At 39.1% G+C, this 50,846-nt stretch overlaps 2 protein-coding genes and 1 long non-coding RNA gene across 6 annotated transcripts in view; 2 read left to right on the top strand and 1 right to left on the bottom strand.

The window, feature by feature from the left end:
• LOC119903292 (small integral membrane protein 11A-like) overlaps nt 1-866 on the top strand; it is a 3,663-nt gene extending 2,797 nt beyond the window's left edge. Inside the window, exon 3 of the mRNA XM_038719476.1 lies at nt 324-866. The gene's annotated coding sequence lies outside the window, so the exon portion shown is untranslated. The remainder of the gene's footprint in view (nt 1-323) is intronic.
• A 9,021-nt stretch (nt 867-9,887) lies between these two features.
• Nucleotides 9,888-17,870, top strand: LOC119903285. The gene is made up of 4 exons (XR_005444480.1): nt 9,888-10,810; nt 11,840-12,002; nt 12,289-14,097; nt 14,324-17,870. It is a non-coding gene; the product is annotated as an uncharacterized LOC119903285 (long non-coding RNA).
• Nucleotides 17,871-23,062: 5,192 nt separating this feature from the next.
• Nucleotides 23,063-48,361, bottom strand: LOC119903240 (voltage-dependent L-type calcium channel subunit beta-4-like). Of its 4 annotated transcripts, XM_038719467.1 has the most exons (14): nt 48,167-48,361; nt 46,206-46,289; nt 38,827-38,997; nt 38,521-38,643; nt 38,303-38,430; nt 36,818-36,894; nt 36,319-36,338; nt 32,977-33,057; nt 31,837-31,895; nt 31,182-31,291; nt 30,568-30,719; nt 29,576-29,671; nt 29,071-29,256; nt 23,063-28,825 (listed from the first exon to the last, which is right to left on the bottom strand). In XM_038719467.1, exons 1-14 carry the CDS (start codon nt 48,227-48,229, stop codon nt 28,562-28,564), a joined length of 1,614 nt encoding a protein of 537 aa, XP_038575395.1. In that variant the 5' UTR covers nt 48,230-48,361; the 3' UTR covers nt 23,063-28,561. The 4 variants fall into 4 exon arrangements, with proteins under 4 accessions (XP_038575395.1, XP_038575379.1, XP_038575392.1 ...); XM_038719451.1 differs by lacking the exon at nt 48,167-48,361 and having other exon boundaries at nt 46,206-47,052; XM_038719464.1 differs by lacking the exons at nt 46,206-46,289; nt 48,167-48,361 and adding an exon at nt 42,546-43,011.
• Between the last annotated feature and the right edge of the window lie 2,485 nt (nt 48,362-50,846).

Raw genomic sequence — 50,846 nt, 5'->3', positions numbered from 1 at the left:
TGAATGGATAGGTAATAAAATTCAGGTTAGTCTGAGTGGAGACGTGTCAACAGCACTAACCCTCCAAATATGCCTTTTCAGTAGTGTCACTTGAATGAGGCATTTACTTTACATGGGGTCAGGATTAACCAATTAACCCTTCACCACCACTGTAGCATGAATATGAACATGAAATATACGATATGTGTGGAAAGCTTAGACTAATCATTTCGGTCACTGTCGTCATTTTCAAAGAGAACACCCCGTCATAGAAGTATGTGATAAATCAGTCTTATTGACAGGTTATTGATCCATCGCACTAACGTTCCTTCTCTCTTCTCCAGGGAAACATGTTGCTGTCCTGAGCAACACACCACTTTCTCCACATGAGCCAGGGGCTAAATTACAGAAACTTCCTGTCTTAAGTTAGGAGGAGTCCAAGAGAGGATCTGCAAGTTAGCAAGTTTCTGTAACACACTCTCAGACTGTCAGCAATAGGGGGACTTTGCTGTGCTGTAGGGAATGATTTGTGTTTCCACAAACTGTTCACCATGTCAGTGTTTATATAAGATGAAATTACGTCATAAAACATGCAGACTCCTAAAGTGATCCTGAGATGAGGGACTTTATGTTGCGATGACCTCAGTGGAAGAACCACAGGAGGCTCTGCATCTACTTGTTATTCGCCAAACACCCGCTCATTTCTGGGCTCATCTTCCCCCAAACATCAGTTTGTACACTGTAATAGCAGGAAGGTCAAAGCTTTTCAAGTGTGCTTATTTATAAGAAAACAGCATGGTATTTATTCTGCTATATTCCTTATACATTGTGAACCAGCTTTGTGCCTAATTTTTGTAATTATATTAAATTGTTTGTTCCACATGCTGCAATATTTTCTTCCTTCATTTCCCAGAACTACTGGGGGGGACTTTCGTCACCTTGAGTCGAGTCGGATTATATCTGTCTTAAAGATACAGTTTGTTGAATTCATGCTCCAAACAAATAGGGGGCAGCTTATTACTAGAGTATCTGCTAACTGCTGCTAACAGGAGGAGGTTTTCAGGCCAGAGGCAAAGAGAACACAGCGGGGAATGCTGGCGGGACACAGGAATAGGCACAAGAATCGGGCCGAACACCTCCGACGAGACCGACAAGGGCCAATTTGACTACCGGGAATACAGTGCCGAGGTGATCTACAGCAGCTCCGACTATCCAGGGATAATACAAGGTGCATCTCAAGTTTCTTATTTTTCGTTTGCTCACTCTTCGAGCCTCGCTTGAACCGGAAGTTGTTCTGGCGAAGTCCCACGCTTCGCCGTGAAACAGGAAGTCATTGTAACTTTACATGCTCAAATCTGCAAAAAAAATGTATGTGCTTGATAACTGTCCCGCCCCTAACACATCTACAAGCCAATAATCATTTATAGTGGTACCGACACCTACTGGCAACAGGAAGTCAACGCTGTGTGACACTCATCACGCAATTTAAATAAAATTTTAACGTGTTCCACACTCAACGTACTGAGACATAACGTATAAGGTGCGTTCGAGATAAGTGTGGCTGACTTTCGCCGACTTGATAGTCTTAAAGTGAGCTGCATGTGACTGCAGGGGCGGAAATAAAAACTGCGCAGTCAAGTCGGACACAATCTACCTGCTTGAGCTTACTGTGAGCTGAGATCAATGACTTGCTTTTGACGTATGGCAGGGGCCGTCGCTGCTTGCAGCTTTAATTTCAAATCTAACTGATTAATTTATAGTCTCAAGACATCACTTCGGGCTGTGATTACTTTTGATGGCGATTTCTCATTATATTTGACCTTTTATTGACCAAATTGTTAACTGAAAAGAGAATTCAATAACGAGCATTGGCATTACCTGAAGCCCTGCCACGAGTTTTAATTTACACCTAGCACCAGAGCAGGATTAAATATTCACATCAGTTACATTAAGATTTTATTCTTTTCATTTCACATCCAGTCATGCATCAAGTGCGTTCTCTGAAAAGAGATTTGTGAAGAGAGCACTGCAAGCGCCTGTCCATGAAGCAGATTATTACAGTTTAAGGTAAGTGAACCAAAACAGGAAGTACAACAGTAGCATGAGCTTTTTCACCTTAATGTCTTACGAAACTTTTTACTTTACCTTTCCCCTTTACACGCTACAAAGGCACATTTATTAGCTAACATTCTGAGAGCAACTTTAAAGATCATTGAATCTAAACCAGGTTTATCTGTATGAGGGATCTTCAGTGAAGCCCAGGTTTTTAATAAGCCTGTAGGAGGTCACGTTCTCCTCTATAAAGCCATACACTGGGTAGCCATGGGCGTGGAGTTTCTTGGCCATGTTGCAGACCAGGGGCGAGTTCAGCGCAGACAAAACGTAGCAAAACGTTTTTTTCAACAGAAACGGTGGTCCCCTGAACACCCTGTTGTGTACGCAAGCGCACTGCATTTTCCTGTCACTTTTTCCTCCCTGTCCTGTCAAGTTTATTACTGCAGGTTTTTTCTCTTTTGTCCCAGGATATTTGCTGTGACATTACTTCACCAATGGAAACGTTTAAATGACTGACAGCAGCCTTTCTAATCATCAAAGTAAATAATGGTATATAATAATATAATAATAGTAATAGTGCCCATGTAGTCTGCACGTTATTCCAACAGTAGAGTCCTGTGATGGCAGCTGTAAATGGGACTACATAAATGTTACTGTGTCATTTTGTAAAGGGACTGATTATGAAACACTCATCTCATCAAGCTGAGGGCTGTAATGATCTACTGTTTACAGACAAAAGGCGCACCGCAAAAAAGTGGTAGGTCTAGTCTACTGTGTAGCCTAGTGAATGATTAGGCTGCTGTAATCCGACTGTTTTCAACAGATGCTATAATGTTTATTGGAACCTCGAGATATTTCTACATGTTATAATGTTGACAGACATGTTTCTGGATTGTGAAGAAATTATATGTAGCCTTTAGTGCCACAAGCTGGTCTGCTGCTCTGAGAGAGATCACAACAACAGTGGACAGATGATGCAGCTGTGCAACAGGTCAGATTTAATTGACGTCGCTTTAAAATGACTGCTCCGAGGAAAGGACATCTCATTTCGTCAAATGCCCGTTTCCTCGACTCCTCTCTCCTCGCGTCTCCTCCTCAGCTGCATTGAGCTTGAGGAGTTGAGGAGGAGCTTTTGGCACTAAAGGCTACAGATCATTTCTTCACAATCCAGAAAAATGTCTGGTTTTTGAATTACGGTGTTTCCATGCGATCATGCACAGTAGACGCTGGTGCCAACAGGCAGTTGCCACTACTATAGTAGTATTTTATTGGTCCAAAACTGGCTTCACTGCTCTCCATTCAAATCTGCGGGGTGGCTTCGTCCAGTAATATACTGTCTATGGGATCGAGGAGAAATGAGAAAAGCTCGACCCCCCCCCCCCCCCCCCCCTCTCATTTTCAGATAATAATTAACACTGATAATAGTAACTAGGGGGGGTCTGGGGGTCCTCCCCTTTTTTTGCACCAATTTATCGAGGAAATGTTTCTCCCGTAGATCAACTTTTCTCATTTAATTTAATCCCAGCTGAGTCTACATACATGCAGGCATGCCTGAAGTAGCCTAAAGTCTTTGTGCATGTGGCACCTTTTCACTTTAATGATAAATTAGCTTAATCAATTTGAATTTAGTTTAAAAGGAAATACTGATGAAATGTTCAATCCCACAACACAAGAAACAGCTCGAGCAGAGGGGTGGGGGGGTAGTAAGAGATGTGATTGGGCCAGCCCAATGTCAGTATAGGCCTATGCAGCATTTTTTAAAATCAGTTAGGCCTATATAAATAGCCTAAATAATTTACATAACACCGTTATGCCGAGTTTTGCCTGCCAGCCAAGAATTGCATGCACCTCCAAATACTGCCTTTTAAACGCTGTAATATTGTTTGTGGGCTTCATCAATGGTGGTATAAGTATATTTTATGAACGTTTAGAGTCTTTAATATTTTAATACACTTAGTAGAATTACCATTCCTTGACATTCAGTAAATATGTGGTGATAACCGCATTTGAGCAATGAGCACAGCAAAGTGTCTGAAAAGGACCTAAAGAGGTGGATGCATAATTCGTCAGAACAAATTTTATAGGCTACCTGCCGAGATTTGCATCCACTTCTTTTCTCAGCATAAATGACCGTTGTCACTCGCGAGGTGCATGCAATTCTCGGCAGAGTTCGGCACAACACCGGCCCTAAAAGTTCGTTGGCCGGTAGCCTATGCCAGTTTACCAGTCCACCCCTGAGGCTACCCTTTTAGACATGTTTCTTGCAGACAGACTCTCCGACTCTCTCTGACTTTAATTGTCTCCATAATAAAAGTTGATGGGAGAAATTTAAAAAACAAAAGATATTTCCAATAAATAGCCTAAATAAAGTTGTGGGGGGCTTTTGTTGTTCAGACGTACAATGAACACAGATTTTAACAAGACAGTGAATCATAAAACAACTCAAATATAAGACTTTGCAGTGATACACCTTTAGTTTAGTTTAATATTATCTGTCCTGATGTATCAGATCAGTCCGATCAGCTGCAGCGGCCTGCAAGATGGCGGAGCGGAACAACTTCCGGTTCAAGCGAGGAGCGAGGAAACGACATATAAGAGACTTGAGAAGCACCCAGAGCTTCCATTTTACTCGGGTGGAGCTAGAAATATGAATGCGTGCCAACACGGACCATGATAGGCTCTAAAATGCAGGAGTGGAAGGATCAATGCGTTATCATTATTAGGCTACTATACAGCGTTGCTCATTCATCATTTACCAGAGGGGAGGAGTCAGAGAGAAACTGACGGTATTCCAATTCATCCTGTAAACCTATCTTCCACGGGAGGAGGTTAGGTTCACAGGATAAGTTGCCGGAGTTACTGATGTAGGGATTATCTGATCTCGCTCTCTGAAACAGAAAACCCAGAGTTTCCCAACATACTCAGAATTTTCACTAATCCGCTTTCTGAAACGGGCCCAGGTCTGTTGCATCTCACTGAGGGAATGGTGGAGGCGATTACCAGACTAGGGATGCACCCAAAGACACAGCAGGAGAGGAACAAGAGGGAACATCAGTCAATGCCCACCTGCAGAGGCTGAGCAGCCAGGTGCCAAGAAAACCACCTCGGTGTTGTTGAACTGAGGGCGACATTGACACTATCGCATCTTGAGGTAAGCAGCGGTACGAGACAGCACTTCAGTAGATATCTCTGAAACATAATACATAGATGTCTTTGACATAACGTGACTGTGATTTAGCATGTTGTGTTGATCATTTGAGTTCAATTGTGAATGTTTTAACTGTTTTTTTTTTTATATATAGCTCCTTTAAATTCAGCCATATGTGAGTTATCTTTCATTTCACTGAAACGGCCTTTAAGTCGTCGCTGTTATGTTAATTTATGTTAGAGCATTCTCCCATTTAAATAACTGAACAGTGGTGCAACACCACACTTTTCCCTCTTTTGTTTCCACTTTTACTGCCACTCCAACAGTAATTCACTACCCAACCCATCATCGTCTGCCACACAGGTTTCTACAGAAGTTTGAATTCTTGGCAAGACTCTACCAGTCTATTTTATGTATTTATATTTTCAGTGGTGAAAAAAATCATTTTCGTGCTCTATGCTCTTCTCTTCTGCTTTGACAAGCCGTCTGCACTGAAGAAGAAGCAGCAGTGCCTTCTGCTGTTTGTAAAGAAGAGAAAAATTACAGTAATTTATTTATTTACATTCCTCAGCTGTAATAGTCTTTATCATTCATGTTCATGTGGGGAAATTGTATCACTGTAATCCTGCCCAGAATTTATCAAACATACGCCTCTCTCATCTCTGTGTGTAAATGTTAACCGGTGTTCATGACTTCATGTGAACTCTCCTCTCGCTTACGGCCATACCACCCTGAACACGCCCGATCTCGTCCGATCTTGCAAGCTAAGCAGGGTCGGGTACAATATGATGTCTGTCACGTAATGTAACAAACATAATGCTTCAATTAAAACAATAAAAAACAAGTAATGTAACAAATGTGTTTGCTCATATCTGTTTGAAGTATGAATGGATGCACTTTACAAATAAATTTGAGACTTTTAGTTACAATATTTGCAAGATCACTGAAAAAATCTAAAAACTATATTAGGCTACTTGAACAAAGTGTAATTTGCTCATATCTGAGATATTATTCACTCTATAGGCCCTATTCGCCCTGTAGGGAGCATGTAAAATGTACACATAAAAGTGCCTTAATGGAATTTTAGAAAAAGGCTTTACCTTTACCTTACTGGTAAGTTATTCAGCCTCTGTTATACTCAATACAGTTTCATGTGACAGTCTTTAGCTGTATCTAGTGGACAAATGGGGAAACCGCAGTGAGAGGAATCATATATTTGGAAACATTCTTTTTTTTTTTTTTTTTTTTTATCTGTTCAACAATATATATCTACATATCAGAAATAAATAAACAACAACAATAATAACAACACAGGTAACAAGTTAAACAATAGAATTAACATTAATTATTAAGTAATTTAGCAGAAAATATCGCAAATTAGTTATTAATAAATTATTATTTACAGGATTTTTATAAATATTTACAAGATTTATACATGTACACATTGAGCAATACACAATATACGTACAATATATACAAGGGAATGAGGTAATGCAGTGCAATAGTATGCAATGTTAAGCAGATATTTACATTCACTAACTCACTTTTTTTCCACTGTCTGATTTGATGCCAGATAAGAGGCAGATATTGTAGCCAATATGACTTATTATATTTTAGTCTTATTATAAGAATATAAATAACATGGCAAATTAAATTACATTGTAACCCACAAAGTGCAAATAATGTTGAGGACATGTAAATCTCTGTGCACAGGTAATTCTGACTAACCCACACCATGTCTAATCCAGGACCAAATTAGGTAAATACAACTGGGATTAAACCAGGTCTAAATCAATTCCAAACCAAGGCAAAATCTAAACTAGGTCTAATCCAGGTCTGAACCAGGTCCAAACCATAGCCCAGAAATCTTACGCTGCCCACCACACTGGGGTACTTGGCAGGCTCCACAAGGCTTTGTGGATTTATGAGGCTTGATTGGTCTGGATCTCAGCGCAGGAGGCGGTGCAAAAGGTATGAAGCCTTTACTGCTGGATGCCCCACAGAGCATCATGGATGGTCCCTGTGGCTGTGCAGGAACCACTACCAGGACAGGTGTTGCTGACGCTCTGGGTGGGATGTACGTGGCCACAGGGGGTTTATCTTGAATGGGCCGGTTCACAAGCTCCGGCTCTTCCACATCTACCCTGCAAAAATAAATCATACACGTGATGATGACTATAATTCATGAGAATCAATGTGTATGACTATCAATTCACATGGTTTGTTGTGTTTAAGTTCAAACCATCCAGCTGATAAATTCAGATATGTTCACATATTGTAATAAAGTCACATACTTGTGAAATGAAGAACTGGACAACTTACCTCCGCTTCTGACCATACCTTTTCCCAGCTGCATGACGTAGGCTCTGGTACTGAACCTGAGGTCGATCTGGAGCTGGTAGGGATTCTGGCAGAGTAGGAGCTGCTGGCATTGGTTCTTCTGACAGCACTCTTTGGTGGGGTTTCACCTTTGGCCCTGTAGTTAGCCTTCTTCTCTTCCCGTGCCATGAATGTAGAGATGGCCTTGGCATTCAGATTGGGCAGAGGAATTGAGAAACCGTTGAGGATGGGATCGTCTCTGTGACTCACTCTACAATCCTTTTATTCTGGCCCTTGATTGCATTGGTGATTTTAGTGGGGGAGGTGAGACGACTGGCTGGTGGCCGGTTTTCAGCATCTTAATAATGAGGTACAACAGACGACTATCCTCAGTCACCTGGGCTGCCTGAGGGTACTTCATCCAGGAAAACTTTGTCTTCTCTGCTGCTCTGGTCTCAGGTGTGTCAACTCCCAAGCATCTGCCAAACATGGTGTAACCCCACCTAGACTCATACCTTTTTACAGAGTTGGCTGCAGACCTGTCATGCTCATGCAGAGCACCAACTGCAGTGCCAATCTTCAGCCTTAGGTCAGCTGGCACTAGGTGACTGTTGTCTGCCAGTTCTAAAAGGAGCAGGGCCAAGGCTTCTCCAGCCCAGGAAGATGCAGATGGCTCTGGGTCATCAGCACATCCTGCAGAGCAGGACTGTCCTTCTCCTCCACCTGTTCTGATTGAGTGAGGATGACATGTTTGTCACTGACAGTGTCCATAGGATCCTGCTCTGACTCTGCACCCACGACCACACCCTCATCTGCCAGCTCGTCCTCACTTTGTTCAGCCGTCTCCTCTTCTTCACGGGACTGCTCTTCCTCAACTGCAAATATGTAATGTACTAATCACCAGTGTGTCTAGGCAGTTACAACAACTAACAGTAGACTAATTAACACAACATGGCAATGCTGCAGTTCATTTGTTTCATAATGTGTAAAATAAAAATGAACTGTATCATACATACTTGTCATGGATAGAATATGCATGATATTTATAGGTATTTGACCACTTAGTATGTATGTATATTGTTATAATGCAAGATTTTGTACCTTACTGGGCATAGTAATCCCTTGGAGTTAAGCTGGTTGACTGGCACGTGGCATACTCTACTCCAAGGAGCTCCTCCTCATCTGGGTCCTTGTATACAGCAGGGTAGGGCATTGGAGCGGCAATGATTAACGATTAATGCTTTTAAAATCCAACAAAGGTTAAAGTCAAGGGCAACTGGACTTGGTTGAAGATACTGGAAGACCTTTCGTCCCTCATCCAAAGGACTTCTTCAGTTCTGACTGACTGGCAGGGAAACTCAGCTATTTAACCTCAGTGGGGTCGTTTGCCAGGATCGTTGATACCACTGGTTCGTTAGTGTTCCTGGCTGTTGTAACGACAGTCATTACAGTCGTTAGTACTACCGAGGCCGAGACTGAACGACCATCGTTGGTATCTTCACCTACCTCAGTTGGGAAGTGTTTTAGGGTATCATATATTTTTTGTGCTTTAGGACTTTTCAGCGTTTTTGAGGATTTTATATATAATTTAAATTAATTTAAAAAAACAACAAATTTGGGAGTAGACTTCACAATTCTACATTTGTGAATGAAAAAATTAGCTATTACTACTGAGCTCATCACCCTTGCTTTGCAATATCAATCCAAATGTTTATGTTTAAACTCATTTATGTATATCACACCAAAATGTCTGTATCACATTACATGAGAAAAACACATGGTCTGTAGTTTCGATATCACTTTCACAAAATGTACATGTGTTATCATCGTTATCATCTATACCAAAGCGAAGTCTAAGTAATTCTTTAGAGGGGTAAATGGTGTTCATTACGTTTCTTTCATTTTGGGGGTATAAGGAGTGAGATGTTGTTCTTAATTTAGTAATTGAATCTTTATCAAATTTTGTAGGATGTTGTTTTTATTTTGTCTTTCAGGGTAAAGGTATTCAGTAAAACAATTTCTAATAAAGTGGTTAGTGCATTTTCTATCCAGAACAAAGATTCCTTGAATTGATAGTGGGCCCAATTGTGGTTGTATTGGATGATATGCCAAAGTGTTAGAAAGTCAAATTCTTGGGGTAGTGTTCTATGTAATTTAGTAAAGTCTGATTTTAAGGGTTTGAAATTATGCTTGATGCAAAATTGTTCATAATTTAAAAATTGTCCGTTGGTATCCATTAAGTCAGCTATGGACCATATATTTCTCCCATACCAATCTTCAAAGAACAGAGATCTGTTGCGGTGCAAAACACATGGTGTGGGGTGAGAAGTTATGTACATATAAATTTTCCAATACAAGAGTATTTGTCTATGAAACTCTGACAATGATATAGGTAATTTGTCAACATTAAAGTTCGCTCTAAGAAGAAATTCTAAACCTCCAATTTTCTTGAATAAGGCATTTGGAATACAATGCCAAAAGAAGTTGCTGTGTTTGATCCAAGATTTTACCCAATTTATTTTTAAGGTTCCATTAAGGCAGTCAAAATCAATAACTTTGAGTCCTCCATCCTTTGTGTCTTTAACCATACTGCTCTTCTTCATATAATGTGGTCTATTTCTCCAAATGAAATTTAAATTGATTTGGTTGATAGATTTAATCAATTTGTTTGGAATGGCATTGGAATAGGCTGGGTAAATACATCTCGATAAACATTCCATCTTAGTTAGGTAAATTCGACCTAGTATTGATAAGTCCCTCTGTAGCCATATATTTAGTCTTGACTTGCATTCTTTAATTTTATTTTCTACATTCAGAAGTTTTAATTTCTGATTTAATAGGGATATTACAGATGTCTTTCAGTAGAGTGTCGTGTACAGCCAGCAATTCACACTTTTTTAAGTTTAATGTTAGGCCTAATGCTTTGGAGAATGTTTCGATTTTGGCAATAGTTGTTTAAATTTGGTATCTTTTAAGAATATTGTTGTGTCATCTGCTAGTTGGCTGAGTATAATGTCTGTTCCAAGTACATTAAGTTTTTTAATATCATTACAGTTTTTAATATAGATTGCTAGCAATCTGTGGCTAAGATGAACAGGTATGGTGAGATTTGGCAACGTTGAGGAATACCCACATTAACCTTGAATCTCAGTCCACTGATGATGGTAGTGTTATTTACGCAACCCAACCCACAACCCTCAACCCACCAGCCATTGCTTTGACTCACCGCGTCAAGTGCATCATGGGAATGATAAGCGTAAACAACACTACTATCATCAGTGGGCTGAGATCGGTGACAGCAAACAAGAGGTAAGTCCAGTATATTCTCTGTGATTTTATACGTTTTTAGTCTTTACCGAATGATCGTTGACAGTGTTTAAGCGGGGTTAGCTGTAACGGCTCGCATTAGATACCGCGATTAGCACGGAACAGCGGATTTTAGTGTATTAAATAGACTAGGACTGTTTAACATCACGTCTTCGCGTAGCGTTTGGCCAAAAACGGCTTTACGAATAGATACGCTTTCTAACAGTTTTTTCTGCATGGATTTACATGCAGCAATTACAAAGTTATTAACTGTTAAAGTTTTAAAAGCATTAATAGAGAAAATATAATCGCCCATCTAACTAACTAAAATGAATCGTAAAATGCAGTAATTCTTGATAGTCTTTGTAATGTTTTACTAAAAAGTAAATACTTTGGAAATACCCAAACACAATCAGGGCTGGACATTAGAACTAACCTACTATCCAAATACAGGTAGATTTTACTTATGGCTAGTAACACTACTGTCACTTGCCAGTTTGTCCTGTTGGAATTGACTGACTACATACTGTACATTTAAATAGTTTAGGCCTGTTTTGTCGGCTATCTCCACTAATTTAAACTATTTTGTCTCATAGTAACTGATAAGCCATTAACAGTCAATAACATGTTAAAACACTGAAAACACAAGGCAAGCAAAAATATAGTCTAAAATTATAAAACCATTACCTTTTGAACTTTCAGCTAATCATATGAAATATCACATTAAAAGGTAAATCAGATAACATCCATGAAGATTCCTCAGTACTTGTGTAGTATTTTTTTTTAATTATTATTATTTTACAAAATACCTTTTTACTTCTACTTTAAGTAATATTAATAGCAGTACTGTTACTTGTGTACATGTTTTGCATCTCCTGGTCTTCCAGTGTTTAGTCCACTGTACAGTTTGAAAAGAAGAAACTAATTTGAATCTGTTTCTGTTTTATTACATCAGATAAAAAGCATAGATTTGGAGGGACAGAAGTGCAGTGTATGTGGCAGGATAATAAATAAGTAACTTATGTTTTACAGGACCCCCTGGCATACAGCTGTATGTTTCAGTGAAGGTGGTGGTGCTGAATGGTGTCTGCCTAAACAAGTACAGGTGTCGGCGAGGCAGTAACTCCTTGGAGGGCTTGCACTCACACCTGTACAATGCCATTCCCCACAGAGATGTGGAGTTATGCCATTCCAAGTAAGTATAAACCGCTTTAATATTAAAAAAAATATTGATTACACATCATTGTTCATAGGCATACTTTACCTGTATCCTCCCTGCTTTTGTGCTACCCTCTCCTCTTGTGCTTGTGTGAGCTCTATGCTGTTCACATAGCATCAACTGGGTGTATGAGATGCACACACACAAAATAGCCTATTGCGGACAAAAGACAAATTGTATGTCATGCTGCTGGGCGATGCCCACTTTGTAATCAAAATTAGTTTCTGATGTACAATAATGCATGAATGGTCATGTATTTCAGGTGTATCTGATTGCATTTGCTGTGCAGTGGAACAGCCGCATGGAATCACTCCGGGTTGCTGGTGGTCATGGCAGTCAGACGTGGTGTATGGACCCGCGGCAGATTCAGCAGGCTGAGGTGCTCTTCGGTAAAGAGCATGTCCTCAAGCCCAACTTTGCCGCTCCAATGCCCTACCCTGCTGTATACAAGGACCCAGATGAGGAGGAGCTCCTTGGAGTAGAGTATGCCACGTGCCAGTCAACCAGCTTAACTCCAAGGGATTACTATGCCCAGTAAGGTACAAAATCTTGCATTATAACAATATACATACATACTAAGTGGTCAAATACCTATAAATATCATGCATATCAAAGTTATTGATTTTGACTGCCTTAATGGAACCTTAAAAATAAATTGGGTAAAATCTTGGATCAAACACAGCAACTTCTTTTGGCATTGTATTCCAAATGCCTTATTCAAGAAAATTGGAGGTTTAGAATTTCTTCTTAGAGCGAACTTTAATGTTGACAAATTACCTATATCATTGTCAGAGTTTCATAGACAAATACTCTTGTATTGGAAAATTTTATATGTACATAACTTCTCACCCCACACCATGTGTTTTGCACCGCAACAGATCTCTGTTCTTTGAAGATTGGTATGGGAGAAATATATGGTCCATAGCTGACTTAATGGATACCAACGGACAATTTTTAAATTATGAACAATTTTGCATCAAGCATAATTTCAAACCCTTAAAATCAGACTTTACTAAATTACATAGAACACTACCCCAAGAATTTGACTTTCTAACACTTTGGCATATCATCCAATACAACCACAATTGGGCCCACTATCAATTCAAGGAATCTTTGTTCTGGATAGAAAATGCACTAACCACTTTATTAGAAATTGTTTTACTGAATACCTTTACCCTGAAAGACAAAATAAAAACAACATCCTACAAAATTTGATAAAGATTCAATTACTAAATTAAGAACAACATCTAACACTCCTTATACCCCCCAAAATGAAAGAAACGTAATGAACACCATTTACCCCTCTAAAGAATTACTTAGACTTCGCTTTGGTATAGATGATAACGATGATAACACATGTACATTTTGTGAAAGTGATATCGAAACTACAGACCATGTGTTTTTCTCATGTAATGTGATACAGACATTTTGGTGTGATATACATAAATGAGTTTAAACATAAACATTTGGATTGATATTGCAAAGCAAGGGTGATGAGCTCAGTAGTAATAGCTAATTTTTTCATTCACAAATGTAGAATTGTGAAGTCTACTCCCAAATTTGTTGTTTTTTTAAATTAATTTAAATTATATATAAAATCCTCAAAAACGCTGAAAAGTCCTAAAGCAAAAAAATATATGATACCCTAAAACACTTCCCAACTGAGGTAGGTGAAGATACCAACGATGGTCGTTCAGTCTCGGCCTCGGTAGTACTAACGACTGTAATGACTGTCGTTACAACAGCCAGGAACACTAACGAACCAGCGGTATCAACGATCCTGGCAAACGACCCCACTGAGGTTAAATAGCTGAGTTTCCCTGCCAGTCAGTCAGAACTGAAGAAGTCCTTTGGATGAGGGACGAAAGGTCTTCCAGTATCTTCAACCAAGTCCAGTTGCCCTTGACTTTAACCTTTGTTGGATTTTAAAAGCATTAATCGTTAATCATTGCCGCTCCAATGCCCTACCCTGCTGTATACAAGGACCCAGATGAGGAGGAGCTCCTTGGAGTAGAGTATGCCACGTGCCAGTCAACCAGCTTAACTCCAAGGGATTACTATGCCCAGTAAGGTACAAAATCTTGCATTATAACAATATACATACATACTAAGTGGTCAAATACCTATAAATATCATGCATATTCTATCCATGACAAGTATGTATGATACAGTTCATTTTTATTTTACACATTATGAAACAAATGAACTGCAGCATTGCCATGTTGTGTTAATTAGTCTACTGTTAGTTGTTGTAACTGCCTAGACACACTGGTGATTAGTACATTACATATTTGCAGTTGAGGAAGAGCAGTCCCGTGAAGAAGAGGAGACGGCTGAACAAAGTGAGGACGAGCTGGCAGATGAGGGTGTGGTCGTGGGTGCAGAGTCAGAGCAGGATCCTATGGACACTGTCAGTGACAAACATGTCATCCTCACTCAATCAGAACAGGTGGAGGAGAAGGACAGTCCTGCTCTGCAGGATGTGCTGATGACCCAGAGCCATCTGCATCTTCCTGGGCTGGAGAAGCCTTGGCCCTGCTCCTTTTAGAACTGGCAGACAACAGTCACCTAGTGCCAGCTGACCTAAGGCTGAAGATTGGCGATTCAAGGCCATCTCTACATTCATGGCACGGGAAGAGAAGAAGGCTAACTACAGGGCCAAAGGTGAAACCCCACCAAAGAGTGCTGTCAGAAGAACCAATGCCAGCAGCTCCTACTCTGCCAGAATCCCTACCAGCTCCAGATCGACCTCAGGTTCAGTACCAGAGCCTACGTCATGCAGCTGGGAAAAGGTATGGTCAGAAGCGGAGGTAAGTTGTCCAGTTCTTCATTTCACAAGTATGTGACTTTATTACAATATGTGAACATATCTGAATTTATCAGCTGGATGGTTTGAACTTAAACACAACAAACCATGTGAATTGATAGTCATACACATTGATTCTCATGAATTATAGTCATCATCACGTGTATGATTTATATTTGCAGTGTAGATGTGGAAGAGCCGGAGCTTGTGAACCGGCCCATTCAAGATAAACCCCCTGTGGCCACGTACATCCCACCCAGAGCGTCAGCAACACCTGTCCTGGTAGTGGTTCCTGCACAGCCACAGGGACCATCCATGATGCTCTGTGGGGCATCCAGCAGTAAAGGCTTCATACCTTTCGCACCGCCTCCTGCGCTGAGATCCAGACCAATCAAGCCTCATAAATCCACAAAGCCTTGTGGAGCCTGCCAAGTATCCCAGTGTGGTGGGCAGCGTAAGAGGTACACGCCCTCCAAAGACAAGGCTGCTGAAAGTAGCCAAAAAATATTTACCTATTGCCTAGCAACTAGGAAGTCAACCACTTCAGGTTTTGAAGGTGTTGTGTTCAACAGTTTTGAACACTTCAAAAATGTAGTAGATGAGGAACTCAAAAAGAAAAGAAAAAAAACAACTAGAGAGCCAACTACATCTGCAACTACATCCCCCAAATCACAATAGCAGATTTCTGGGCTATGGTTTGGACCTGGTTCAGGCCTGGATTAGACCTAGTTAAGATTTTGCCCTAGTTTGGAATTGATTTAGACCTGGTTTAATCCCAGTTGTATTTACCTAATTTGGTCCTGGATTAGACATGGTGTGGGTTAGTCAGAATTACCTGTGCACAGAGATTTACATGTCCTCAACATTATTTGCACTTTGTGGGTTACAATGTAATTTAATTTGCCATGTTATTTATATTCTTATAATAAGACTAAAATATAATAAGTCATATTGGCTACAATATCTGCCTCTTATCTGGTATCAAATCAGACAGTGGAAAAAAAGTGAGTTAGTGAATGTAAATATCTGCTTAACATTGCATACTATTGCACTGCATTACCTCATTGCCTTGTATATATTGTACGTATATTGTGTATTGCTCAATGTGTACATGTATAAATCTTGTAAATATTGATAAAAATCCTGTAAAGTAAATTAGTAACTAATTTGCTATATTTTCTGCTAAATTACTTAATAATTAATGTTAATTCTATTGTTTAGCTTGTTACCTATGTTATTATTATTATAGTTGTTGTTTATTTTTTTCTGATATGTAGATATACAGTATATATATATTGTTGAACAGATAAAAAAAAAAAGAATGTTTCCAAATATATGATTCCTCTCACTGCGGTTTCCCCATTTGTCCACTAGATACAGCTAAAGTCACATGAAACTGTATTGAGTATAACAGAGGCTGAATAACTTACCAGTAAGGTAAAGGTAAAGTCTTTTTCTAAAATTCCATTAAGGCACTTTTATGTGTACATTTTACATGCTCCCTACAGGGCGAATAGGGCCTATAGAGTGAATAATATCTCAGATATGAGCAAATTACACTTTGTTCAAGTAGCCTAATATAGTTTCTTAGATTTTTTCAGTGATCTTGCAAACATTGTAACTAAAAGTCTCAAGTTTATTTGTAAAGTGCATCCATTCATACTTCAAACAGATATGAGCAAACACATTTGTTACATTACTTGTTTTTTATTGTTATAATTGAAGCAATATGTTTGTTACATTACGTGACAGACATCATAGTATACTTAATATTTGGAGAGTACTCACATATGACTGAGTTTAAAGGAGCTATAAAAAAAAAACATAGTTAAAACTCAAAATTGAACTCATATGATCAACACAACGTGCTTAATCACAGTCACGTTATGTCAAAGACATCTATGTATTATGTTTCAGAGATATCTACTGAAGGTTGCATACTAGCCTCAGGCTGTCCTGTCTAGTACCGTTGCTTACCTCAAGATGCGATAGTGTCAATGTTGAGTCTGTCAATGTCGCCCTCAGTTCCACAACATCGAGGTGGTTTTCTTGGCACCTGGATGCTCAGCCTCTGCAAATGGGCACTGACTGATGTTCCCTCTCGTTCCTCTCCTGCTGTGTCTTTGGGTGCATCCCTAGTCTGGTAATCGCCTCCACCATTCCCTCAATGAGATGCAACAGACCTGGGCCCCGTTTCAGAAAGTGGGATTAGTGAAAAGCCAGGAAGATAGGTCCCGGAAAAAAAGACAATGTCAATAAAGCTGAACTCTTTTGAAGGCGGCCACAAACCAGCTGGTTGTCACATAAAAGATCCATCCATCCATCCATCCATCGTCAACCGCTTATCCTGCGTACAGGGTCGCGGGGGGGCTGGAGCCAATCCCAGCTGACATCAGGCGAAAGGCGGGGTACACCCTGGACAGGTCGTCAGTCCATAGCAGGGCCACAGATAGACAAAGAACCACTCACGCTCACACTCACACCTAAGGATAATTTAGGGTCACCAATCCACTTAGGCCGCATGTCTTTGGACGGTGGGAGGAAGCCGGAGCACCCAGAGAGAACCCACGCAGACACGGGGAGAACATCACATAAAAGATGCTAAACCTAAATTATGAAAAGAAATTATCACCATGAGGTTCACAATTCAGTGAGCTGAGGAAAACTGAGTGGACTTAGTAGATAGTTTTACAATCAGTTTAAAGCAAATTTTATATCTGTGGACTTTATATATCTCGCTTATATTCTGTCAGCTCTCAAACATGGCCAACGTGCATGTAACTGGACTTTCCGTTCCTCCCTCTCAGTTAAAACTGTCCTCCTGGTGTTGCAGTTAAACCGGCTTGTTATTGTCGGGGCAGTGGTGCAGCCTGTTTGGAAAAATGTGTTAGTTTTGTATCAGACATATACTGTGTACTAAAAGCTTTTACTACTAGTAAATCAAGTTTAATTTATTAAAATTTACATCATCTCCAGGTGGTTCTCGTTTTGGCTCCTGGTCTGATTTTATTCTGTTACTTGGTCCACCTCGTCGTCATGGGAAGAAAGGTAGATAATGTAATATTTTTGTCGCATTAATTTGTCTCATTTTATAATCTAAAAAACACAATAAAGCATATTGTGAAACTTGATAAAGTTAATTCTCAAATGAAAGTTGCCTGTTTCCTCTGTAAACCTCTGACTAATGTTCATTGTCAAAACAAACCATTTTCTTGCAACATCATGTTTGCTGGATCTGCCTTTTTCTTCTTATGTGACTTTGCTATAATTGTAAAGATGTTCCTCTCTTTAAAGGGCCCAGGGACTTGGGTAGAAGGTCACGTACTAGGTGTATATTTGGGCTGCTTGTCAGTTGTCTTTCTGCTAGAGGTGAGTCTAAGTGCAAACAAATCTACACAATGTTTGTTCCTCATGTTAAGTGTGTGTACCACTGGTCGCTGCCACTAGGGTTGCTAAAGATACTGGTCTGCCACACAGACCACTGGTCGCTGCCTTGCTGCCCCACGAACCACTGGTTGCTACCACAGTCTCTAAGGGAAGGCTCCTTTCTGTTCCTTGTCACACAAACTGTGGCTGTATTAAAAAAAGGTCGGTTTCAAGTTTCAGTTTTTATACAGTCTATGGTTCCAAAGTAGACCTAAAGTGACCTTAGATCATTTAAATTATCTCAACTGGCAGATGATACAATTTTTTTTTGTCTAATAGAGAGGAATGGATCAAAGCAATTAGATGTGTTGAGGAATTTTAAGAATGAACTTGAACAAATCTGTTTATTAGGCTACCACTTAAGGAATGTGAACTATCAGAAGTTAATGGTATCCCTGTGAAGAACCCAGTTACATACCTGGGTGTGACTCTGCAATAACCTAAACTTCAGCCCTATGATTAAACAAATAATGAGAAAAGGTTCAACATGTGGTGGATGAGGCATCTTTCACTGAATGGTAGAGTTCTACTATCTAATACTGAGGGAATATCCATATCTATGCATCCTTAACACTGGAAATGCCTACTGAAATATACAAAGAATTAGATAAGATCTTATTTAATTTCATTTGAAGGAACAAATGTCATTATTTAGGGAAAGATACCCTGTGCAACATAAAAAATTGAGGTCTGGAGGTTTTAAGTTTTGAAACCTTTAACAATACTTTCCAAAGTTAAATGGCTAACTAAGTTGATAAAATGGCCTGGAAATGAATAGATAGTATTTTATGCGCATGGTTGCCGTTATTCAATTCAAAAACACCAAAGTATGAAGAAGACATCGCGAACCAGACTTAATCTGTTAATTTGGCGAGAGAGGGCATGAGACGAGGCTCCACAGTCTTGGGTTGCTGCCACACTGGTTGTTGTGGTCGCTGCCACTAGGGGCGCTAAAGACGGTGGTCGCTGTCACACTGACCACTGGTTGCAGTTGGTTATATCTACTATGTAATACATCTTTATCATCATTCTTTGTTAAATATACTATGTTATCGATTATGCCTACTCTTATTGTTGCACTATATATTGCGGTTTGTGTGGTTATAGCCTATCTACAGTAACAAATATATCTAGATCATAATACTTTGTTAAATATAGCCTACTCATTTTTGATTAACTATATTCTTATTGTTAAAATCAGTCTAGCTTGGATTCAACCAACAAGTAGTCACAACACTTTCCTTCACAGGTGACAACACTGGCCTTCTTCTTGTAGGCAAGAACCAAAGATAGAGATTTATTACTGCAGGTTAACCACACAAACTGCAATATACAGTGCACCAATAAGAATATAGGCATAATCGATAATATTGTAGGCTATATTTAATAAGTAGTTATATTTATAAGTATTGTGATCTAGATAGATGTATTAGCCTACTGTAGTTTGGCTACAACCACACAAACTACAATATACTGTATGCCTACAGTGCATCAATAAGATATAATAGAGTACATTTTACGAAGTATTGTGATATAGTAAGATGTACACACAAACACACAGTTTCATTCACAGGTGATAACACAGGCCTTGTTATAAGGCAAGGACTAAAGATAGATAGATGTAGGCTATTACTGTAGGTATAACCACACAAACTGCAATATATAGTGCAACAATAAGAATAGGCATAATCCATAATATTTTAACAAAGAATTACGATAAAGATGTATTACAGTAGATATAACCAATTGCAACCAGTGGTCAGTGTGGCAGCGACCACTGTCTTCAGCGCGCCTAGTGGCAGTGACCACACCGACCAGTGTGGCAGCAGTGTGGAGCCTCATCTCATGCCCACACGCACAAACACACACACAGCAGTCCACTACTTGCCCGTGATGTCTGCGATATTGCAACAAAGTTTCAATAGCGTGAAAAATGCCACCAAAGACTATTGCTCAAGGAGAGACTCAATTTCGCCCTTTATGATAGGTATAATATTTAAGTGTTATTATTTTACGCACTGATGGCCGCCGGCACATAATAGCAAGCATATTATCATATGTAGCGCTGTACTAATTGGAGGATGCATCAAAAATCCAATAATGCTAAACAAATAAGCAGCAGTCAATACAGAGTCTAATTCTAGTTTCATGTTCACTGGTCGCGGCCTTAACCTGTTTGTTCAAAACTGTGAGCACGATAGTGGCTGATGGTGGAGAAGTGCAGCCATCCTGTCAGTCATGCGGTGCGCAGCGTAAGGTAGTTTATTAGGAAAGTATGCTCATTTAAGTCTGTTTATCTTTTTAATGTAAATAATAAACAGATTTGTTCAAGTTCATTCTTAAGCCTGATACAGTAGAAAATTGCTTTGATCCATTCCTCTCTATTAGACAAAAAAAAATTGTATCATCTGCCAGTTGAGATAATTTAAATGATCTAAGGTCACTTTAGGTCTACTTTGGAACCACAGACTGTATAAAAACTTGAAACTGACCTTTTTTAATACAGCCACAGTTTGTGTGACAAGGAACAGAAAGGAGCCTTCCCTTAGAGACTGTGGTAGCGACCAGTGGTCTGTGTGGCAGCGACCAGTATCACTAGCGCCCCTAGTGGTAGCGACCAGTGGTCTTTGTGGCAGCGACCAGACCACAGAATTGGCTAAAACCCCATCTCAGAAATTGATTAAAATACCTTTAACTTGGCTTGTTGTAGTCTGTATATAATAAATGTGTTGCTGGCATTCTGCTTTTCTGTGCCTCCAGGTGGGGTTTGCAGTGGGACAGGCTTTGATTTTGGTTTCTCCCACTTTAACCCTGTCGTCGTGCATACCATGCCATGTACTGTGGCCAAATGTTATGCCTCCAACTCAACAGAGAAGACTGTGCTCGTGGTTATCATGTTCTCTGTGGTGTGCCTGTCAGGTTTGCTGACTCTAGTGGAGATGGTGAGTTCACTGTCCTCAAAACATGCCATTAAACTGCGGAGTGGCCTACTGCCTAGCCTAAACACTGACCATTACAGGACGTCAGCTCGCTTGCATGCTTACAATGACAATGCTGATATTCAGCATGTTCCCTATAGGTTAGTGTGCTAACATGCTAAATGGGCTAATACGTACAAACAACAAAGTACAGCTGAGGCTGATGGGACATCATTCAGGTATCTGGTCATAAGCCAAAGTAAAATTAAAACTCTGAACTGATGGTGTCTAGTTTGTACATGTGCTTCTTTCTCATTATAGCACCGTGATTGTTCACAACCTCACCGCTAGATGTCCGTGTTTGACTTCAGATGCTTCAGTGTTAAACACATGGCTGCACACTGAAACTGAAGGTTCAGACCTCTTCACGCAGCACACACAAAACATATCAACAAATATTTAAAATTAGAATAAAAAAACATTATCTATACAGTTGCTTATACACACATGTTAAAAAAAACCCTGTGGTATGTGTATGATAACTGCACTTAAAAATGTTCTAAACTAGTCTTTCCTTCTCACCAGGGCATTGTGTTAAAGAGTGAGAGGCTATGGGAAAAGTGCCAGACCAACACGATCTCAGAGACCTCAGGCTGTCAGATGATGTCAAAGGTCAAGGAGGAAGCAGATACTATAGAGGACAATGAAACCTGCATTAACTCAACATCTAAAGTGGAAACAAGTAAAGCTCATCAGCATGGACTCAAGGTGACCTCCTCACTTCTGAGCCATGATGCAAAGCTGCATTTCCATTAGAGCCATTAAAGAGAGGAAGCGCCCTGATAGACTTTTTTTACTCTCTGTATTTTTTCAACTTTATACTGAACATATGTGCTTTAAAATGTCAAGTACTTCCTCAATTGTTATTGATCCAGAAACAGTGTAAAATTATATTCAAAATTAAAATTTTATTCATGAAATGTCTGGCAAAGTGTGTGTGGTTCTTGTGTCAACATAAGTTGACAGTGGGCAGGAGCTTATTTTTCTTTTACTTGTTTTACCATCACTTGTTCTCTGACGCACCTCTCTAAATAAAGATTTGTGTCATAATGCAAGACAAAAAAGTAGTGGTAGAAATTTGTGACAATCAATTAAACTAAAGAAATGCTCACAAAAAGTGGATAGTAAATAACAATAACTTATAATATACAACAATAATAACAACTTAATAAGTTAGTGATTGTAGTCTGGGCTGCTGATTTAGCCCGCAATGTAAATATACACAGAAATGATACACATATTTATTGATTCAGTGTGATTGGTTCACTTACCTTCTCTGATAATATTATTACATTTGATGTCCATCGCGAATAAAACTCCATACATCTGCTTGGAAGTCAGAAAAAAAAGACAATCCTTATAACTACAGAACTTGCCTGAGAATCTTCACGTTTTTTAAGTTTTCATCACTATACAAGTAATCCGGAAATAGCTGTGTGTACATTCATGGGTACATTGCAAATAGGAACTGCTGATAAATAATTCAGCATTCTTTTAACCGTGCCAATGCGGCAAAATATAAAGGCATAGGGCAAAAAACAGGCTCAAGTTGTAGCCAACAGCTAACTGATTCTAGTGCTAGTGCCTCCAAGTTCCCAAATTTGTTTTAAATTCCTTGTTAATGATTTGCAACTCAAGAGATCACAAATTGAAAAGCACCAAAAAATAAAATAAAATACTCTACAATGAAATGAGAGTAAATCTTAAGTCTCGACTTAAACATTCATTACACTTATAAAACTTTAGAGCGACTTTTATTTTGAAAAAGAAATGTTTTAAGTCACTTGTAGCTTTGCCTTATACACAATCGCCTCCAATTTTATGTATTTTTCTTTAATTCCTTTTTATAAATTAGAATGGTACATTATGCATGCAATACCGCATTAGGTTTTCATCTTCCACAGAAAAAAAAAATATCAACACAAACATCCCTTAAAAGTCCAGATGAAGCTGCTTGGAAAAGGGTGGTTGGAGAAGCCACAGCATGAAGCGATGTACACAGTTTGCGGTTGCATAGTACAGTACATGAAGTTCCTCATTTTAAAACAGCATGCCGTTTTGTATTGCACATTACTGAAACTTTGTATACTGGACCTTGCTGTTGTTCCAAGTGGTTCATCATTGTCTCATTTCAGCACATGTATACAGCAAATAGCATTTCTCAAAGACATTATGTACATTTATTTGTTATAAAAATAATGGCCAGCAAATATTCATCTATAACTTTTCTACTGGAATAAATATTTGTTCTTTTGCTTATTTTCTTTTGTTTTACATCTTACCAAAGAAAATCTTCCTTATAAGTTCTGTATTTGTGGTTACTTTGAGATTGAATCTGTGAAAAATAAAATTAGCAGTGAGTTTCATTTTGAGACAAAAGTTTGGCAGGAGGTAAAGGTGAAACGAAAGTTAAGGAAAGCCAGGACGGGCTGTTTTTTAGAAGTCTGAGTGAGCTTTGTGTAATTTTGTTCTGATCTACTTCCACAAGTCAAAAGGGCCAAAACATCTCTCATCATTTCGGCACATTTACAAAGAGAGGGATGGTGGTACGCTGGTCTGGAAATACCTTCTGATTGTCTCAAGCAGCCCAGCTCAACATTGGTTGGTTTTATTTTGAATGGAAAATGGCTCCCTGTTCAATCAACCAATGACGTTTATGCTATGGGGCAGAATGAGACAGGTAAGCGTGCTTGTAAACAGTAGCATTGAAACACATTTTCCATTTGCAGTCTTGATGTTTCAGTCCATTATCAAACAGTGTACAACAAAGAAATGAACAGGGAATGTGGGCAAAGAAATCTACTGATTCTGGATTTAATCTGTGCCCTCATACTAGATTTACATTGTAAGAACAGTTGCTCAAAACCCGCCTTAGTTTTTTGCTTATTCTTTTGTGCTATACAAGTTTTTCACCATTATTTTCCTCCTTTCATACTGATGTATACAGAGTGATTAAGAGAAAATACATTATATCTTATTCTGTTTAAATCAATAAATTAAGAGCTGCTTTGCATCATGGGAAAACATTTGATCAGTATTTAATTATCAGGTCAGGCTTTAGGTTGGTGTCAGGGTATAAAATAAGGAGGAGTGTGGTGTTTAGCCATGATCTCCTTTGAAAGTTGCACTAATTAGGCCTCACAAATGAGGTCCCTTCAAGACATTTTGAAACTGTGTCAGGCTGAACATTTCTTGGGGATAGTCATGTATTTCTTATTATATAGGACAGAATTTGTTACACAGCGTGAATCTAAAATACGATATACTTTTAAGACATTCCTGTCCACCAGTTTCCATACAAAATGAAATACATATTATCAAGACTTGCCTGCTCGCAACCCCTGTAACATTCATATTAGACGATTCTGCATGCCACAATTTACATTAAGTGCCAATACAGGAAGTAGTGTGCCCTTTATGTAGAGATGGAAAAATCAAGGGAGTGGAGGTTGTGTAAACTCCGACTTATTATGGCAGACCAGAGTTTTTGTTCTTTCGCAAACCTACAATTAATATTTTCTTTCTTAAAAACCCTAACCACAATCCTTCCCTAACCTGAAAGGGTTTGAGGTATGGCAGTAGTTTGACATTTTGGGAAATACGCCTATTTGCTTTCTTTCTAAGAGTAAGAGGATTGATATCATTTTCATTTCAGTCTGTACAATACAAATCTACAGCCAGCAGTTAGCTCAGCTTAGCTTAGTTTAGCATAAAGACTAAGAAAGGGAAATAGTTAGCCTGGCTCTGTATGAAATATCAAAATCCACCTAGCAGCACCTCTAACGCTCCTTAATTAACACTTTACATATTGCCATTATTTAATCTGTCTGTTTACTGGACTATTTTTTGGTGAGGAGAAGTAACTTCCTGAAGACTTTCTGCTGAACCTCCTGTAACAACAAGACTTAGGACTAGGAAGTTATTGCACCCAGCTTGCCATTTGTAGACATAAGCATTTGTGCAGATTAAACAAGAAATTTTTTTTCATAATGTCTGCATTGAAAACTGAAAAATTTTGTCATAATCCAGGGTTTTGCAGAATCGTCCAATATCAATGTTTTTGCCTCGTGATGCGATTGATTTAAAGAGTAACTATACTCAGGTTGGTGGTATAAAGTACAACAGACATGAACCTTGCAGCAAAGTTTACCTTCATACAAGATATAGTGTTGAGTCGCTCTGTGACCAAGTTTCTACTAATTTATTAGAGATGTTTTAAGAAAAATGGAAATGATCCTAAAAGCAGCAGCCCCCAATCTTATCTTTTGTTCTTTTTAAATCAGTTTTTGATTTATTATTCAAATCTTTACTATTTTGCTAGAACTCTGTATAGATCTCAAGTAAAAAAAAATCATTATATCTCATTATCTTTAAGGGAATGGATCCTCTTTTGAGCCAGTATTTCTTTTCTGAGCATTTTGTTAAGAGGTTCATTCACTGTTTGTAAGGCACCAAGCTTATCTGGTGCTGCCGCGGTCACTACTGTACATCGTTTTGTCAGAAGGGAAGGCGTCTAAAAGTTAAAAGTAGCTCCAATATTTGTCTAAACATGCCAAAGAAAACTCTTCAGACAAATATAGTCAATTATATACTGTACGTATCTGATATCAGACAGCACATATGGAAAACAATCACTTGTTTCACTGTGATTTATTTTCCTGAAAGAATAAATTTCCCCGGCAGTGTGTTTTTGGTGTGTCGTTGACTGACGGCAGAATTTGAAGAAACAAACTTGGCTGACTAGAAAAGAAATTGATCAATTGGAGGATTGAATAGTCAAATAAAGTTAAGTTTAATGAAAAAATAAATAAATAATGTAGATAGAAATTTTTATGTTAATTTACTTTAAGAATTTTTTGATTTCTAATCTTATCAGTTAGTTTGTCAGGTTTGGTCCTCCATACAGGTACAGAAAATACCATCATTAGATTTTTTGCGAATTGCAACATTTTGTGGCATTAGAAAGTATCACTGTAGTCTAGTAGAAGCAAACTGACAAGCTTTCTGAACTGATAATAAACTTGTATATCATTATACCTTATGTTGTCCATCTTCTCACCTATTAGGTTCATCGAGGGCACAACCAAGACACACTGCCAGGAGAACACATGAATCAGAAGACACACTTTAGTCAGTTTTTGTCTTTCCACAAAGATCTCCCTGTCAACACCTGGAAGCCTTGACTCAAATTGACAAACTGTTCAGATAACAACTCGCCATAATTACTATATCTCTGTTACGCTAAGGTAACAACTTAACTATCTCATTATTTCAACATAAACAAATGGTGCTTACTTTCTCCTGATGCCTCTTTCTCTCAAAAGGTGAGAGGAATGACTTTGTGGACAGTGAAAGTATGAAGAACATTATCCTCTGATAGTGTTCTTTTCAATAAATTAGCCATTTAGCCAAATGTATTATTAATTTAAAGCCTGTTTTCAGGCTTCTTTCTGGCTAGCTAGAACTGTTCATTCCCTGGAGATAGTTAAGTTGTTACCACAACATTTTAAAAGAATAAGATATGTACAGTACATTATGATAATGATAACAAGATTTAAAATCATGATTGGCAACTACAGCAGCTCTGTGCTTCCATACAAAGCACCATTATATTATCTCAATTTTTTGTGAGGGCAGGGGTTGGAGTTGTATCACTGTTAGACAGCTGTTTCAGTGCACTTTCTACCTTAAAACATAATTAATAGAAGCTGTTATCATGATGGTGGCTCCACTTTTCAGTCATGCAATTCACTGAAACTCTTAAAAACTTTACATAAACCAATACTTAAATGTTTTCTGTTAGCCGTTTCAGCATATTGAGTTACAAACCTCAAGGATCCAGAGACATGTGAAATTTGGGCCATCTTTTTCTTTTCTATTTTTCTTCTTTTTTTTGGAGAAAGGTGCCCTATAGTTCTACAAACATCAACTTGATTACAGTAGGGTTCTATTTTACTTTTGGAGGGAACATGCTCTGCAGTCAGGACAACATGCCAGCTACACAGAGAATGAACGTGATGCAACTTATCCTGCCATGTCACATTTTTAATGCTTTAATCCCCTAAAACTACAGGAAGGAACTTCGATGGCCATGAACCAATGGCAAGACTTAACCAACATTTGTACCTTTGTTTTTAACGCTATACAACGCTTTGATTTCAATGCTAATAAATGCAAAACAACCTGTAGTTTCAGCATAAGATGCTCTTTGAGGTCTATCAAACAGAAAGACTGTTCCCAATCCTATTCTTCACACCGAAAATATTAGACTAAACATCCCAAACTGCTCTAAAGGTTCTCACAGCATTGGTTTTTATGCTGGTCCACATGTCGACAACATCAAATGGCATCTCAAGTAGTATTTTGCTATTGTATTTCACTATACTATCTGACAGACTGTCACAGATATTGCCTTCTCTAACTCTCTAAGTCCTAGATGTTAAAAACAGAGCAGTATTGCCTTCTCCTACAGTGTAACTGAGATCTGATCCCAGCACCATCAGAATCTGCTCCACTTATGACGGTGAGGGTCTTCACCCAAATGAAATCCTAAAGCTATGCTACAGAAAAGCTGGCCTTGCTCAAAGTGACTTTCAAATAGCAAAATAGTTTGGGAATGTGAAGCACCAGTTTTCAAAACTAGCAGCCAGATATCATCTGCACTCCCCCACACAAACCCACCACCTACCGCCTATCCACACAATCAGGTGATTTAGAAAATTGGACCTCCGTATCTACATCTCATCATGGGAGAATCCAGAATGCTAGGTACAAAATATCAATGAAGTGGATGCGGAGGTTGATCATCTATCAGCATGCAATTAGCTAAATGGTGAGAGGATTTATACATGGTCCAGGGTAGGGGTCAGCAGCCTTCAGCAGTCTGTGTGCAGTGGACTTCCGTCCGACCTGGTGCGGCGTCCCAGGCACTTAGAAGCCCACACACCATCACCATCTGACCACTGCCCATAATTAGCTTGCTGACACTAGCAACAAGCACAATCTGCGCTGCACGGGTGCTGAGCAGACGTACAATCCCAAAAGGTCCCAGAAACATAAGTTAAAATAATTAATGTTACAGCATTAGTTAATGTTGGCTTCCAGAACCTCTCGACTACTCGCGCAGTTGATTGACGGGGGTTTGCCCTGGTTGCTTAAAAACAAAATTTTTGTTGGACTTTTTAAGTGAAAAATAGCCAAGTAGACAAAACAAATTAACACAAACCGTAACAAAAGGGTACAATTTGGGACCGTTTTGGCTCTGTTGCAGCGTTTATTTTGGGTGGAACCTGGGCCGTTTGGGCCACGGTGATGATAGAAGAGGCTCAGAGCCGGTGTCGGGAGTCATGGCTGTAGCTGCCCGGTGAACTGCGATTGCGATGTGGCTTGTATGCATCCTGATAGGGGTCCTGGTAGTCCTGGTAGGGGTCCTGCTGCTCCCGGCTATGCTGTGAGCCAGAGGACATGCGGTTGCGTCCCTTGTGCGCCCGCTCGTTGTGGTAATTTTCGTCTGCTGTCATCAGGTTGCGCCGTTCGTTCGGGGTAGAATGGTCTCCCGTGTGGTTGCTCTGCCGCATTCTTTGGCTCTGCTAATCATATGAACATACCAAGGACACAGGTAAGTACAGGGGAAAAGCTGCACCATTGTCTAACCATTATTCCAAATATACTGCAGAATCAGGAGGTTTGACAGGTCCCTAAGGGTTTGAATGAAAGGGAGACTTGATTCCTGTTATCCTGGCATTGTCTCTTACTTTTATTATCTCCTCACACACAGTATGGGCAACTCTACAGATAAATAGTAAACTAAACCCTGGGGCTAGTGGATGTGTACCTGCAGTCCAGAGATGCTGGTGGGGTACGGGGTGAGGGTGGTGGGGCCCAGGTTGCGTCCCAACAGGGGGTTTAGGGGGGTCGCCATCGAGGTATGGGTTGCTTTCCAGTAGGCCTCGAGGTATTCAGCGAGATGCTCACAGGCGTCCTCCAGCTGGTTCTCATCCAGGATGATGTCAAACATTTCCTGTTAGCAGCAGATGGTCAGAGGCAGGAAACCAGGTATGAAGCTAATGATTAAAATGAGATGAAACATAGATGATCTCCACACTGACACCGTAGGTCTGTGCGTAGAATGGTATCGTATGATATTACTATTATACGTGAAATTAGTGAAAATATATGTCAATATAGAGAAAATAAAATTAAATCCAAAAATATATTTTTTAAAAATTCATTTTGGTTTAAAAATATGTCTGAATCTCATTTGAACATAGGAGACATTTTTAATTTACATTTTTAAACAAAAAAATAGGACGCCATTAGCCAGTATAATAGCCACTTACTGGAGGGCACTGGGCCAATTTGTCAGCTGCCACAAGCTGCACATTCAGGTGTTTGCTCTGAGACTTCCCTCTGGACTTGACTAGCCTCTGCAGAACCTGGATGGCAGAGTAGTAGAGTACATGATGTTCCAGTTACACTGAACCAAATGTATCGCAGCTTTGGGTGCACCTGCTCCAAAACTGAAGGGGAATTAATATTCTAAAAACTATAAATGGTGGGTATTTACTTGAATCCAGTATCAAACTATAAATAAACGAATAAAACCACATTTCAAATAATAATAAACATTTGTTTTTTTTAAGGCTTTCCTTTTGATGTCTGCACATGTTTGGGAGGTGGGGATTTGGACACGTGACCTCAGTATCCTGCTTTTACAGGTGATATTGCTGCTTCCTGATCAGTTTGTGGACTGGTCAGTTTTCCTGGTCAGCTGTAGCAAAGCGAGCAGTTTGCATGCGAGGAGGGTGCAGTGTGTAAATCAAGTGTGAAAGTCACCTGACCAGGATATGACTGCCTTTAAACGAGGGGCACCGTTTCAATCAGAATTTGATGCTGCATCTTTTCTGATCTGTGGTCGCACTCTTGTGTGAGCACATCAGATTATTCACCCTCCACACCCAGACTAACTAGACTGGACATTGTTATAGCCCTAGTGTAGAGTGCGGCAGACGTTCTCTTCCATGCAAAGGTGCCACTGTGCAGATTACTTGGTGCAGATTTAAAGTCTCCACTGACTCCACACGCTACATTAAAAAGCCTTGCATGTTAATCAGTGGCTTTAAAGTTTTACAGTATTTCATGCTGGTTTAAATATCAACCTAACATAAAGACTGTTACCTTTAACATGTCTAGGTGTTCTTGTTGTTTGTCTCCACCAACTGAATGACTCAGTGGGAAACCTTCTATTGGGCTTGTCACAGAGAGTTAAATTGATGTTATTGCTTTGAGATGTGTTTTTCACATTTGGCTATGTTCACCCAACTCTCCTTACCTTCGGCGAGGAGACTTTAACATGAACAATGATGGGGGCCAGGGAGGTCTTGAGGAGCTGGGCTGGGTGGTTGATGGTGTCGGCGTCTAGTACCACCAGCTGCAGGGAGCGAGCCAACTCAAAGATCCTCTCAATCTCACTCTGCACCTCAGCTGATGATACAATAAAAAAATACACAACATACATTTAGACATTTGCACAGTTCTGCTTTGTTTTTATCATCTTTGCTAATCAATCTTTTTATAGTAATAATGGATCAAAAAAATACCTGAATGTGAAAGAGAGACAATCCTGCAAAAAATTATCATACCGTTCTGCAACTCCGCTCAGCTCTAAACAGCATTTTAGCATGTTGCATGGAGCACTTAGCGCCAGATATTTCCCTTAGGAGTTGGTGAAGGCTAACAAATCAGCCATATCACCATTCAATTTTGATAACATGTCAGTGTTCACAGCTTGTTTCTGCTGCCCCCAAGTGGCTAAAAGAATTAGCTTACACAGGTTTAAACATTCTGTAGTTGAGCCTCTACGTAATAAAGTAGTTATGATTTCTTTTTAAAATGGACTTATATGAAAATAAACAGAGCACGGTGGAACACGCAGAGTCTTCTTACCTAAACTGGAGCGAGTGTTGGATCTTTCAATGATGGCCCTCTTACTGGGGTTGTTGAGAACAGACCTCTTTGCTAATGATATATCTGCTGTGACTCGTGTGATAGATATCCTATTAAAAAAAAGAACATTTTAAAAACATGAAAACAGGTTCACTTAGATGAATTAGATCCTCGGTAATGTGATTTGTATTGTTCATTTATTGGACATACATTTTGTCTGGATAATGTGAAGCATGCTGACAAATAGGCCAGTAGTGTTGAGGATATCCTTGTGGTTGTCCAACCTTTCTTGAAGTATTGGTTGCATAATAACTTTTATCTTCATGCTGAATAAATACTTTATAGTCTCTTGCTGTTTTCTAAAACTATGCTATTTAAAAAATATTTTTGCACATTCATCAAAGGCCACTATGTTTATTTCAATGGCAGGATGTTAGAGCTTATTCACTACATGCAACATAACAGTTCTCAAAACCTCACAACAGAAGAAGTGTGACCTGTAATTTATGGAGCGGTGAATGTAATTTAAACTAGCGAAAATGCAGTGATGAGATGAATCATTCAGCCAACTTTAGTCCAAAACCAGCGGTTACCAAAATGTGACCAAACTATCAAACACACGGTCATTACTTGGCACGATAAATATTTGGCTTACCTGCCGTCAAATCTGTGCTTGAGGAAGTCAAACAGTGCTTTCTGCATCATGTCGGTCACCTGCATAGAAAAAGGGAAGAGTTCATTATATATATTGATATTATATATATGGATATTTACGTGACAATGTTAGAATTGTTATTTATGATTTTACAATCCCATTTCTATTCAGCTGTGGCACATGTATAGTGTTATTGCAACATATCTTGGCCAGATGGCTCCTTTTTATCTCAACACAGTTAAAAAAGGTTAAATAAGTAGAACAACTTGTGGCCTTTATATCCAGCTGTTAACATGAATCTCAACCCTGGTTCTTTCTGAGTGTAGTCCGCTGTTTTCCTCTAATGATTAAATTAAACTGTTTGATTGAAGATTTGTAATTGCAATAGATGAGTTTAAATGTGTTTGTCTATGTGTCAGGAGTGTGATAGACTGATAATCTGCCCACAGTGTTTTTCCTGCTTCCTGCCCAGTGCATGCTGGGATAGGCTCCGTAATGACCCTAAATATGAATAAGCCCCCATCCATCAGGCAAATGCAGGAGAACAAGACAGATGGCATTTCTTCTGCTGCTAAAAAACCACAACATATGATGCCTTATCTGAGTGAAAAGACAGTTGAATAAATTAAAGAATAACTCTTCTTCTAGAGTAACTTTACTGTCGTCTGTATACTTCCAAGTGTTTTTGTAGTTAGGATTTTTTCTTTTATTATAGCACCACATTTTGCTCCTAATATTGTGTGCATTCCTTGGTACAAAATAAATTTACAAAATGCAATGGAAGTAATGACAGTTAATGCTCTTTACAGAAATCAGCTCAAATCTGCCAATTACACAACATATTTTCATCTGACCTCTTAAGTCTCCTTGTTAGTCTGGCTGCAATCTGGATGTTACGTGGGCGATGACACACTCACAATTAACTGCACCAACAGCGAGCTATTTTGGGAGAAAGACGTACAGGACTCATCTCCTTTCTGTACTCTTGTCCTTCTTGTGCTGGTAAACATCACATGTAATGATCTCTGGAGGGGGGTTAGACTGTCATTCTGTAACATCAGTGCTATTTATGCTGTTTGAACAAAGGCCCGTAATCACTGAAAAAATTAAAAGGATATTTTAGGACATTTTACTGCGCACCTCATAACCCTTGAGGGAGGGTCCCACCAGCACTACAGGCCTCATGGAGGGAACCACATCATATGGGGGGACGTGCTCCGTCTGTTAACACAAACACATTCATTCAGCAGCAGTTGACTTATAACAAACAAGACAATGGATCAAAGTAACTCCATTGCTCCACAAAAAACACATAGAGCACACAGCAGTAGTGGACTGTTGAGTCAGCTGACTTTGAATTCCAATCAGATGTGTTAAATGGTTTATTGCTATGTTGAGGCATGTAGCAAATAATAATGTACCCTGATATAACTTGTCAAAATGTAATAAATACACAAAATGGGATAAATTAATGTTTTGCTGTAATTATTTCCTGCAAAATGTTGTTGTTAAACCTTTTCCTGATAATGTAGGTCATTATTACATATTGTAAATTGTTCATTGTTGTCGTAAGCAATCACGACATCTTTTGGCAAGTAACTTCATTAAAATATTTAAATGAACATGTTATTACATAGCCTACATGATTTATCATTTGCTACATGGGTGGATGGTTATGATGGCTACACTGATGTTACTAACCAATTAACACAATACCAGACCAAGTATCACAATAGCACGAGGGCACTGCACCATGCCAAAGTGGTAATACTAGATATATAATGTAGTTATGTGAACCTATTAATTTAAAGATGCAGAGCTGACAAACAAAATGAAGAATTACTACTCCATTCCTATAGTATTACTGATGCAAATATAATATATTTCTTTGTAATTTATAACATTATTACCTGTCAGCTTAAAAAACACACTGGCAAAGGATTTGATTCTTATAACTGAATATCTACTTGTGAAATTGAGTCACTACTGGATACAAAATGCTGAAATAATCCCACAGAACTTTTACTTTTCTAGCGGTCTTTGTCTAGCTATCTAGATGAGTTTTTCCTCTTGAAAACTTGATTTTAAGTATATTTTAGGATTCAGACAATTCAGAAAGAAAGAGTTCAAAACACACACACACACACACACACACACACACACATATATATATATATATATATATATATATTTTTTTTTTTTGTTTGTTTGTTTGTTTGTTTGTTTTTAGCCCCCCCCAAAAAAAGTTAAGAAAGAAAGTTCATTCTTGACCTTGGAAACAGTAGTCTGACCAAAATAATAATAAAATAAAAAAACATAAATCACCTTAACTAAAGACCAACTGCTTGCCTTTTCCGGTTCTGTGGGAGTTTGCTCAGTTATCATGGAGATAACTCAGTGTACTGAGGGGTGAATGAATTGCACATCACTTGCAAGCGCTATATGCCCCATCTCAAGGTCCGATTCACAAAAGATATTGCGCTAATGATATTACAGAGCAAACACCCCCATAAAGTTTTGCAGCAGAGTCAAATTTGCCCTTTTTTGCAACTGCTAAATGTTTATCTGCAATTTTCTGTAGTGGTCTCAGTAATATTTGTTCTTAAAGCGTACTTAAGTAGCATATCAAATGAAGTAGTTAAGCAACATTTGTGTGAAAACATTTTATAAATGCAGCTGCAAGAACATTCCACTCATATTTTTAAATGTTTGATTTCAAAGGGAACATATTCGAATTACTAAAAACTGTTCTGATCATCTATTAATTCCATTTGTGCTTTTATTCGTATCTTTCTGCGAGATGTCTCTTATTTTTCGATGACTCTGTATTTAGTATTTCAGAGTGTGATGCTTTAACTGTGCACTCCTCCCTCGTGCATTTGTGTGCATATAATGTTCTCTGATGCACTATTGCTTCGCCTGGCTACAATCAGCGCTGCCTTGATCACTGGAAAGTCTGGGTGTGACACCTCTTGTAAATGCACTTCAGTCAGCACAAACTCTCTAAATATGCTAATATTTTCACCTGAAATGCATATGGCTATTAGCCCTGGCTCATTTGTATAGAAATGGGCCAATTTTTCACCAAATGTATGCATATTACCTCATTTAAATATGTGTATATAGCACTGAAACACCAAGACTCTATTTGCTTGGCACCATTTGCAGGTGCTTTGAGTTTCTTTTTGTCTTATTTGTGCAGGTTTAGTGGCTGTAAAAGCCGTTTTGTTAATTGGCCCAAGTGAACTATATCTCCATGACAATTTTTTTGGTCTAAAGTTGTTCTATTAATTTTTTTAATGTGCAAATGTCTAAAAGTTTTTGTACTTAAATTATTAATTAATTAGGGTAGAGTCAAAAATGTTCAGGTCTGAATGAATCTGGAATTTTGGTATCAAAATTTGACCAATTTCAGCAAATGTTTTTATTTTTTCTCTTGACCTTTCTGCCTGAATCTGAATCAAACCACATAAATTCAGATGAATGTTTTTAAAGTGAAATATTTCTAGGCTCTACGTTGGTGTTTGAGTTTCAACATTCAGTATTTAGTTGTGGTTGCATTTCACAATTAGGTATTCAGTTGTTTTCTTTCCTTCCATAGAGCCTGAGGTTCATGTTCTAAGAACACTGATTCTTCTAAAGTGAAAATAATCCATTTTGATTTTAATGACTCTATGGCCTTTTCTCTTCTAGCCCAATCCTAAGGACACATTTTAGTCTCACTGCTGGAAAGGCTCAAAGAATAGCATACATTTCCATAAAGTCGCCTTTTCTGCCCAGCAGTCGTTAGACCCTCGTATATTTAAGAGGAATAGATCCACATTTTGGGAAACTGGCTTTTTGCAGATAATTAGATTACAAGATCTCTCATGTCTATACGCTAAATATCAAGCTACAGCCAAACTAGCTATCCTGGCTCTGTCCAAAGCTAAAAAATCTATCTACCACCAAACCAGATATGACATGTTGATTAGTGAGCTGTGGTAAGCGGATTTCTATTGACAAAGACAGGCTAGCTGTTTCCCCCTATTTCCAGTGCTAAGCTAAGCTAACAAGCTGTTGGCTGTAATTTCACACTTAACATACAGACCCAAGACGCGACTCTCAGCAAGCACAGAAAACGCAAATTTCCCAAAAACTTTCAACTATTCCTGTAATATTGTCCTTTAGTCATGATGTATCTTCGACACTTTGGCTGAAAACCACCAAAAACACCATCTAATATGATGAATGTATAAAACAAGCTCCCCAAAAAACTTTATCAAAAGTACTAAGATCAAAAGCATCTACAGTACTTTGGCATCACAGGAATGGTGATGAGCTGGCACTGTATACTTCAGTAGGGCTGAAGTATTATGTGCCCTAGGATGTGATATGAGGTTGTAACTTCCTGTCAGTGCTACTAGTTCCTGTCATTTTATGATGACAAAAACAGGAGTCTAGTGGATGGTAAATGAGTAGGTTTTACCGTCACCAACTTACCACTTTCTGTTTCTGTTTTCCTGTAGGAGGGGAGAGAAGACAGTGACAGGGTCGTCAGTAGCTGCTGCTAGGGGAGGCGTCACCATAATATCTCAGAAACAAAAACTTCAAACATGCTTCACATAAGCAACTTTTCGTCATAATACACAGCAAAGGAAACCTATAAAGGATAACCGGCAACATACACATAGTATTTCTATTGTCCTAAGGTTATATTCACAAAGTCACATGAATGCAGTTCAGGGGGGGTTCATAGTCTTGTCGTTGGGTTCACACTGTGGTAAGCCCCAGTCTCAGAGCGCCTGCAGTCCTCAACTGGAGGAAGAGGAGGATCATGGGAAAATGTACCAACAACTCTACGCAGTGAACTTATGCTCTATGCAGAGACATGGGAAGGCTTTAGAATCTTATTCTTTCTATGTTGTTGCGGTTCAGGAAGCTTGGCACTAAGCTGGCAGCTGGCTATTAACAGCCCTCTCCCCCTGTCCGATGTCCTCACCTGCCGAGGATATGAGAGGGCGGATAGAGGCAGATACCTCATCCTCTACACTGGAAGAAGAGTTCCCTCCAGACTTACTGGAAAAGACAAAAGGGGATAAAGAAAGACAGAAACATACCACGGTATTAATGTTGAATATGAAAGAAAAAGTAACAAAATAAAACTGCCTAAGCTTAAACTGATCAGTCACTGCAGAGGAGAGGTGCAAAACATAGTGTTGTAGGTTACACATCACAAAAGTTAGGAGGGGGGGGGGGGGGCATATGGTGTGTTGGAGTCGTGCCAGATTGAACGTGAACCATGAACTGAAAAATGGTCATGTAATTGGTGATTACATCTTCCACTTGGCCTCACAAATTAGTAAGGTTGTCAACACAGGCAGGACAGGCAGCAAATCCAACTGATGTCACAAGCAGTCCATGGCTATAGAAGTTAGTAATATTCAGTAGTACTGACAACATCTGAAGGCCTTCAGTTTATAATTATAGTCATTCCTTTCTGTGCTTTTTTCTGATTTCCTGTGCACAAAGTATTAGATTAAAAGAATACAGCAAGAACAAGGAAAACTGTAAAGTACAAAAAGTAAAGCAATGTTGTTTCCAACATCTCTGGAAGGCAGCATATCTCACATAGACCTACTGTTCAGTGAAAACGTAGTCCTGGTTAATGGGGTTCAAATGTCGCCCCTTGCCTGTGAGGCTTGGTGACAAAAAGCCACAGAAGCCAGGCTAGTGAGTGAAGCGCTGAGGCACTCCAGTCTAGTAAGATCAGTATTAAACTCTACAAGAAGTGCATGTGAGTTAATGTACAAACTCTGCATGACAGAAACTTCAAGACACATTACACACACAAGGAGACTAGGAGGCTGATAGGGCCGCTAATTGCAGTTATTGAAACCGTTTCAGTGGCACAGTCAGCATGAGACGAATTGATGGGAGTAGTCATGAGCAGAGTAGAATTTCAAATTTGAGAGCTTATTAGCCTTTTTAGGAAGGTGTTACTGGACATAATGTATGCTGCTGCATCTGATTAAATAATTGTATTTGCTGTATCAGTCTAACTCAGGTCTGCTCAGGAGCTTTGTGGATTTTATGTGTCTTTGAGAACATAACAGAGCCTCCATTGTGTTTGTTCTGCATCAAAATGTGTAAAAGTGACAATGAACACATTTTTGTGCTATGTTCTCTCTTTAATAATACTAATCCCTTCAGTGATGGTCTTAAAGGCTTTTTCATTGAGGGTTAGGATCAGGCAGCTAGCCTGCTCCTTTCAGTGATTTGAATTTTATCTGATGGTCATTCTGCACATATAAAACTGTCTTAAATAGCTTAAGTGCCTTTTATAGTTTGCACCATATTCCCAAATATTTAAAAGAATAATGAACAGGCATTACATACAATCTAATACTAATTTAAATGTTGTGTGACTATTTGGTGCTTAGTTTATGAGAGAAACAGTGAGAAAGAGTGTTTTTCTGTTACTTACCCTTGGACTCGTCCTCTCTTTTGCTCCTGCTGGAGCCGGATGTTCTCGAGCTTCAGAGGGCTGGGGATGAAGCCGATCTCACAGCCCTCCTTCACTAACCGACCGATCCACCAGTCATTGTTGAACTTCTGGGGACGATAACATAAAGGAGGGCATTTTTGTATAAAAAACATTCACATGGCAGTTTATACAGTAGGTGACATGTTTAATTAACGCACCTCTTTTATGTGGAGGAAATCCTTGGCGTCAAAGGAGATGGCGGTGGCTGGTACAGGAACATCCTCATCCAGTGCGCCACAATAGCTGACGTTGGTCCTTACAGCAAACGCCACAGGTTTAGTCTGGAGGATGGAAACACAAACACATATGAACTTATATAGAATATTTATTGGCCAGTTCTCATTAATTTTCCAGACTTTGAGGACTGCAAATCCAATATGGCCAATGGCAAAACCAGTTTGTTTATGTGTATATAAACATATGAGCAGATGAATTTGGCTAAGTAGTGTCACGGGTTGGCTCACCTTGGCTCTCTCCAGTTGAACGGTAGCCTGCTGCTCCCTCTCCTGACGGCTCTGTCCCGGTCCTTGGCTCTGGCTTGGGCTCTGGCTCTGGACCTGGGCCTGCACCTCCCGCTCCTCCTCCAGAGAGACATCTGAGTCTGATGGTCTGCTAGTATATGAATCAGCTGAGCCCTGCAAACAGAAATCACACAGTATTTTACTGGAACTGCATAGATGGGATACAAACTCACATTGTAAGGGGTTCTGATCCTTTCCAGCAACATTCTCTGATCTGCTTCCATCTTCGGCTACTGGCAATGTAGCTTTGAATATTTTGAGATCTTGGGGGGGGGGGTTATTCACCACCGAAATGTGAAACAATGGGAAAACATCTCAAAACAGAGACCATACTCGGGTGCTACAGCCCTGCTAAAGGCTAGAGTTGTCCAGTCAGTACAGTACGCAAAGGTGCATTTACAGAAAAGACAAAAAAGCACCTCATAGAGACATGTGATGACGTTGACATGTTATAAAGTAGGATGTACTGTTGCGTCATCCCAGTGACAGACTGTAAAATATCAGACCTGCAAAGCACAATGAGGTCTACTCATTTAAAAACTTTTATGGGACAGCCGACTGTTTTGGGGTTCACACCAACTAGCATTGGGAGTGCCCAGTCCAGAGTGGTGGCTTGGCACTTTGAATGCAGTACAGGTAAAATGGATAATACAGAAAAGAGCGGTCTGCCAGGAGCATCTCATACAAAGTGGAATTCCATTCTAGCGCCATCAGCAGTTTGTACGAGCACACAGGGCCAAACAATTCTGGATAGTGCCAAATTTGACCGCTGTGATTTCTGCATATTTTGGACCAGGAGTTTGATGTTTCTTTGACTTGCCTGCATTGATCATGAAACATGACACTGACAAGCACAGTGCAGTCGATCCACGCCTTGTGAACATTTTCTACACTACTATATTATCACAGAGTGCGGCAACATCAATGTCCTAATATGGAAGACAAGGACAATGAAAAAAATTAATGACAAAAAATAAAACTAATTATGGTAAGCCTAAATTATGAGATACTAAGTCACTGAGAAATAAAGTCACAATTAAGATAGAGTAAGTCAAAACTTTTACTCGGTATCTCCCCGTCTGACTTACTGTGCTATCAGAGCAAAAGCGAAGCAAGTGTTCGGGGCGGTGAGTTTACATACAAAGTCTATGCAAACACACGCAAGTTGAAAATTTCCAACTCGAGCAAATTTTCGCAGGTTCTGATCGCCTTCTCACATTTTGTGTGAACACTTGCAGCGAATGTACTCACACAAGGAAAGCGTTGCGAGGATTAAATTCGCGTTTGGTCTGAAAGCACCATTTGGCACAATAAAAATGAAAAGAAATCAGTCAAAATTACTTACTATGTTTTTATGTATTTTTTTCTTTTCTTGGCAGAAACTGACTTCCATAGGTTAATTCACAGACCTTGCTCTGAAGTACAACCACCATAACTGTGAATGAAAACTGCTGACGAAACAAAGCCAAATAAGGTGAATTATCATCGACGAACATAGCCAATCACTCTGTTCACTTAATTTGTGTTTTACTTTAGCTGGTCACATGATACAGGCCTTGCTAGTGACTGTATAAACACTGAAAAATGATTTGATTTGATGGCTTCTGACTATAACTCCTGGGCTTCTTAAGTCAGTCATCAACTGTGTTCTCTACTATTAGAGCTTGGTTACACCAAATAACAACACGGTCAACAACACACTAAATAATGAGATGGCAAACTGTAGTCTCGACTGAATAAAGGGCACTAAGAAGTCATGATGTTTAGCATGAACAACATTACAGGAGTAAGAATAGCAGAATGACTCATCGGTGTTCTGAAATTGGGACAAATACTGTAAAAGAACTATTTATCATTCACTTACATATCTCTCTGCATAAAGGGAAGATATAAGGGCACACATACTGGATGTGAGAAATGGTATTTTGTGTCTTGTGTTAAATTTTCTTGCATACTGTCGGGGATTTTTATCACTTCAGTGCCTTGAACATGCTGGACTTGCAGTAGTTCATCCTGCCCCACAGCGAGAATTCCAGTAATGCAATGTATTTTTTTTTTTTTTTTGCAGGGATGTGACTGGACCAAGTGCTTCCTTCTGCTGTGTTAATCTAAACAATCAGCCACTAATGATGATTCAATTAAGGAAGACCATTAGTCTCGAGAAGATCAATCAAGCTAGTCTCCACAGCTAAGCACTTTTCGGGGATTTTTTTGTTTTTTTTTAAACAAGCTAGCAGTAGCAAGGCCTTACTTCAGCACACTCCCCGTCTGGATGGTGTGCATCCAATCACAAAGTGGCACATTTAGGCTTAACTTCAATGGTTTCTTAATTATAGAAAATATTAAACTCACTTGGGTCTTACTGGATCTGGGTCTTGAAATAACGAATACATCACTAATGTTTCTGCTGAGCTACTGATGACTTATTAGGGTGTTTTCATTAAAATATGCACTAGTCTGTGAAAGTTGTTGTATTTGGTCTTTTGGAGGAGCTTTGTGAAGTCTAAGAAAATTAGCCCTGATGATGCCATAGTGATGTCATCACGGTTATCTAAGCTTGGGAGATATTTTTAACAAAAGGCCTGGGTCACAAACAGAGTGTGTGTAGTTAGAAATATGGGGGCATTTACCAGACATGGAAAATTATATTGTAGGATCCAGTGTTTTTAGGGTTTAGCCCATACTAGGGACAAAAAGTGAGGGCATCTCAGTCCCCACTGCTTGTGACCGTTATTTTTTTTTTTATCTGTCTCTCACAGGTCCACCAACTTTATGGAAATGCAATACCACATTGCTGGATAAGTACTTTTAAAGTCATAATATAATTCTAAATACAACAGAGGGGGGTGTGTGGTGTAGTCTACAGTTAGTCTACAATAGTTATTTGTTCTCAAGACTGTTTCACCTCCCTTTCCAAAAATCCTTCAATCCAACACTAACAAGTCGGTCTGAGCATCATTTCATGTATCTATGTGGAAGCTTTGAGGTTGCACTGTAGCTTCTGAGCTGTTATCCAACGGAGTAGCTTCAGCATGTGACTCATCAACATCAGAATCCACTTAATGACATCACGATGCATGTTTCTCCGAGCCTATACCACACACAGTCGCAGGGTCAGACAAGAAATACCCTGATTTTTAACAAAGTGATAAATGTATAAATGTGACACATTTATTATTTGAATGTGGCCGTGTAATGTGTCAGTAACATCTTTGCATCTTCCTCTTTGAGTCAGAGGCTCGGTCCATCTCTGAGAGGTACAGAGTGAGATGAACAGTAAATGGCTCCTCCTGGCTCTGGTGGTTTCCTGACGTCCGTTCTAACAGGTTTACATGCAGATATGAGCCACATATACAGAACATACAGAACCACACGCACATACATATATAGAGAAATACATACAGAACTGAGTGAATGTCACACATCAGAAGCCATCTGCCTAATGTGCACCCTCCCTTCACACACACACACACACACACACACACCCCAACACCCCCCCCCCCCTTTCTAGCCAAGCATAGCCCACGATCACGCTACACTGTACCGTTGGTTAACCCATCAAAAGGCCTCTTATATGTGTGTGCACAGCTGATCTACTACCATCAATAAACACACATCAAGAGAGCGCAAAAGCACATTCTCACACACATCCAAACACTCACCGCCTCCGAGTCTTCAAATCCATGCAGGTACAAATTGTCATACATGGAGGTTTGATATTCCAACAAGCGCCTCTAGAAGAATGAGGAAAAAATGAGAGTGGAGGCGGAGGAGGAAGGAGGGGGCACCACAGAGAGAAAAAAAAGGATGGATGGGGGGATGACGACAATCCCTTCTCTCAACAGCAGAGAAGAATAAAAAAAAATAAATCTCCCCTCCCGTTGGATCACGCCTGGTCCTCCTGAGGCCCGTCGCTTGATGGATGCAGCTTCTCCCTGAACCCACAGTGCTGCTGGCTGTCTCACATTATAGGCTAGAGAGGCTCTCCCTGGAGGTAGCCCAATCCTGGCATTTCATTTCATCAGGCTTCCACGCACACACACACCCTCACAGACACACACATATACATATACACAACAAGCAGCAGAGGCAGCGGCGGCAGCAGCAGCAGATCCTTCCTCAATATCCAAGCCTGATGACAGGTCCAATGTGCAAGGAGCTGATTGGTTGGCTGGCAGTCTACTCAGCTTGGTTGAGCGCTCTTCTTGATTTTTTTTTTTCTAGTGCGGGGAGGTAGCGGGGATCGGGGGAGGGGGACGGAGGAGTAAAAGAAGGGAGCAGCATCCTCCATTTCCCTGTTAACACTCATCCTCACTCTGTTTGTTATTTATTCCCCTAGAGAGCATAAGCATACATTCTGATTTATACATTGTATACATGGATTTAAAAAATGTCAGTTTATTTCCACTTGAGATTTAAATCACGAGTGACATACTGTAGCTAGACTGCTAAAGTAAAAACACAGGCATCACATGCCTTGGTCTCAATAAAGCACATGTATTTATGTTTTAGGGATATTTAATCTAACTAAATGGGACACTGCATTCAGGATCGTAGCCAGGATTTCAGAAATACTGAGTCCAATTCCCCCCAGTGCACCCTACCTAAAATATTTTATTATTTGGATCTTTCTTATTAATATAAGTCAGTTTAATTTTATTTTGTTTAACTTATACTTCCCAACTTGAAAGGCTAGTGGAGAAATACTGAATCCTTCATAGTGCTGGGTATCAAACCTCTATACTTTGAGTATTGACAGCTGGTATCGAACAGTTTAGGCTTGTTTACTTATTCTTTCCTCACATATCCCCTAATCTAAATCACAATGTACTTTCAGGCTAGGTTTTATTTAGACAATGTTGTCTTTAAATGACACTGACTATATTTTGTTAAATGAAGAAAATAATAATAAAAAAGTCTAAATGTCTAAATTCCCCAAAACAGGTATTTTATAGGAATCATACCTAGTCCTAGTTCTTTATTAATTAATTTATGGTTGGCTTAAACTAGTTAAATTCCAAATACAATTCGATCAGCCTGTAAAATAACCACCATGTGACTACCAAGGTGATGTTTAAATGAATTTTCTAAAATGCAAAGATATTCAATTTACCATTATATAAAATGGAGGAGAAAAGCAGCAAATTCTCACATTTGAAAAGGAATCAGTGAATATTTTGGTACTACTATATATTATTAATATTTTGCTACTTAATCAATCAATAATCAAAATAGCTGCAGATATTGTTTTGGGAGAGTTTACTTAATTTAATCATTTCAGCTATACACATCTTCTAGTTAAAGACAGACAAGTTAAATCTTATCATCATTTCTCACAGCATATAGCACAGCATATTGAAAATGAACGTTTTCAGGTGACTAATACAGAATTCAGCCATTTAGGAAGGAGCAGAGCTGCTTACCACTCCTCAAATGCTAGAGAAAAGATTTCTTCACAGGGATTAATAAATAACTTACTTTACGGGATGATTGCATAAATGATGGCCGGAGAGCAGCCTACCTCAACACTTGCTTGACCTCTGCAGCACCAGCCGTAATGTCACAGCAGAAAACAACATGCAAGATGTAACATAATCAGCAGTGAGCAGTCTTATAGAGACCCATGTCAGAGTCTGACTAAATGATAAGCGTCAGTGCAAATAAGTACAATTCCAAATACACAGCACCATCAAACAGGCAGTCACAGCAACCACTTACATCTGCTCTGGACCACCCTGTAACCCACTAAAATTCTTTAGTACCTGGTAAAACATGCTAAAAGGAGCAATGAAGCCCTTCAAAACATGTAAGAGTATCAACACAATGAATGTTTTTCAAAGAGAGGTAACCTGGCAATAAATTTCTATATGAATTAACTACTAATGCAACATATTTTGTATGCTTTGGGCCTGTTTTGTATTTGAACAATGTGTAATATGTTTTTCTCCAGTGTTGCAGAGTGATGCTCACTTTTCAGGGAAGAATCATGCTTATTGTAGGACAAATCTTCTGTAATCTGTAACCTGTCTCCTCTTTTACTAGTACATTTCTACGTTTATATATTAATGTTCACAATACCCTCTTCCGTTGCAATACGTCTGCACAACACAAACCGGAGTAATGCACATGTAAATATCTGCCACATTGTTCCTTCTCTGCAAATAGTTGCATTATTTTTCTCAATTCTTTTATTATTCTTGCATTTGTTTATTCCATATTTATATATTTCTACATTTATTTATGTCAACTGTTTGTCTGTGTGTAGCACCTTATCGCCAAAGCAAATTCCTTGTATGTGTAAAACACTACTTGGCAATAAAGCTCCTTCTGATTCTGATTCTTTACTGGCAGAAAATTACTGCCCTCTGCCGTCGACAGCAATGTCTATCATGTCACATGTGGTTGTGTCATACACTTGCCTTCTAACACATGTCCTGGTAGAAGACTGTAATATGCTCACCTATAAATTGCTGCACAGCCCCACAAGTGGTGACAAACTCCACAGAGTGTCTTTAACCATAAACCGTGTGCACAGAAGGTTAACAAAGTGGTTTGAGTCTATAAACTTACTGGTTACGTGGCCTGTCCTTTATACTCCAATTAATATTTCTAGTGTTTTTAAAGAAGACACACACTTCTTACACTCCTCAATAAAGAACCCAGCCAAAGTGTATCAAATCTCTGTCTGTCACTTCTGTGTGACAGTTACAGTTTTCTATTTTACATCCTAGCATCCCAGGCTTTTTGTCACGATCCTGTCTGTTGGTTTAGTCTGCTCTGTACTCTGTGTTCTAGTTCTGTGTTCTCGTTTAGGTTTTGTCTGTTATAATCCCTGTGTTATAGTTGGTCGGTGTTTGTCTGTTTACATGGGTTTCCGTTATTGTCTGAAGTTGGATTCTTGTCTGTTATTTTTTAACATGTGTTCTGTCTGTGTTGGTTGTTATTTTGCCCCATGTCTGCCTGTCAAGTTTTCCGTCTGTTTTCCCAGTTATCGCTCTGCCAGCTTGTGTCTCGTTAGCCTCATGTCCCTCACCTGTGTGTCTCCTCCCAGCTCGTTAACCCTGTGTGTATATATCCTTGCTTGTTTCCCCTGAGTCTTTGTCTGGTCATTGTAGTGTTCACACTCAGTCTTGTGGTTTGGAAGAGTATTCTGTTAGAGTCTGGATTATCTGCCTTTTTGGACTTTGTCTGCACCTTTCAGTATATTCCGTAAGTGTTAATAAAATCCCAGAACTCTATCTCCTGCTCCAGTGTCTTGCGTTTGGGCTCCCTCCTGTTGCACTTCATCCAAAATCCTGACACCTTTCTTTGCATTTCAGTACCTGTCTGAGGATGAAACTGGTGGAGGTGGTGCTGCCATCAGACCTCTTCAGGCGGCTCCTCCTAGAATAAGTCCCTCGATTCACCTGTATGGAAAAAGACAATCTCAACCAGCAGAAACAGTTTTTATTGATAATACGTTTCTGAACTTTTCCTTCATGAGCATCTGTTACGTCTGTATGTCTGCTATTGTGTGAGTGAAGCATTCAATGAAGCCACATCAAGCTAATACATGATGCAAGGTGACCTTCATTCACATCCCAACACCAACAAAATACATGTAACAACCAAATATGGCTCAGACTCTGTTTTTGCTTTTATGGGTTTGTCTTGCCCACTTACTTTTCCCCTTACTTTCTTTCTTTTTCACTTCCACAAAGTCCAAATATACCAGCAGAGTTCATCTCCAGGGAGCTAAATTAATTATCTGCCAGTGATTTGCCCCATTTCTGTATAACTCTCTAGAGTTGATGACAATGTCACTGTTAAAAAGTCAGAACCTACTTCCCTGAATTTATAAAACGGGGCCATTAATCTGGGTCACCATCTCTCCTCTGTCTCTCAATTCAAGCCAAAAGCCAAGGAGAAATATGAAGGATAAAGTTAGCTTAGTCTATGAATACCCTGCTATTAATATCAGTATGATATTAATGTGATCAAATAAAATAAATAATATTTTTTATTTTCTAGCAAGGGCCATTTCTTTATATATACACATGCTGAACCTCAGCCAAAATCTACTAATTTTATAAGGCACATTATACACCTGAAACATTTAAGTCTTTTAATAAAATGTTTAATCATCCTGCTATATTAGGTATAAATTGTGGTCCACCTAGCATTATTTTATTTCAATAAAATGCTGTTGTTTTGTTTTACAACTGATGTTAGTTACTGAAGCCCACCACGGTGCTGTTGCTTTGTGGTAAGGAAGACAAGGTACAAGTGAAGTATTTCAACTGGATGAAATTAGACATGATTAAAATGCAACAAAAAATGTCTTACATGGGTTAACAGGACAACATGGTTACAATATGACTTTTAAAACACCAAGTGGAATCATATTCTGTAATTCAAGTCTGTTTTCATTGTGGATATTTCATGTTATTTCTCAGGTCGGAGCACAAGATCAATTTCTCACTGAAGAAAATCATGAAGACTAACAAACTTCTGTGCCCCTCGCAAGACTGACCCTGTTTCCAGTTACTCAATCAATAACATGATAACACTTCATAATCACAATAACATCAATTATTCCAAAAATGAAAACAAATTAACAACATGCAGAAAATATAAAGAGCCCTTCTGCATGTCAAAAAGGTCAAAACAATGAAACACCTTCTTTTTATCCTCTTGCTTCTCTAGACTGCACTAAACTGTTTCTCTGCTATAACAATGTATCATATTAATGCCCAAGAACTGTAAACAAAAATGGACTTCTTCAACCATGTACTTTTAAATATTAATAGGCCTATCTTATTAATTTAAGACTCCGCATACTTAGTAAAAATGACTCTCTGCTCTATATTTAAATCATTTAAAAAGGTGTCAAAGGTAACTTAAGTGTTCCTCATGTAATGTGTGTCCATGTTCATACAGATGGGTATTTCACAACAACTTTTTGTCTATACCTATTTATTTGTCACAGTTTTTAATGCGAAAAGGTCCATTAACCATCTCCACACTTGTAACTTCTTATAACAGTCAGGGCAAGCTGTCACAATGAGTCTGGTTTCTTTTCTGGCTAGTAGTTTTAGTAAAAGGTGTTGAAATTAAAGAAGAGAGGCTATCACCCAATACTTTCTCCTGGTGTAAAGTCGACCATATATTTGGATGTAACCTGTCCCAAACACACGGGTAAACAGTGTTTACTCGGGGGTTTTAAAATATTTTATTGTAAGCTAGGCTATCTGCCGCCGATTTGAAACTAAATAGCCAATCAGTTTTTCCAGAAACTACCTACCTGAAAGATGGGCGCTTGAATGCCCTCGCCAATCTTGTTCCGTATATAGATGTGTCGGGACATTTCGGCCAGGACATCGGTCCAGAGCGCTGGCTGCTCCGGTCCAGCCCAGCGGAGAGGTGGCGGGTTCCGGGCTGCGTGCTCCAGCTTCACGCCACACAGCAGAACATGAGCGCTCGCGAGCTGTGTGCTTTCTCAACCGTCCACCTCGAGACAGGTGTTCCGCTTGTTCCTGCTGCGCGCGCTGGGAGTCTCGTCATGCACACTGCTGCCGCTCGCGCCACTCAAAACCAGATGCGCCTGAGTGATGGACGGACTATTTTAGAAACAGGAAGGGGATGGGGGTCTTAATTTAGCCGGAGTAGTAGGCTAAATTAAGACCCCCGCCCCCTTCCTGTATCTAAAATAGTGTTATGCTCAAACCAGCAACACGCAGTAGCCTAATTAACGATTCACAGATTTATGCTACAATTTATTGTAAGCAAATGAAGAAAAAACATCCAATATTGTTGTTGTTGTCTTGTTGGTTATCTTAAGTCAGTGGTTCCCAAACGTTTTGGCTTGTGAGCCTTTAAAACGAAACAATGTCGATTTGACACCCGTTGTCAAAGGTTAAAGTCACCCAAAAAGTAAAGTTGTTATCTGAGATATTTTAGATTATTATTTAGATAATTATCCATAAATTCACAAGAACAAAAAGGCAAAGACAAGTCTAAAAGTAAATACTCTGTGTAGCTTTAGTATCCTCGTGCTGCAGTGTGTGTGCTGAGCTGCATTGTTCTTTGTCCCCTTATGTCAGATCCATCCTCATGCTTAATGTTGCCAAGTTCTTTTATTTAAAAGCTTTGTACACATCCTATTTTCCCCAGACATACTGCTTGTGAGTGTGGCCAAAGAATCATTGTTTCATCAGTCCACAACACTTTGTTCCAGCACCTTCTTTGTGTGTGTGGCTAGATGTGCTGTGGACAGTGGACTGTGAAAAATCTTCCTTTAGACCTTAGGAGTCTGGATTGCAACCAATTAATTCCCAATAAATGCTTCCCAAAGTCAGCATGCATTTCTGTGTTTGAATATAATTTCAATAGGACATGAAATACATAGCTCACAGGAGTCCAAATAAAGCAATAACAACCATACAGTATGTTTTAATTAAACAAACAAATATGTGCTGCTTTGAAAAAGTAGTGAGTAAAGAATTAGCACTTAAGCCTTGAAGGTGTCTTTATTATAGTAATTGATGTTAATGTTAGTAATGTACCAACACAATACAGCATGTTCTTTCCTTCAGGAAACTCATCTCCCATTTTGCCCAGCAGATGGCAGCATTATCAAAATTAAAGCAACTGGGAGTGTGTTAAAGTGTAAAGTGTGTTTTCACTGCTGCAGGTCTAGAGGGTGATGTTGATCCACAGACACCTGAAATGATGCATCCTATTGAAGAATACAGTGTATTTCTACCTTCAACAGCCAGGCTTCTACTATCATGTTTGGGGTTTAAACTTTCACTTTTGTTGTGTAGGAATAGTGGATTATTGATGTTTCTGATTTGTAATATTTAGACCTAAACATCAATATCCCACAATATATTGTGCAAGAGTGAAATATCATGTTGACAGACACATTTCAAATGATAAATACACACAAACTAGATCATTGAAAATACCCCTGAAGCATGTAAATAATCAACCGGCTGTGTTGGCAAATACATATGTTGATATAAAGCATTTACATTTAACCTGGTGCACTGCTGTCCATCATGTGATTTTATGTGAAATACCACCACTGTATTAAACTCAGGTATGGTGGAGTTTGTTTCAGACTTACCACTGGCATCTACAGAAGCCAAGAGTGGATATGGCTGCAATCGTGTTTTCATTATCTCAAGATGTCCTGCTGCTCATATTTTGGCATATTTAACTATGAATTGTGATTTGCCTTTTGGGTTGTAGGAACTTGAGAGTATAGCTGAAACAATTAGTCATTTAATATATTAGTTAATTCTAAATAATTGTCAGTTGTTATGATAATTGATTAATGATTTTTAATTTTTCAAGCAAAAATACCAAGTAAATGCTTTTAACTGCCTCTCAAAAAGTAAGATTTTCAGCTTTTCTCTCTTTTTATAATTTGGACTGTTTATAACATTTTATATTTGGACTCTTGGTCAACCAAAACAAGACAATTAACTATAAAAACAAATGCAGGTCTAGAGGGTGATGTTGTATACTGTACTATAAACTATAAAAATGAATAAGTCACATTGGACATTATAGACTAAACGATTTATCAATTAATTGCAGAAATACATCCTTTCTATTTTCTCGTGATAATCATCTTGTTTTCTCAGGAAAACAACAAGACTTCTTAGATGACAAGATTATATTTCCATTCTCATTGAAATGACCCTATATTTTCTTGAGATAATTAATTGGTTATGACAAGAAAACAATTTTGTTATGCTAAGATAAAAATATACTTTACCTTCTTGGGGAACAAATTACAAGCACAATGGCGGCTCTCTGCTTCTTTAGACATTTACACTTCCTGTGGTAACCTTTGAAATATTGTCTCAAAACTAAAACAGTGGAACTATTGAATATAGGTGTGATAGCATGAAAGTTGACTCTGTGAGTTGATTAGGAGTGCTCAAACAGTGGAGTGCATCTTATTGTGGAAG

The sequence above is a fragment of the Micropterus salmoides genome, unplaced genomic scaffold (assembly GCF_014851395.1).
Source record: "Micropterus salmoides isolate LMB-PRFRI ecotype aquatic unplaced genomic scaffold, ASM1485139v1 Ms_hic_scaffold_1, whole genome shotgun sequence".
Lineage (NCBI taxonomy): Eukaryota > Metazoa > Chordata > Actinopteri > Centrarchiformes > Centrarchidae > Micropterus > Micropterus salmoides.
Note: the sequence above shows the minus strand (reverse complement) of the source record. Positions and strands in the feature narration are given on the sequence as shown.

Excerpts from the sequence above, each read along its gene's own strand:
- LOC119903240 (XM_038719451.1), bottom strand. The coding sequence starts at position 46,409 with ATGCTTCACTCACACAATAGCAGACATACAGACGTAACAGATGCTCAT. Across the intron at positions 36,339-36,817 it reads CCCTCTCATATCCTCGGCAG|GAAAACAGAAACAGAAAGTG; the intron begins GTGAGGACATCG and ends CCCCTCCTACAG. Across the intron at positions 31,896-32,976 it reads CCTCCCTCAAGGGTTATGAG|GTGACCGACATGATGCAGAA; the intron begins GTGCGCAGTAAA and ends TTTTCTATGCAG.